At 43.4% G+C, this 72,089-nt stretch overlaps 1 long non-coding RNA gene across 1 annotated transcript; it reads right to left on the bottom strand.

Moving 5' to 3' along the window:
- Positions 1-37,821: 37,821 nt before the first annotated feature.
- LOC143963076 (uncharacterized) lies at positions 37,822-38,534 on the bottom strand. Its single transcript, XR_013270876.1, has 3 exons — positions 38,456-38,534; positions 38,065-38,140; positions 37,822-37,959 (listed from the first exon to the last, which is right to left on the bottom strand). It is a non-coding gene; the product is annotated as an uncharacterized LOC143963076 (long non-coding RNA).
- Between the last annotated feature and the right edge of the window lie 33,555 nt (positions 38,535-72,089).

Here is a 72,089-nt window from a genome sequence, read left to right as displayed (position 1 = left end):
TTTTACAATGTATTATTATTTTTGTAAAGAGAAAAAAAAACTGGAGGGTGCAAAATCTGATACAGCTCTGCAGAGATTTTTTTTTGTGAAAGCTTAATTGAACAAGCAGAAGATTTTCATGCTCCAGTTTTAGTAAATATACCCCATTGTATCTATAAAAACAATTCCTTAATATTGCCTTTGCCAATGACTCCATTCTATTTCACCAAAATGTGGAAACATTGCTCAAAAATTACTATTTTCTTCTCCTTCCCCTTCTTCCATTAACTATGTTTTTATTTTAATTTTTAATGTTTGTTTAACCACTTGCCGACCGCAGCACGACGATATACGTCGACAGAATGGCACGGGCAGGCATATGGGCGTATATATACGTCCCTGCCTTCCCGCGGGTGGGGGGCCCGATCGGGCCCCCCCCGGTGCCTGCGGCGGTCGGTATTCGTTTGGGAGCGATCCGGGATGAGGGGGCGGCCATTCATTCATGGCCACCCCCTCGCGATCGCTCCCGACGAATAGAAATGCTCCGTGACATCACTTCCTCTCCTGTAATGTAAACACAGGAGAGGAAGTGATGTAATCTCTCCTCCGTGTCGGTATTTTTCGTTCCGGCACCGAGGAGAGAGGATCGGTGAGTTGCACCAACACACTACACGTACAGTAGAACATGCCAGGCACACTCACACCCCCCCCTTCACCCCCCGATCACCCCCCCAATTACCCCTGCCCCCCCCAGTCACAGTGACACCAATTGCATTTTTTTTTTTTTTTGCATTGGTGTCATTTGTGACTGTAATAACTGTTAGGGCAGTTAGGGTTAGCCCCCTTTAGTTCTAATGTACCCCCCTAACCCCCCCAATAAAGGTTTAACCCCGTGATCACCCCCCGTCGCCACTGTCACTAAGGCTGGGTTCACATTGCAGCGGTTTATGAGAACGAATGTGATTCGCACCGCACTGCAGTGCAAATCACATCCGATCTCTGTGCGATTCGAGTTCAGCCATAAAGATAGTATGGCTGAATTCGCGCCGCACCCGCCGCACCCGCCGCAAATTCGCACGGGACCCTTTTTTTGGTCCGCAGCAGAATCGGATCGCATGGGTGTTCACACCATGCGATCCGAGTTTGCAGATCGCCCTGCGATATGCAAACTGATCTGGGGGTGTCATTAACATTTCACTGACACTCCCAGCAGTTCGCATAGGGCAGTGTGAACTGCCGCTGGGAGGCATGCGATGCGGGAACCCGCCGCGGATTCGTGGCGTTCCCGCATCGCTCCAAAGTGAACCCAGCCTAATAAGCGATCATTTTTCTGATCGCTGTATTAGTGTCACAGGTGACGCTAGTTAGGCAGGTAGGTATTTAGGTTCGCCGCAGCTTTTTATAGCGCCAGGGACCACCATATACTACCGCATAAAGCCCCCTGATTGCCCCCTAGTTAACCCTTTCACCAGTGATCACCATATAACTGTTACAGGTGACGCTGGTTGGTTAGTTATTTTTTTATAGTTTCAGGGCACCCGCCATTTATTACCTAGTCTCACTAGTGTACCCCTAAATTTAGGGGTGTCTACTTTGCAAAATGGGGTCATTTGGGGGGGGGGGGGGGTTTGTGCCATCTTGGCATTTTATGGCCTTCAAAACTGTAACGCCCTTAGAAAGCCTGAAGGCGGTGCTTGGTTTTCGGGGCCCCGTACGCGGCTAGGCTCCCAAAAAGTCCCACATATGTGGTATCCCCGTACTCAGGAGAAGCAGCAGAATTTATTTTGGGGTGTCATTTCACATATGCCCATGGCATGCGTGAGCAATATATCATTTAGTGACAACTTTGTGAAAAAAATAAATAAAAAAAAAAGTTTGTAATTTTCCCGCAACTTGTGGCAAAATATAAAATATTCCATGGACTCAACATGCCTCTCAGCAAATAGCTTGGGGTGTCTACTTTCTAAAATGGGGTCATTTGTGGGGGTTTTGTGCCATCTTGGCATTTTATGGCCTTCAAAACTGTAATAGGTAGTGAGGAGTGAAGTCAAATATTTACGCCCTTAGAAAACCTGAAGGCGGTTCTTGGCTTTCGGGGCCCCGTACGCGGCTAGGCTCCCAAAAAATCCCACACATGTGGTATCCCCATACTCAGGAGAAGCAGCAGAATTTATTTTGGGGTGTCATTTCACATATGCCCATGGCATGTGTGAGCAATATATCATTTAGTAACAACTTTGTGAGAAAAAAAATAAAAAAAAATTAAAAATTGTAATTTTACCGCAACTTGTGGCAAAATATAAAATATTCCATGGACTCAACATGCCTCTCAGCAAATAGCTTGGGGTGTCTACTTTCTAAAATGGGGTCATTTGTGGGGGTTTTGTGCCATCTTGGCATTTTATGGCCTTCAAAACTGTAATAGGTAGTGAGAAGTGAAATAAAAAATTTACGCCCTTAGAAAGCCTGAAGGCGGTGCTTGGTTTTCGGGGCCCCGTACGCGGCTAGGCTCCCAAAAAGTCCCACATATGTGGTATCCCCGTACCCAGGAGAAGTATCAGAATTTATTTTGGGGTGTCATTTCACATATGCCCATAGCATGTGTGAGCAATATATCATTTAGTGACAACTTTGTGTAAAAAAAAAAAAAAAAAAAAAATTTTTGTCATTATTCAATCGCTTGAGGCAAAAAAAAAAAATATTCAATGGGCTCAACATGCCACTTATCAATTTCCTTAGGGGGTCTACTTTCCAATTTGGGGGGGTTTTGTACTGCCCTGCCATTTTAGCACCTCAAGAAATGAGATAGGCAGTCGTAAACTAAAAGCTGCGTAAATTCCAGAAAACGTACCTTAGTTTGTAGATGTGACAACTTTTGCGCAAACCAATAAATATACAGTTATTGACTTTTTTTTTACCAAAGACATGTGGCTGAATACATTTTAGCCTAAATGTATGACTAAAATTGAGTTTATTGGATTTTTCTAATAACAAAAAGTAGAAAATATCATTTTTTTTTCAAAATTTGCGGTCTTTTTACGTTTATATCGCAAAAAATAAAAATCGCAGAGGCAATCAAATACCATCAAAAGAAAGCTCTATTTGTGGGAAGAAAAGGACGCAAATTTTGTTTGGGTACAACATTGCATGACCGCGCAATTACCAGTTAAAGTAGCGCAGTGCCAAATTGTAAAAAGACCTCTGGTCATTGACCAGCAAAATGGTCCGGTCTGAAAGTGGTTAATACCTTTTTCATCTTCTTGCTCCATTTGTAAACTTGGCTTGAAAAAAATATGTACGGCAAAAAAAAAAAAAAGTATTTACCTCTATGGAATAATGTTTCTACATCAACCCCACAATTGTTCTAATACAAGTGCATGACTATACTCATTCATTCATGGAGGCAGCAACAGACAAACAGACAAGTTATAACATTTACAACAGGTAAGTTAGAACATTAAATCATATACACAGCAGAGTTCACCTTTAGGGAGTATACAAGCTGTGTGAATCAATTTTTTTTTACTAAAGACACATTTATTACACAGAGGCGGCTCTAGGATTTGTGAGGCCTTAGGCAAAACTTACACATGAGGCCCCAATCACGTCCATAATGGGAAAAAAATTCAAGCAATAAAAATGGGTGAAAAAAGATGCACAGATCTAGCAAACAGTTCATCTGCACCACTTCCAGGGCACCCTCCTCACCCATCAGACATATGCAGCCATTAAAACATCTGGGGCCCACCAAGGTGGCAACCCCTCTAAGAATTTCCTGTGTCTTGGGAGAATGGGGAGGAGATGTCACTGAGCCATTCCATATCCGCAGAGGAAGTAGAGCGGGGGGATCCCAGCACAGTGCAGGGGGAGCAAGAGTAGGGAGACAGAGAGGAGAGGAGAGAGAGGGGAGGGGAAGAGAGAGATTGTGAGAGATAGGGGGTGGGAAAGAGAGAGAGGGGAGGGGAGCAAGACATTGTGAGTGAGAGGGGGAGAGGGGGGTGAGAGAGGGGTAGATAAAGGGTGCACAAAAGGGGGAGAGAGTGGTGGAAAGAGGAGAGGAGGGGAGGGGGAGAGAGAGGGAGGAGAGAGAGAGAGGGGGAGGAGAGAGGGTGGGCAAAAGGGGGAGAGAGGGGGAAGAGGGAAGGTAGAGAGGGAAGGGAGGAGAGAGGGAGGGAGGGAAGAGAGGAGAGAGGGAGGGAAGAGAGGAGAGAGGGAGGGAAGAGAGGAGAGAGGGAGGAAAGGGAGGAGAGAGGGAGGAAAGGGAGGAGAGAGGGAGGGAGGGAAGGGAGGAGAGAGGGAGGGATGGAAAGGGAGGGATGGGGAGAGGGAGGGATGGGGGGAGGGAGGGAAGGGAGGAGAGAGGGAGGGAGGGGAGGAGGAGGAGAGAGGGAGGGAGGGAAGGGAGGAAGGAAGGGAAGGGAGGAAGGGAGAAAAGGGAGGAAGGGAGGAAGGAAGGGAGGGAGGGAAGGAAAGGGAAGGGGAGGGAAGGAAAGGCAGGGGAAGGAAAGGAAAGGGGAGGGAAGGAAATGGAGGGAGGGGGAGAGAGGGAAGGAAGGAGAGAGGGAAGGGAGGAGAGAGAGAAGGGAGGGAGGAGAGAGGGAGGAAAGGGAGGAGGAGAGAGGGAGGAAAGGGAGGAGGAGAGAGGGAGGAAAGGGAGGGGGAAGAGAGGGAAGGAAGAGAGAGAGGGAAGGAGAGAGGGAAGGAGAGAGGGAAGGAGAGAGCGAGGGAAGGGGGAAGAGAGGGAGGGAAGGGAGGGAAGGGAGGAGAGAGGAAGGGAGGAGAAAGGAAGGGAGGGGGGAGGGAGAGAGGAAGGGAGGGGGGAGGGAGAGAGGGAAGGAAGGGAGAGAGAGAGAAGGAAGGAAGGAAGGGAAGGGAGAGAGGGACGGAAGGGAAGGGACAGAGAGAGGGACAGAGAGAGGGAAGGAAGGGAAGGGGGACAGAGAGAGGGAAGGAAGGGAGGGGAGAGGGAAGGAAGGGAGGGGAGAGAGGGAGGTAAGGAAGGGAGAGAGAGAGGGAAGGAAGGGAGAGGAGAGAGAGGGAAGGGAGGGGAGAGAGGGAGGGAAGGAAGGGAGAGAGGGAGGGAAGGTAGATAGAGAGGGAAGCAAGGGAGAAGAGAGGGAAGGGAAGGGGAGGGAGGGAGAGAGAGGAGAGAGGGAGGGAAGGAAGGGAGAGTGGGAGGGAGAGAGGGAGAGAAGGGAGGGAAGGGAAGGGGGGATAGAGGGAAGGGAGAGAAGGAGGGGAGAGAGCTAGGGAGGGGAGAGAGCGAGGGAAGGGAGAGAGGGAGGGGAGAGAGCGAGGGAGGGGAGAGAGCAAGGGAGGGGAGAGAGCGAGGGAAGGGAGAGAGCGAGGGAAGGGAGAGAGCGAGGAAAGGGAGAGAAGGAAGAGAAGGGAGGGAAGGGAGAGAAGGGAGAGAAGGGAGAGAAGGGAGGGAAGGGAGGGAAGGGAGAGAAGGGAGAGAAGGGAGGGAAGGGAGAGAAGGGAGAGAGAGAGGGGTGGGAAGGGGTAAGGGAGAGAGAGAGAGTTGTGGGAAGGGGTAAGAGAGAGGAGTGTGGTGAGAGAGGGGGAGGGAGAGGGGGGTGGGGGCAGAGAGTGCTGGGGGCCAGAGAGTGCTGGGGGGGTGGGGGCCAGAGATTGCTGGGGGGTGGGGGGCAGGGAGTGCTGGGGGGTGGGGGCGGGGAGTACTGGGGGGTGGGGGGGGCCAGAGAGTGCTGGGGGGTGGGGGCCGGAGAGTGCTGGGGGTGGAGGGTGGAGAGTGCTGGGGGTGGAAGGTGGAGAGTGCTGGGGGCAAGAGAGAGCTAGGGGGTGTGGGGTGGAGAGTGCTGGGGGCCAGAGAGAGCCGCAGGGGGTGTAGGGTGGAGAGTGCTGGGGGCCAGATAGTGCTAAGGGTGGGGGGTGAAGAGTGCTGGGGGGGAGCTTGAGAGGGGAGGCAGAAAGAATTGGAGAGCAGGGGGTGCTGGCGAAATGGGGGTGGAGCCAGGGAGGACAAGAATGGGCTGGAGAGCAGGAGGGGAGGAGCCAGGGAGCAAAGTGAGGGGCTGAAGAGCAGGAGGCGTGGAGAAAGGGAGCACAAGAAGGGGCGGAGCCAGGGAGAACAAGGAGGGGCTGGGGGGGAGCTTGAGAGGGGAGGCAGAAAGAATTGGAGAGCAGGGGGTGCTGGCGAAATGGGGGTGGAGCCAGTGAGCACAAGGAGGGGCTGGAGAGCAGGAGGGGCGGAACCAGGGAGCAAAGGGAGGGGCTGAAGAGCAGGATGCGTGGAGAAAGGGAGAGCAAGAAGGGGCGGAGCCAGGGAGAACAAGGAGGGGCTGGAGAGCAGGAGGGGTGCAGCCAGTGAGCACACGGAGGGGCTGGAGAGCAGGAGGGGCGGGGCCAGGGAGCGCACGGAGGGGCGGAGCCAGGGAGCACACAGAGGGGCGGAGCCAGGGAGTACAAGGAGGGGCCGGAGAGTACGGGGGATGCAGAAAAAGTTAGATAGGAGTGGTGGAGAGACTGCACATAGATAGTGGAATTGATTTTTTCATATTCCTCCATGCAACCGCTGAATGATCACCTCTCCTCCTCTCCTCCCTGCAGACATTCAGCGGCTGTATGGAGTAATATGGAAAAATCAATTCCACTATCTATGTGCAGTCTCCCCACCGCTCCTATTTAGGCACACAGGGAAGGCTGCACGGCATGGGCACTCCCCTTTCCTCTGGTCGGCAGCATAAGAGTTCCTCCCTCTTCACACTCATGGTGGGACTATCCAGCTGGGTGGTTTTTCAGCAACCCCCCCCACTCCAGAACCAAATAGGAGGCAGGTGCGGAGGAGAGGTCTGGTGAGCGGCACAAGAGAGAAGCTCAGGTGAGGGTCCCACATGGATATGCCGCCCTCATGCCGTCTGTCATCCAGCCACTGCGCCACCTAGAGGACTCTACTGTCCCGCTCCCCGCACTTGCTGCCACCGCATTGATCACAGGCAAATTAGTCGATTGCGAGGCCCTTGAGACTGCGGGGCCTTAGGCAATCGCCTAATTTGCCTAATTAGAGAGCCGCCTCTGTTATTACATTTATTATACTACACCCCCCCCCCCCCCCCCCCCCATGATGGCCACATCTCTCAGTTCTTTCTCTCTCTCCTTTCAATGCTTACATTTTTTTATTCTGTTGTCTCTCATTTACTTATACAATTCAAGCTAGATTTTTTAGATGCACAAACCAGCACACTTTCATATTGTTTTTAGGTAAAACGTTAATATTTTTGGGAATATGCTGAATAGAGATGGGTTGAATGACCCCCTGTTCAGTTTGCGGCAGAAGTTTCGAACATTGCAAAAGTTTGGAACCGAATAATGAACCCCATTAAAATCTATGGGACCTGAACTGGAATCAAAAGTGCCCATTTTGAAGGCTCATATGCAAGTAATTGGACATACAGTGGTTATGAGGGTCCGGATACTGCCCTGGGGGACATGTATCAATAAAAAAAAGTTTGTAAAAAACATATATTTTGTTAAATGGGCAGTGGTTTACTGATGCTTAAAGTGAAACTATCAAAATGAGAAATAATAAATTTAAAAAATATCTTTAAATATAGTGCCTGGGGGGGTCCCCTGATGCCACGTACACACGATTGGACTATCCGGTGGACCAGGGTCCGGCGGACAATTCGATCATGTGTGGGCTCCAGCTGACTTTTTCTTCCCAAAAGTTCGGCGGACTTTGAAAGAAGTCTTGACTCAAAATTGTCCGCCGGACTCGGCTTTCTAGTGGACAATCCGTTCGTCTGAGCTTCCCCTCATTTCAGATATTACCCACAGATTTACAGTGACTGCACTTCCAAGTGCACTTGCAGTGCAATTTCAATTGCACTTTGCACTTTTAGTTAGCACTTGTATTACAAAATGAATGTGCCTTTTGTAAATAACCCCCATAGTCTTTTGACATGTACTTGCCTAATCACAAACAAACTGTCGTTTTTGGAATAAAAACACATATTACATTATTTGGGGAAATTTATTATGGTTAAAACTAAATAAAGAGGAAGGCAACACTGGAGACACTTTTGGAGTTTGTGAAGCCTTTTGTCCCCCAGGGCACACATCAAGTCAGTGACCAACAAAATTGGGATCGTGCGTAGTCAATAAAATAGGGGGCACAACATGGTCCAGGAATCCCACACACCAGGAACAGCAGCAGATGACATCTATGTCCCCAGGCTGTGGTACTACAACAGCCTGAGTCTTCTGTCAGACCAGACTGAAGCCAGGCAATCACTTCTGACTCTTCCGTGCAGCCTTCCCTCCACGCTGCCCTGCAGTCTTCCATCCACGCTTCTCTGAAGCCTTCCTTGAAGTCTGTGCCTCTGGTGGTGGACTTGTGGTAGGAGGAGGAGGAGTTGGAGTAGGAGAAGGGGCTGCATCATATAGATGGGTGTTTGCTGTAAGCTCGCCCCTCAAACCCTTCTGAAGGGCCTCAAAAAAATACCCTCGCACAGTTGTCGTTGGCCCTTCTCCATCTCCAGCAACCTGCTGGCCAAGTATGTCCCATAGGCCTCTTCAGCATTGGGGGGTTGGCTCAGAAATTGACTCGCCTCACGAATTAGAGCAAGTGATTCCTCCTCAGTTTGCGTCATCCTCCTGGACCCTCTGGTGGTAATGCGGAGGGGAGGGACTTATTTTTCTGTCAGGTTCCTGCTGGGCCCAGCCACCTCCTGCCTGTGGCTGGTCCTGGCCTCCTCCTCCATACCACTGGTCCCAGCCTCCTCCTGAGTGAGCTCATCCTGTGTATAAAAAAAACGGACATAGTTTTATTTTTTGCTTCATCAATCACAGACAATTTTCCATTTCTCACTTGCAAATTGTTTTCTCCAGAAATTGAAAAGACTATCATTTTGACCCCAGCATTTTTCAAGCTGTTCACCAATATTTTATCAAAAATTTTGGCCACTACAGCATAGTGATATGTATACATAATATAATTTTGGATATGTAAGCAATTCAAAGATTTAACCTTACATCATTAATATTAGGACAATCAATATTTGCTAAAATAAAAAATACCTGGCTCCAGCTGGGCGCATCCACTTCTTTCAGGATGGAAGGGCCTGGTTCTTCCTGGGACACCTCAGCTGGGGTGAAGGGAAGGGTGGAGGGAAGGGTTGAAAGTGATTGCCTTGCTTCTGTCTGGTCATCCAGAAAACAGAGTTTGTTGTAGTACCACAGTTTGGGTACATAAATCTGATCTGCTGCATCTCCTGATGTGCGGGACTTCAGGATCTTGTTGTGCTCCCGCTTATACATATTACGCACAATCCCAATTTTACTTTCCACAAACCTAATGTCTGCCTCGGGGAGTCGAGTCTTTATATTGTGGTCCTGTAATTCTTAGCAATAACTCACATAAATCTGTCCAAACCAGAGTCTAGTAGACATCTCGGGTATGATAAAGTTTGAAACACAAAATCATAATCATAAATTATAATAAAATAAATAACTATAACTAATAACAAATAATAATAATAACACTTTTTATTCAATACATTTTAGTAAATAATATAATCAAAAACACTGACCTTTTTTTGGCCAAACAAGAGTGCAATATTAGTACAGGCATACCCAACTTTTACGTATGCAATAGGGTTTATTTACTAAAGCTGGAAAGTGCAAAATTAGGCTCACTTCTGCATCAAAACCAATTAGCTTCTAACCCCAGCTTGTTCAATTAAGCTTTGGTAATAAAACCTGGAAGCTCATTGGTTTCTATGCAGAAGTGAGCCTGATTTTGCACTTTACAGCTTTAGTAAATAAACCCCATTGTGTACTTAAAAGTGGGGTATGCCTGTAGTCCTATTGCTTCAGTAAACATCCAGGGTATGGAAATTTTTAAAACATGGTACAGCACAAAGTCCGACGTCACAGTCAGGACAGTAAAACCTGGTTTCTTTTCTGATTTTCCTTCCCGTGTAATCACACTTAGAGCAGCAAACCACACACATCCTTGTGGGTGCTGCCTGTTGGTGGAATGTGGTCCATAAAGTGATGACCAGTCAGGTGTTCCAGGTTCACAATGCCAGCAGCTCGATGTCCAGATCTATTTACAGTCATTGGTGTTTGGTGCTTGAGAAATATAAGTTCAGCAACTTTCCAAACAAAGTCCGCATGAACCATAGGCTTGTCACTCTTTTTTTTAAAAAGAATGAAAGCATTCCACAGGAACTTTTCAAGAAGATGCCTGAAGATTTTTTTTTTGTAATTTTTTTTGTTGCTTTCTCGTGGCTGGATAAAAAGTCATGGCCTGGTCTGCTCTGTCAACACCTCCCATGGTGTTGTTGTAGTCCATTACGACTTGTGGTTTCATTACGTCTTTTCCACCTTTTGTGTGTACCATGACAGTAGAGGTGTTGTGAATAGTACTCATTAGACACACATCTTTTTTTGTCACGGCACCATCTCAGTGCCATTATTTTGCCTTTCTGCCAGGCAAATATTTCTCCTGCCTTGAGCTATATATTGCCAAAGGTTGGCGGCATGTCATGCCGGTTAGCTCTAACGGTCCCATATGCATCCGTCTTCTGCTGTAGAAGGAACTCATAGAGTTCTGGAGAAGTGTAAAAATTATCTGTGGTTACACAGTAGCCCTGATTCAGCAAAGGCTCAATCAAAGTAAGAACGGAAACGGTTGCCATTCCATAATTACTGAATCTTTCATTGAATTTGGTTCCTTTCCCAGTGTAAAGGATCACATTTCATATGTAACCAGTGCTGGATTCACAGAGCATGGATGATTTTATGCCAAATCATCTTCCTTTGTAGGCCATTAGACTTTTGTTGACACTGATGTCTCTATCTGGTACATAGGTCTGCTGGAATGTTTTATGAATAATTTGATATACCTCCCAAATCTTTTTCAGTTTTGGTGCTGCATGAGAAGTCTCATCAAATTCTTCATTATTTTGAAAGTGCAAATATTTCATTATCAGAGAAACTTTGTACTCTGACATCACGGTGCCAAAAAAAGGTGTGGCTAGTAATTTGTTGGTTGTCCAATACCACTTCTGCAGGGGTTTCCCCACCACTCCCTGAAGAATTATGAGGCCCATAAACTTCCAGATGCCCTCTTTGGTCACTGGCTTCCACTTTCTCCTCCTTGCAAACCTCTGATGCATAGCAGCTTGTTGTTCCTAGTACCGATTTGTCTCCGTAACATTTTTTTCTATAACCTCATTGGTCAAAAAGAGTTGGATGTATGCCAATGGGTTGTCATCTTCCACATCCACTTTGATACCAGGTGCTCCAGTAAATGGGAATCTTGGGGGTGCTACGTGCTCCATACTGCAGTCAATCGAGCACCAAGTCCGCAAATGACTGGGCACAGTCGCAGGATCGCTTTCCGTGCCTTCCCCATGAATCGCTATCACTCAATTCTGCAAGTGACTTTTGAGGCAGAGGCACGCTTTTTTGATGCCATGGTCGCTCTGCAGTTTCCAGACAGAAAGTACAGTAAAACCGCAGGCAAGGGCACTGGATAAAGCACTGGGGGCAAACTAAGGTCAATTTTATTTTATTTAGTAATGTAATCAAATAGGATTACAATGTATCAGTGTGTTTGTGTTTTATAGTGTTTGAATACTGTTTGAATTTGCCACCGGTTCCACCTCCCTGCGTCGAGACGCTCGCAGGGAAAGGAAGCCAGGGCACACAGTGCATTGGGCGGAAGATGCGGAAGATCCGGCCGCCGTACACAGTGGGAGTACATGGTGGGATCCCAGGGACAAGGTAAGTAACCTCTTCCAGGATCCAGCAATGTGATCCCTAGTGTGGCTCGGGGTTACCGTTAATTGTACTGGAATCTTACCCCGAGGCACACTCGGGAATACCGCCAGGGGGGTTAAGGACTGAGATAGGGTGAAAGTTTTGAGGGAGAGGATGGTCTTTGAGAGGTTTGGGAATAAGGGATACGTTTGCTAGGAGCATATCTTCAGGAAATTGGCCACCCATAAGGATATGGTTAAATAGCATGGTTGGTCTGGGTACTAATACGGGTGCAATTTTTTTGTAAAAAAAAAAAAACAGAAAGAAGATCCTTGTAAAAAGAAGAGAAAATGTCTAGGACCTCTCGGGGGTGAGTAACCAGGTTACTGGTTTGGTTTCGCAGCTTATATATATGGGGGGGGTGGTTTGTGTTCTTGGTTACGTTTTTTTGCGAACATGGTAGAAGTTCAATTTCCATGTAGCAAAAATTTAGCCTTAGAAAATCTAAGGGATTTTTCAATGTCTGCAGAAAGAATCATATCTAAAGCTTGATGTTTAGATTCGATTTGTTTTGTAATTTCGGGGGAAGGTGATTGACCTAACTTGATGTATAAAAGATCCAGGTCTTTGGCGAGGCACTTCATTTCTGTGAGTTTAGCTTTATTTTTGGCTGCTGTGATGCTAATCAGGTGTCTCCTAAGGACCGTCTTATGTGCTGACCAGAGTGAAGTAGGGGAGATGTCATCAGTTGAGTTATTAATGAAGTAATCTTCAATATGAGTGTTTATGTTTTGGAATGTGGATGGATCGAATAAGAGGGAGTCATTCAGATGCCAATTGAATGGGGTAGGGGCAAAATCCTATATGAGAAGTTTCATATGCAACCATGTCATGGTCAGACCATGGACAGGGGTGGATTCGAGCTCTTGAGGAGTTTGCCAGAAGGATGGGAGTACTGAAGATATAATCAAGTCTGGCATAACAGTCATGTGGGTGGGAGTAGTGGGTATAATCTTTCATGCCAATGTTATGAGCTCTCCAAGAGTCAATTAATTGAAATTTGCTAAGTGAACAATTAATTGATTTGGAGAAGGCCTTCGAGGTGAGAGTAACTTTGCTACTGTCTAAGGAGGGATGTGCAGCTAAATTAAAGTCTCCTCCTAGTACTATATGGGGGGAGCTAAATCCGTCTAGAGTTTAAAAAAATGTATTGAAAAATGATGTTTGAGCATTTATTCATTATGCCTTTCAGTCTAATGTAACGACTATCAACATCTTTATAAATGTTTTGTATTTCAAAGATGGTAGAGTTGCGAATAAAAATTGCTATCCCCCTTGATTTATTAGAAAATGTAGTGTAGTAATGTTGCTTGTAAGTTTTATCAAAGTAGTGTGGGTGATTCTCTAAAGAGAAGTGGGTTACCTGGAGGAGAATAATGTCAGCACCCAGTCTTTTATAGTGTCTGAATGCTTTTTTGCACTTGTGTGGGGAGTTAAACCCTTGGATATTGTGTGAAAAAAATGTAAGACCCATTTTTAAAGAAAATATATGGGAAAATTATATGGATTAGGCTAAAGAAAGACCTACGTGAGGAGTGTGCTATGAATGTACATATAGTTGGATATAACAGGCTATTACCATTTTCAACACAACAAATGAGAGTAAGCAATGTGTAATATAGTTTAAGGCTATGACTTATAGCAAGAGAACATCTGTAGTACAGTAATTTGAATCTCCTCTTGAGTAAACCTGTAAAAAGATAAGGATAGCATCTTCCAGAAAACATTAACGTTAGGAACAAATGGCGTAAGGGCAAAAAAGTGTGATTTGTAATGTATCATTCAGGGGTCAGAGGACTCAATGTCGTCTGACCTTACAAATTTTAAAGGAGGACAAAAAGGTCCTAAACTCACAAACCAGGCCTGCCACAGCACCCAAACCAAAGGAGGCGCCGCACCCAGCCATGGATGAGAGTATGGGGTCAAACCAGCGGCAGCGGATGTGCCAGGTAAAATTATTTATCAAAATCAACTACTTGCATGGTTGGAAAAACAGTCCAAGCACAACCACAGAAATTACAGAAAAGTTAACGTGCAAAGTGAAAACATGTGGCTTTAAGGCTGTAATAACCTTTGAACCGATAGTATTTTCTCAAAAGGAGAGAGATTGGCAACAGAGAGCAAAAAAAAAATATATATATATATATATATATATATATATATATATATATATATATATATATATATAAAAACAATCTTCCCTCCTCCCATTTTATTTTCCCTTCTTCCTTTCCCCCTTTCCCCGGTTACATGGGTGATCTAATGCACCCTCTCTATTATAGCAGAGAGTTGAAATGCCAAAAAAGTCAAGCTCTGCATGGTGTTTTGGAGGAGGAGTGGTGGAGCCTTCTATATTGTGGACTGGATCCGTAGCTTTTGTGTGTTGAGATCTAGTGACTCCGAATTCTTGTGCTGCAGAAAGGAAATTAAAGCAAGTATATGAAAAGTCCATAAGACTATGGTGCCCATTTCCTTACCCTTTACTGCTTTCCTCTTTAAAAAAAAAAAAAAAAGGTATAAAATATAGAAAATGCAATATTTAGGCAGAATACAAACAAAACAGCAGCATCAGATGAACGGACTCCACGTTCGTACTCCGGACGTCACTTCCGGTATCCTCCTAATCCAATCCTATGCGTATCGTCACTTGGACATGTGACTTCATCAGGGAATCTGATCCCTTCATTCCCTGATAGTGACGATACGCGTAGAATTGGACTAGGAGGATACCGGAAGTGACGTCCGGAGTACGAACGTGGAGTCCGTTCGTCTGATGCTGCTGTTTTGTTTGTATTCTGCCTAAATATTGCATTTTAAATGTGAGTACCCAGGACTATGTCCTTTTTAGAATAAAGTTTGATTTTATTACATACTTCACTATTGGAGCTCCTTCTTTTTTCCTATTGATATGAGTAATGGTTTGTGGCTGAGGACCTAGAGGGGACCACCTTTATTTCCTATACCATCTGATTGTTGAAAGAAATATCTGCTGTTTACCCTACAGCAGTGAGGTAAGGTAGCCATTGCACCCAGTGTGTGGACACTGATTCACGAGATCACCGGTGGAATTGCTTTCTGCTCACGGAGTCATTATATGTTTATGACACAGAATGGACTCACATAGTGCATGTCTCAATACGGACTGATATATTTCTTGTTATAGAAATAGACACTATCACTACTATTGGATACTAATTACTCTGTTGCACTCCATTGGATAAATAATTATTCATTGTTTGGTTAATATTTGTTAATATACAATTTTTTATTTTTATATTTTATTACAGTTTGTGTTTCACATTATATGCACTACCTGGATTGAATTATATTTTTGAATTTATTATATACATTGTAGCTTGGCTTTATATATTTTTTGGCACTGGATGCACTTTACTGTTTACTGTCACTGGATGCACTTTAGTGTAAGAGGGACCAACTGCTAGATTGCATGCGATTGGATATTATTGAGTTGGCACCCACCCACTATCTGAAAGGGATAGCAGTTATTGTATAATTATCTGCGTATCGTATATTGACATATACATTTATATCTATTAATTTATCTATTTGTATTAATTGTGGAGCGCAACACCATTCAACATATACACAGCATATTTATCTAGAGGAGGGTTTGAGCCCCTGTCGGTGTTTTGCTGCAACCACATTTTTTCCTTTTTCTCTTTATTGGGTGAAACATTGTGGCGCGAGGATAATTTATAATTACTAATATTGCAGCCAATTGCCCAGTTGTTGATGAACCTATGCAATGTGACTTTATAAGGGACAGACGTCAGTCACTGTTTGCGACAGTTGCATTCACTGCCATTTGGGGACCTGAGAAACATTTATGTAAAATGTATATTAATGGTAGAAATGGGGTTGTGTTGCTGGATTCAGGTAGCCTGGTGACATTGATAAAAGCTGAAATAGTTACTACAGAGGTCTCTGGGAATAACAAGGTGGCTGTTATTTGTGTGCATGGGGACACTCAAGAGCATCCTGTGACTACAGTGGTTTTTGAGACCCCCAAAGGTAACCTCTCTCGTCAGGTGGGGTTAGTGTCTCACCACATGATGCCATTGTGGGAAGGGATTTTCCAAAGTTCTGGGAACTGTTGGATTGTCCTGAGCCCACCACTGGTGCCCCTATAGACCAGGAAGGTGATGACCAGAATTCCTCTGAGAGTGGTGAGGACTCTCCAGAATTTCCCTTGTCGTTATTGGCGGGAGAAACTCGAGAAACTGGGACGGAGCCAACATCCTCAGATGAAAACATACCATATGTGGGGTTTTTGGATCTCAAGGTTCACAGGGAAAATGTTGCCACAAAACAGTTAAAAGACCCCACCCTAATAAAGGCACGGGAAAATGTGGTGAAAATAGATGGCGAGTTAGTGAACCCAGATAAGGTTTGTACTTACCCGTACTTCACTGTGGAAAGGGATCTGCTGTATCGAGAGGCTCAAAGGGCAGAAGAAACCATTGAGCAACTTGTGGTGCCCAAACCTTACAGGAAGTTGGTGTTAGAATTGGCCCATGGGCACATTCTTGGAGGTCATCTGAGGTCAGAGAAAGCCAGAGAGAGAGTATTGCAGAGATTCTATTGGCCTGGGGTCATGAAAGAAACAGAAAATTATTGTTCCTCCTGCCCTGTGTGTCAGAAGTCGGCACCTATGCCACATTTCCGTAACCCGCTGGTACCTCTTCCTATCATGGAGGTCCCCTTTGAGAGGATCGCAATTAATTTGTAGGCCCGATAATGAAGTCCGCTAGGGGGCACCAGTACATTTTGGCTATATTGGACTATGCCACCCATTATCCGGAAGCGATTCCTCTTCGAAAATACCCCAGCCAAAACCATAGCCAAGAGCTATCTCTTGTTTTTAGCCGCATGGGTATTTGTAAGGATCTGCTTACGGACCAAGGTTCACCCTTTATGTTCCGGGTTATGAAAGAACTATGCGAGTTGTTCAAAGTGACCTAATTGCATACATCTGTGTATCACCCCCAAACAAATGGGTTGGTTAAAATAGTCAACAAAACCATAAAACAAATGTTAAAGAAGGTGGTGGATAGAGATGGAAAGAATTGGGACTGTCAAATACCCTATTTGATGTTTGCCATTAGGGAGGTACCCCAATCCTCTACGGGTTTCTCACCCTATGAGTTACTCTATAGGAGACACCCAAGAGGGCTGCTGAATATCACCAAGGAAACTTGGGAAAATGAGAGTTCTCCCCACAGGAGTGTGATTGAGCATGTTGCCCTGATGCAAGATAGAATTTCACAGGTAATGCCAATCGTAAAGGAACATTTGGCTCAAGCACAGTTAGCACAGCAGAGAGTGTACAACCGTGGGGCCAAGACCATACTTTTTCCCGGGGGATAAGGTATTGGTGCTAGTCCCCACGGTTGAAAGCAAATTCCTGGCCAAATGGCAAGGTCCATATGAAATAATTGAAAAAGTGAGTGAAGTGAACTACGGGGTCAGACAGCCAGGAAGGCGAAAGCCAGAACAGGTATATCATGTCAATCTGCTGAAAGCCTGGAGGGATCCCTAGTAGCAGAGACTTTGTCACCGGCCCCATCTGATTGCTTAGTTCCTGAGGTTGGAATCGTAGTCACTTTATCGAAACCCCAAAAGCAGGAGGTTAAAGAGTTTGTAGTTTGCAACAAAGAGATTATTTCTGAACTGCCGGGACAAACATCTGGTGTAGAGCATGACATTATCCCTCTGCCAAGAGAAAGGGTAAAACTAAAACCTTATAGAATACCAGAGGCCCAATGGGAGGCAATACATGGGGAGGTTCAAAAGATGCTGGAATTGGGTGTGATAGAGGAGTCCCAGAGTGACTGGTCCAGTCCTATCGTACTAGTGGCCAAACCTGATGGGAGCTGTGGTTTTGTAACGATTTTCGACAATTTGACACCTAACCCATGCCACGTATAGATGAGTTGATCGACCGCCTGGGAACAGCCCGATACATGACAACTCACCAAAGGGTATTGGCAAATTCCCCTGATTGAGTCGGCCAAGGAGAAATCTACGTTTGTAACCCCAGATGGGGTGTTCCAATATAAGGGAATGCTGTTTGGGTTACAGAATGCACCAGCAACATTCCGGTGGAAAATGGAAAAGATTCTGAGGCCCCACCAAAAGTATGCTGCAGCTTACCTGGATGATGTAATTATCCATAGCACAGACTGGGTCTCACATTTGGCAAAAGTGCAAGCGGTCTAAGGCCGCGTACACACGGGCGGACTGTTCGCCCAACTTTGTCCGCTGAACAGTGTTTCAGCGGACAGTCCGCTCGTGTGTGGGCTTCAGCGGACAGTTTCAGCGGACAGTCTGACGAACAAAGTTTTTCGGAATTCCCGTAAGACAGTCCGCTGAAACTTGGTTTCAGCGGACAGTCCGCTCGTGTGTAGGCTCGTTCGACAGACTAAGTTTCGCGCATGCCCAGAAAGGATTTACAGGGCGGACAGGGCGGAAGCGCTCGGTCTTGTAAAACTAGTGTTCGTATTGAAGCTAGCATATTCGTCATGCTGCTAATTTTGTGTTTTTTTAATATAGCCCCTTCTTTTCTTCTTCGTAATGCAAGAAAAGTGAAGTAGCTTTGCTGCTTATATTCACACAGAGTTATACCACATGTTTTTATTCATCCTCATCCTATGATTAATCTTCCAATTATAGAAAAAATATATTCTAAATTTTTTTCAAAAACCCCCCCCCAAAAAAAAAAAAATTAAAAAAATTATATATATATCTTAAAAAAAAATAAAAAAAAATAATTGATATATATTTTTTATTTATTTATTTATTTATTAAAAAAAATATATAGAATTTATCTATTACTATATATTTTTGGAACTACTATTGTCATTTTTTTTTTTTTTTTGAAACAAGATGGACTTGCATTTTTTTTGGCCAAGCAGGACTATGCAAGTAGAGATAGATAGATAGATAGATAGATAGATAGATAGATAGATACCCAAACCAGCATTTTAGCTTACACATGATTGCAGGTTCAAAATCAGCAGAGCTTCCCCTCATTTCAAATGTTAAGCCTCAAATTTACAGCGACTGCACTTCCAAGTGCACTTGCAGTGCTTTAAAAATTGCACTTGAAGTTAGCATATTTACATGAACGTGTGTTTTGTAAATAACACCCAGAGTCTTTTGACATGTATCTGCCTACTCACAAATAAACTTTATTTTTTAAGCCAAAATAAAAAAAAAAAAAAAAACATACAATATTTTTTTGAAATAGTAAAGTTTTATTTTTCCTCAGAACAAAAGTAAATCAAGAGGGAGGCAACACTGGAGACAATTTTGACGTTTGTGAAGCCTTTTGTCCCCCAGGCACACATCAAGTGAGTGGCCACCAAAATTCCGAACCTGTGTAGCATGTAAATAGGGAGCACAACCAGGTCCTAGAATCCCAAAGACCAGGAACAGCAGCAGATGAGATCTATGTCCCCAGACTGTGGTACTACAACAGCCTGCGTCTTCTTTCAGAGCAGACTGAAGCCAGGCAGTCACTTGCGACTCTTCCGTCTAGCCTTCCCTCCACGCGTCGCTGGAGGCTGTGCCTCTGGTGGTGGACTTGTGGTAGGAGGAGGAGGAGGAGGAGGAGGAGGAGCAGTAGGGTCTGCGTTATAAAGCTTGGTGGTGGGTGTGAGCTCACCCTTCAGACCCCGTTGGATGGCATCAAAAAATATTGCTTCACACAAGTTGCGCTGTGGTTTGTCCATTTCAAGTAGCTTACTAGCCAGATAAGTGCCATAGGCCTCCTCCGGATTGGGGGGTTTGGACAGAACTTGTGTGGCTTGGCGTATAAGCGCCAAGGACTCCTCCTCTGTACGGGTCATCCTCCTGGGCCTTTTGCTTGCTAGGCGGAGGGGAGGGACCTGGCTTTCAGTCCGACTCCTGCTGGGCCCAGCTAGCTCCTGTGTGTGGCTGGTCCCGGCCTCCTCCTCCATACCACTGGTCCCGGCCTCCTCCTGGGTGAGCTCATCCTGTGTAAAAAACAAAGAAATCAATAAATAAAATATGCCTATATTTTGAAATCATCAATCACTAACAATTTTACAGTTCTCACTTGCAAATACATTTGTCTTGAAATACAAAAGGCTATCATTTTGACACCATCATTTTTCCATCAGTTCACCAAGATTTGAGCCACATTTGTGTAAACTACTGTATCCTTCTATCTAATTTAATTTGTGATGAAATCCTAGATTTGGAAGCAATTCAAACATTGAACTTTACATCATTAATATTTGAGCAATCCAAACTTTAGAAACTAAAATATACCTGGCTCCAGCTGGGCGCATCAACTTCGTCCAGCAAGGAAGGGTCTGGATCTTCCAGGGATGGCTCACCTGAGGCGGAGGGAAGGGTGGAGGGACGGGCAGACGGAAGAGTCGAAAGTGACTGCCTGGCTTCTGACGTGTCATCCAGAAAACGCAGCCTGTCATAATACCACAGCTTAGGTACATAGACCTGACCTGCTGCTGATCCTGATGTTTGGGACTCTAGGATCTTTCTGCGCTCCCGCCTATACACGCTACGCAGGTTCTTAATTTTGGCGTTCACAAAGTCAGTGTCTGCCTGGGGGAGTCGGGTTTTCACAAACGTCAAAACTGTCTCCAGTGTCTTCTTCCGGGCAGCACGGCTTGAATATTGGGGTTGTTTTGAATCCCAAAGACTACTGTGCGACTCAATTAAATCCAGAAATGTTGAGAGGAAGGCCTCCTCCTTAAAGGGGTCTGGGGTATACCTTTGCATTTTCTGAAAAAAAAAAAAAAAAAAAAAAGTCAGACCAAATGCACACTATATTGTGACAATGTAGGCGAGACACACACTACCACACACGCTACCCCCCCACACACACACTACCCCACACACACACACACTACCCCTCCCACACACACACACAAACACTAGCCCCGCCCTCCACACACACACACACACACACACACACACACACACACACACACACTACCCCCCCCCCCCCACACACACACACACACACACTACACACACTACTGCCCCCCCCCACACACACACACACACTACCCCTCCCACACACACAAACACTACCCCCCCACACACACACACACACACTACCCCCCCCCCCCTATACACCCACCTCCACCCCCACTACCACACAAAACACCAACCCCACTCAACCACCAACCCACATAAAAATCAATTAAACATCAATAAGATTAAATTTCAATATACACATTCCTAACGCAGGCTTTAAATTAAACGAAAATAAAACGATAACTATCTTACCGTTGCGTGTAGCACTCGCTGCTTCCGTTCGGACAAGCGTACGGCCTCGCGGTAACGCTTTATATACAGCGCATGCGTTCAGGCTCCGCCTGCGTCGCCTGCCCCTGACGTTCCTTGTGACCGTATTTCCCCACCCCTTTTACCCTCGTTCCGCTGTGGGTGAATGATAGGAGAAAATGGCGGACGCAAATTCAATTAGCAGCATGAGCAGCGCGGAGGAAAGCCATGGACCCCATGCTTCCGGAGCAAGGAGGAGATATAAGGCCACCAATATGGCCTTTGAAGAGATGGTGGAGATGGTGGCTATATTAAGAAGGGAGGACTATGATGGGGAACATGGCCCGTACCCCAAACCTAACGTCCGGAAAAGCGCCATCTTGGATAAGGTCGTGACATCGTTGCAGAACAAATTTGGGGTACAAAGAGGCAAGGACCAGCTCCGGAAACGATGGTCCGACATCAAGTCCAGGGAGCCGGACCAATATCACCACATCAAAAAGGCCCTGAAAAAAAGTGAGTAAACTCCGCGTTTCTCGTGACTGTCGGACATAATCGTTCGTGTAGGTATTATATGTAAATCTGGCGGATTTGTTCGTAATCGTTCGTGTAGGTATTGTATGTAAATCTGGCGGATTTGATCGTAATCGTTCGTGTAGGTATTGTATGTAAATCTGGCGGATTTGTTCGTAATCGTTCGTGTAGGTATTGTATGTAAATCTGGCGGATTTGTTCGTAATCGTTCGTGTAGGTATTGAATGTAAATCTGGCGGATTTGATCGTTCGTGTAGTTAATAGTTCATGTAATGAGCGCATATGGTTGTTCATATATGTGGGCGTAAATAGCATGAATTTGTATATGGTGTAAATTTATCTGGTGTCGGATTAGATTTTAATTAGTTATTAATTTTTTTGTATTGTTCATGATAAACTGAATTGTCACGCTCAGTTTATAGGATATACGTTTTTAATAAAGTTTCATAAATTTATTCAGTGCAATGTAGACTCAATCAAAAAAATGAGATAGATAGATAGATAAAATGCTGGTTCAACATCTGGACTGGGAAACATTTAAGTGTAGTTTGGGACATCATAGAAAATTTTTTGACATAATCACACACAGGTACTCCAGGGGATGATTCGAGTGTGTCCGTCTGTGAAACTTGGACAAAAGATATAAAGTATCACAGTTTGGTTAAAGGCTAGGTTCACATTGCTGCAATGTACGAGATCAAATGTGATTTGCACCGCACTGCAGTGCAAATCACATGTGATCTCTGTGTGATGTGATTTCAGCCATACATATAGTATGGCTGAATTCGCATCGCATCCGGCCCAAACTTGTACATGGCCCTTTTTTTAGTCCACAGCCGAATCGGATCACATGGGTGTTCACACCATGTGGTCCGATTCCTGTCCGAGTTTAAAGATTGCACTGTGAAATGAGAACTAATTTGGAGGTGTCAATAAAACTTTACACTGATACTCCCAGCAGGTCACATAGGGCAGTGCGAACTGCACATGCGATGCGTGAAACCACAGTAGATTTGCAGCGTTCACACATCGCAGCAGTCTGAACACAGCCTAACTAAAAAAAAGTCATTTTAAGGATGTATTAAACTAGGAGTTTGTAATAACCAGCTAATAATTGTACACCACTTCAAACCAATGTTTCATATTCAAATTTCTGTACTCAAATATCACTATGCTTAAAAGTATCCTTTTTTTTTTTTCATTCTCATAGGGGAACAAAGACTCAGACAAGACTCGGAGCAGCCCAGGACCCCCAGACCTCGCCAGCCTGATTGGGCACTTAGCCCCAGCCCCGCGTCGGTATTGGAGCTGCCCAGCCCTGTGTCCGAGAGGGAGCAGCCAAGCTCCGTATCCTCCGCTGGACCAAGCTCCGTAGCTCCTCTGGATCAGCCGAGCCCAGGGCTAGATGTGGAGGAGGAAGAGGTGGTGGAGATACACACCCCACAAAGTGAGTGTCTGACAACCCAGCTTAAGGTAAACAATTAATGGCTGTATATCTTAACCAATTTTTTATCTACACATGTTTTTAGGTGATGATCTGGTTGTGGAAGGACAACAAGCTGCAGAGCCATTTACCTCTGACAGTGCCCAGAGGCTGATTGGGCAGATCATGGCCTGGAATGGCAGGATTGATTTCATGGAGAACAACATCCAGGCCATGCAACACCAAATCCATGCCATACAACAGCAACTGGTCACTATGAGGCAGGAAATGAAGAACATGATCGATGTTTTAGGGAGAATCTAAGCCCCTTTTCCCTAAAACACAATCCATCATGTTCTTCATTTCCTTGCCAAAAAGTTTTTAATGTTTTTAGAACATAGTTTTTAGAGGCCAAATTTTGAAGATGCACACGGTGTGTCAACATGTGCTATGTGCCATCAGAGGATCGCAATGGACGCATTTGGTGTTTGCAAACCCTTCCTCATTCTAGTATGTGAGAGGAAGGGATTGCACACACCAAACACGTCCATTGATCACTCATGATGGTACATAGCACATGTTGACATTACCAATTTTTGGTGTGCATCTTCAAAATTTGGCTTTACCCCTTGTTTTATGTAAATAGTTAAAAAGATGCTTTTATTTTTTTATTTTTGTGATAATTGTATTTTAGATATATCTATATATTTCTATGTTTACAAAAAAATAAAAAAAAAATAAAAATTAACAATTCCAAAAAAAAAAAACACAAAAAGAAAAATATCTAAAAAAGAGGCACTGGTTGGAATGTGCACTATTAAAAAATCAAAAAAAAGATGTGTGTGTGTGTGTGTGTCTACTTCTTTCAATACTCAATACCAGTTTGGGAAGTCATTTTGTGTTTTCTGTCACAAAGGGCCTTATTTCCTATTGTCAAAAACCACTTTGCTATACAAATGCACTAGGACAGGAATATGCAATTAGTGGAAATCCAGCTGTTGCAGAACTACAAGTCCCATGAAGCATAGCAAGACTGACAGCCACAAGCATGAGACCCAGAGGCATGATAGACTTGCAGTTTTGCATCAGCTGGAGGTTGGCCAATTGCATATCCCTGAATTAGGACAATATGTAGGAGACAAGCAACGTGAAAAGCAAACAAGAACCAAACTTAAAAATTTGAACAGACAATGCATATTTCAAGAAAAATACATTTTTATTGCTCAGCTGGCATTGGAATAGCCCCCCTACAATTAAAATAGCTGACATAGCGGTCACGCACCTCACGTGCTGTTTGGGGGGCTAAGCCAGGAAGGGCATGATCCAGCCCTGTCAGTTCTGGAAATATTTGTCCGGCCTCAGGCCCAATAGGCTGCAGGTACTGGTTACCTGAAAATTTCCGTAGAAAATTGTGCAGAATGCAGCAGCACAGAATCAGATAGTTCAGTTTATATTCTGCAAGGTTGATGGCTGTCAGTAACAGACGGAACCGGCTGGCCATAATGCCAAAGGCACTCTCCACAACCCTTCTTGCTCTGGCCAGCCGGTAATTAAAAACCCTCCTCTCCGGGGTGAGGGTCCTTTGGGGGAAGGGTCTCATAAGATGTTCACTCAGACCGAACGCTTCATCAGCCAGAAAAACAAACGGTAGCCCCTCCACATTCTCGGCATCTGGTGGCAAGTCCAGGCCACCAGTGATAAGACGGTGGCAGAACTCGGTCTGCCTAAAGACTCCTCCGTCAGACATCCGGCCGTTCTTCCCCACATCCACATAAAGAAAGTCACATTGTGCCGACACCACCGCCATTAGCACCACACTATGGAACCCCTTATAATTCCAATAGTAGGACCCCGAATGGGGTGGGGGCACAATCCTCACATGTTTCCCGTCGATCGCCCCTCCGCAGTTGGGGAAGTCCCAACGGGCAGCGAACTGGGAAGCCACAGTCTGCCATTCCTGTGGCGTGGAAGGACACTGGGGAGTCAAACACAGGAAAAAAAAAATTAGTCATTAAATAAAAACAATTCATAACAAATAAAACTCAAAAACATTTTGGAACAACAGTTAAACAGAAATATTGCAAATTTGTTTTCTGCCAAAAAAAAAAGTAGGCGGACCAATTCACAGATTAATCAGCCCTCTGATGGACCAGGGGACATAAATTAGGTGGGTAAGTGGGGTGGGGGGACTAATTAATGAGTATCCAACACCTGCAAGCAATTTGAGTGGGGGGACTAATTAATGAGTTGACAATCCATATATATTTATCTATATCTATATCTATATCTATATATCTATTTATATCTATATCTATATATCTATCTATATCTATATCTATATATCTATCTATATCTATATCTATATATCTATCTATATCTATATCTATATCTATATATCTATCTATATCTATATCTATATATCTATATCTATATCTATATATCTCTATCTATATCTATCTCTATATATCTATCTCTATATATCTATCTCTATATATCTATCTATCTATCTATATATCTATCTATCTATCTACACACACACACAGGGTGTATACAAAGAGTATACAAAGGGTGGGGGGGGGGCAAGTAAAATAGTACAATGGAGCTGACAATATGAATTATAGAGAAAAACAGTCTCGGCTGTGGGTGTATATGGGGCCCAGGATTGAATGGTGAGGACGTTAATGAAAGCAAATATGCACGTGGGACACAAAAAGGTAAAAAGCTCAAAAAAAATGACACAAAAAAAAAATAAAAAAAAAATAATTTAAACAAAAAAAAAAAAATGGGTGGACCAATTCACAGATTAATCAGCCCTCTGATGGACCAGGGGACATAAATTAGGTGGGTAAGTGGGGTGGGGGGACTAATTAATGAGTATCCAACACCTGCAAGCAATTTGAGTGGGGTGGGGGGACTAATTAATAAGTATCCAACACCTGCAAGCAATTTGAGTGGGGTGGGGGGACTAATTAATAAGTATCCAGCACCTGCAAGCAATTTGAGTGGGGTGGGGGGACTAATTAATAAGTATCCAACACCTGCAAGCAATTTGAGTGGGGTGGGGGGACTAATTAATAAGTATCCAACACCTGCAAGCAATTTGAGTGGGGTGGGGGGACTAATTAATGAGTATCCAACACCTGCAAACAATTTGAGTGGGGGGAATAATTAATGAGTTGACAATCCATATCTATATCTATATCTATATCTATATCTATCTATCTATCTATCTATCTACACACACAGGGTGTATACAAAGAGTATACAAAGGGTGGGGGGCGGGGGCAAGTAAAATAGTACAATGGAGCTGACAATATGAATTATAGAGAAAAACAGTCTCGGCTGTGGGTGTATATGGGGTCCAGGATTGAATGCTGAGGATGTTAATGAAAGCAAATATGCACGTGGGACACAAAAAGGTAAAAAGCTCAAAAAAATGACACAAAAAAAAACATAAAAAAAAAAAAAAAATGCATGCATTTATATAAAGGGGACATTCACATCATATTCCTGTCATGGATATTAAAAGTCATGATGAAATTAATACAAACATACAATGCATATAATGCATATAATGCAATATTAAAAGAACAAACTTACCTTCATATATTCCTTCTGCAGGACCCGAATAATGGCAGAACAGGTCTCTGGAATAATGATCCCCAGAGCCTGGGGGGAGATGCCTGTCGAGAACTTGAGGTCCTGAAGGCTTCTCCCTGTCGCCAAGTAGCGCAACGTGGCGACGAGCCTCTGCTCCGGAGTGATGGCTTGCCGCATGCAGGTATCCTGCCTGCTGATATAAGGGGTCAGCAAAGCCAGCAGACGGTGAAAAACGGGGTCCGTCATCCTGAGATAATTCCTGAAATCATCAGGATTATTCTCACGGATCTCACGGAGTAAAGGCATATGCGAGAATTGGTCACGCTGGCGCAACCAATTCTTTGTCCATGAACTCCTCCTCACCCTGTTCATAGACTGTGCTCGGGTCAAAGTATTAACCCCAACACCAAGCCCCAATATAGCACGAACTCGTTCCCGAGTACGTCCACTCTCCATGGCTTTGAAACGGTCGGCTGGACAGACAAGCTCAACTGAACGCACTGAAGAACAGCCAGACCTATGAAGAACGACCTGAAACCCAGAAACGAGCGGACCAGAAGCGCCTAATAACAGGTACAACTGATCCACGCGTACCGAAAGACAGATACAAACCTCACAGGTAGACTGCGCCGCAGTGAACGGACAAATTAAGCTGAAGTCTGAAAAGCGCGAATCGTCTCTAACCAAACTTCTACTAACGCAAAGTCAGCAGAAGGAGCCCAAAGGGTGCTTTGCTGTGTCTTGGACTTCCTATTTCTAGTCCCGTCGTACGTGACGTACGTCATCGCGCACGCTTTCAGCGGACTGTTCGTTCATCGTGTGTGGTCAAGTCCGTTCATGCTAATTTTGAGTGGACTGTTTGTCGGATTGTTTGACGAACAAGGTTGGGCGAACAATCCGCCCGTGTGTACGCGGCCTTAGACTCTATCTGGGAAGCTGGGTTTACAGCCAATCCAAAGAAGTGTACCATTGAACAGGAGAGGCCAAATAACTGGGGACACTATTGGGAGGGGAGTGATAAAACCCCAAGTCAATAAAGTCAAGGCCGTACAGATTTGGCCATGTCCCAACAGCAAGAAGCAGGTATGAGCCTTTCTGGGAATTGCTGGCTATTATCAGCGATTCATTCCCCATTTTGCTTCCCAGGCTGTGGCACCTAACCAACCTGACAAAAGGAAAAGAGTCTATCATGGTTAAATGGTCCCCAGAGGCTGAAGCAGCATTCCAGTCCTTAAAAGCAGCCTTATGTAGCCAGCCAGTGTTGTACTCACCAGACTTCTCTAAGGATGTTGTTGTACAAACTGATGCATCAGATGTTGTCCCAGGTCTGGAACGATCTGGGAAAAGCATCAAAGTCATTTACCTCAGTAGGAAGTTGAAGTCCCATGAGGTAAATTACGCCACTATTGAGAAGGAATGATTAGCAGTGAAGTGGGCTCTAGATTCCCTTTGGTACTATCTGCTAGGTAGGCACTTTGACCTGGTGACTGATCACGCTCCTTTAAAGTGGATGGCTCAAAACAAGGAGACCAATAGAAGGGTAAATAGGTGGTTTCTGGCCCTACAGGAATTCAACTTTGCATCACCCTGGCGTTAAAATGGAGAATGTGGATGCTTTGTCTGAGATACATGCGTGCCTGACTGCTTGTGTTACAACCCCAAGGTTGAAACAAGAGTGGGGGCTATGTGACAGCAGGCAGGTAAAATCACCTGGTTGCATCCAGGATGGAAAATATGTATGCACTAGATTCAGGCTTTATGCTGACTTATACCACTAGAGGGAGTGCTGGAAGTCCTACAGTGAAAGAGTTAATGAGCCCAGCTGAAGTAAGTGGGCTCATTAAGACCTCTACAAAAAAACCCAGCATGCTTAGGGAGCTGCTCCATCCTGGAACCAGTTCTGTGTTTGTGTAAACTGGAGAGTGCGGTATCTGCCCTGTGTGGTGAGTCAATGCATGTGTGGCAAACTTCTAAAACAGGGAGATAGGGACTGGGGCAGCATCGGGCTGTAGCTAGTTGTTAGATAGGGAATCTACGTGTGTAGTAAGTGGTCAAGCTGACCAGAATTTCTTTTCACGTTTCTTTTGTTTTGCTGTGATATTTTTCACTGCATCTAGTGTAAATAAACCGCACCTTTGTTTTTGTTTTTTTCACCTACAAATGCTGGCTGCTGTGCCTGATTTTTTGTGTGGTGAACCCATCCAAAAGGTGAGAACAAGGGGAAATAGGAGAATGTAGAGCAGGGATATACAATTCATGGACCTCCAGCTGTTGCAGAACTACAATTCCCATGAGGCATAGCAAGACTCTTGACAGCCACAAGCATGACACTCAGAGGCAGAGGCATGATGGAACTTGTAGTTTTACAACAGCTGAAGGTCCACTAATTGCATATCCCTGATGCCGGAGGATGCTGGGACTGTGACATCATAAGGGGGTGGGGTGTCATGGTCTGGAGTCAGGCTCAGAGGCCAGTAGCTATAGCAGCAGAGCAGGTATTCACACAGGTCACACTGGCTGATGACACGGGTTCACCTGAGGTGCGGGGTCTAAGCACTAACCGGTATTCACCAGAGCTCCTGAAGGTGGAGATGGGCTTTGCTGCGTGTTAGTGCCAGGTCGCGGTCCTCAGGATAGCCCCACCAGGAGGTGAGCAAGCCGGGGTCTGGTAGTGGATATAGCAGGTAGGGATCAAGCAGAAGCGTAGTAGAGAAACAAGCCAAAAATCGGTAACAAATAGTTGCAGGTTGGGATTCAGCAGAAGCGTAGTCCAGGAACAAGCCAAATATCGGTAACGAATGATAGCAAGGATACGGTCGGCAGCAGGAGAGAGGACAGGAGCAAGATATTGGCTGGTGAAGGCACAATATTCTGGCAACCAGGAAGGGCAGAGACATGGCTTAAATCAGGAAGTTCATGGGAGGAGCAAAGGGTTCAAGGTTCAAGGCAAACAAAATTCAAGACAAGATCATTCAGGAATTGTCCAAGGAGCTGTCCAGCATTCCAGGTGGCTCAGCAAGCAGAGTCATTGCCAGACACACCAGAGGTCCCAGGTTCAAGCCCAGGTCCTAACGTGGGGTCACCATGTGACATCAACTGGTGACCCGCCCCTTGTCCCTATATAAGTCGCCGCACACCGCGTCCCTGGCATTGCGGCCAGAGAGAGCGCCGAGTCAACATCTCAAGAAGGAAGAAGAAGAACAACAGAAGGCGACAGCAGCGACAGCAGAAGACCAGGCCACCGCTAGTAAAAGAGCTGGAAGAAGAATCAGTGGCCCGGCAAGAAGAACCGAAGAGGGGGACAAGACCCCCAAAGTCGGAAGAAGGGGCAGCGGCAACGGAAGACCAGGCCTCCACTAGTAAAAGAGCTAAAGGAAGAAAGCAGATGCCTGGCAAGAAGAACCAAACAGGGGGACAAGACCCCCAAAGTCAGAAGAAGACCCCTGGACGGCAGCAAGAAGACCCCCAAGAAAGAAGACCACCGGAGCTGTGCAATAAACTATTTTTAACCCTTGTGTATTGTGTTTTATTTACTTTTTTTTTCACCAGGTGATTGGGTAGGGGTACATGGTACCCCAATACTCATTCACATAGGGTGGGGGGCTGGCATCTGGGGGCCCCCTTCTTAAAGGGGGCTCCCAGATTCCGATAAGCCCCCCGCCCGCAGACCCCAACAACCAACGGCCAGGGTTGTCGGGAAGAGGCCCTTGTCCTCATCAACATGGAGACAAAGTGCTTTGGGGTGGGGGGGCCACAGGGCGCCCCCTTCCCCCAAAGCACCCACCCCCCCATGTTTAGGGTACGCGGCCTGGTATGGCTCAGGAGGGGGGGGGCGCTCGCTCGTCCCCATCCCCTTTCCTGACCAGCCGGGCTACGTGCTCGGATAGGGGTCTGATATGGATTTTTGGTGTAGGGGATTCCCCTTAAAATCCCTACCGGACCTAAGGGCCTGGTATGCCCCCGAAGGCATTCAGGTTTCATTAGTGAGGCGACATTATCACCGCTCTCTCGCTCGCTACTATAGGAAAATTACATTTTCCTATTGCAGCCAGTGTGAGAACCAGCACGACGGGATCGCGCTGGTTAGAGAAGCCTGTCACCGGGAACCAGCACTACAGGATCGCGCTGGAAACACAATATCGGCGGCACCTACTGAAGAGGGTCAAGTGAGGCAAAGGATAGGTTGTACTAGGTGTGATTGGATTTTACTATGGGAGAGACCCACAGTGTGAGGGGTGGGGTGAAGATAGGTTTTCCAGAAAAGAGTTTTAAAGAATATGTAAACCCAACATTTCATATTCCTGATATGCACCTGCTGGGTCATGTAGTTGTATGAAAAATGATCCTGCTCTTTTTGTATTGTTGCTTGAAATACCTTTCTGCCAGTCCCTCTGCTTTCCTATAAAAAAAACTGACCACACTAGGCAGGAAAACAAAGTGTGGCCAGTTCACTAGTTGTTCTGGGAACTGAGCCTGTTTTCCTTTCAATGATTAGACTTGTCACCCCCCCCCCCCCGCACTCACAGCCAATCACTGGGAAGGTCAGTGTGATGCTGGCTGCCCCCCCCCCCCAGCTCTTATGCAGATGAGAACAGAGGGTATGTGATCACTTAAAAAAGGGGGGAAACATGTGTTTAGAATTTTTTCACAAATGTTTTGCCTTTAATTTCTACTTTAAACTTGTTGTTTACATGGTCAGGGTTTACATACACTTTAAGCTGTCTAGCCATCAATAGGGCACACCAGAATTATTATTTGATTGGCTAGAAATAGATTCAGGAAAGAAAGATAAGAAAATTTCTGAATGTCATAAAGGCTCTGTATTCTACCACAATGGCTCGGATACGGTTGCAAGGATATTACTCCGAACCCTTCCCAATTTTTAACTGAATGAGGCAGGGTTGCCCCCTAACCCCTAAGTTTTGCAATAGCTATCCAAATTGTGGAAATAGCCATTAGAAACCACCCAGATATACATGGAGTCCCCTGTGGACTGCAAATCCATAAATGTGCTCTTATTGCAGTTGACCTCATATTTGTCACCTCTCCATTAACCTCCCTCCCTCTGTAGTTTATGAACTACCCACCCAAATTACCTGGGCTAGACCCAAATGGCCCTCAATTGAGGCTTCTAACTCTCAAGATTTTCATAACCATTAGTTATATATATAAAAAAAAAAACCTCTGAACATAACTCAGAAACTAGAATTCTTGTCTTTGTCTTCCCCTATTGTAGAAACATCCACATGAAAATGTCAATATACTGCTCATATTCAGGTATAATCTTGCTGTTCATTAGATTCTATAACAAGGAAATAATCCTGCTTTATACTAACCTTTAACTTACGTAAATTAAATTACTTTCACATGGTGTAAATCCTCCACCTCCACAGTACCTTCCCAGTATTCACACAAAACTTTCTTCCCCCTACCACACACATTGCAGACTGTGTTGTGACACTCCTATCTCTAATTGTATCCACCATGGGTAACATTAGTACTAAATGGTCAAGAACACCAAAAGTATGTCTTGCTTACATTATTGCCACCATCTCTTTATCTACTCAACTGTATCTATCAGATCCTCTTGTTTACTCCCTGTCTATCCTCATCCCTCCTGCCCTTAGAGGGGAATGGGTTGTCTCCCACCCAAGATATTTTTGTACCATGTAACCTACTGTGCCCAACCCCCTGCTTGTACTTATTTTACACAAATAATTCTATATTTGGCAAAGTATGGGCCACATTAATCTTACATAACGTAAAAGGATTAAATATCCTCAAGAAAACGAACTAAGCTAAATGTTGTCTTCCAGACATCTGATTGTGGCAGAGACAATCCAATTCCTTTGGTGGAGGTCATAAAAAAAGAGAATTCACACATGTGACAAAGTATGTTTCATATACTTCCCATGCTAAGACCTTTGTGTCTGTAGACAAGAGAAGGCCTTTGACATTCCATGAAACTGATTTGCTTTATTTATTATCTCTGGTCTCTCTTCTTGTCAAAAAGCTGTCTTTATATAAGCTGACAATTTTAACTATTAGTGGTAGAATGTGGTTTGCCAATATTTTAGCTAGAAGTTTAAAATCAACATTTAGTAGTGAGATCGGCTCATATTTGTTAAAAAAAATTACTGATTGGATCCCCATAGCTGCATTTTTTAACTTGTATAGGCAACAATGGGTAATATAACATTAGCTCATGGGAGCAAGTAGTAGGAGTAATGTTTCCCACCCAAATATAGTGTCCACAAGGTGTCTACCAAATGGAGTGACTGCAAAAATGTTTTAATTCATTTAAGGGTTGGGGGGGAGATTAAAGTGGTATTAAACCAAAAAACAAATATTTATTATATTGTAACTTACCATTTCTTGGATGTGATAGGTGCATTTGTTTTCTTTTTTAGGCTTTCTTTCTTGTATTTTCATTTGGCGATTCATCCAGCAAGTCTGTTTCTTTGCAAATGAACAAGCTCTCCAGAAGTTTGTATCAGTTACAGAGATGAGATAAATCATTTAACACTGATAGGGGTGCTTAAAATGATCATCTTTTATTTATTTTTTATTTGTAAAACCTCTAATTCAGAATAAAGAAAACGTACCACTTTGCCACTTTGAAATCACATCCCAAAATGAGCAATCCCAAAGTAAACCCTTATAGTTCCCCAACCACCTTCTGTTTAAGTTAAATCTGATTGGCGTTGCCATGTTTCTCGTTGTCATAAGTATGTCATCAACCTTTCTGAAAATGAAACGACTATCTAGGTTACAGGTCTACATTCATTTAATGTTCAGGTATGAATCTTGCATTTTTTGCTAAGCATAATCTATACTCCTTATATTTTAGCTTGCATGATATCATTGTGGGAAATGTTTTACTTGGTTGGTTTATGACCCTCTTTGGAGTGGGTTTCTTGTAAGAATACAAAAAAAAGGAAGATCTTTTTTCGAGGATATTCAATCCTTTTACGTTATGTAAGATTAGTGTGGCCCATATTTTGCCCAATATTTGTTTAATTTGTTTAATTATTTGTGTAAAATATGTTTTCTTTCAAACTTATTTTACTTTTCAGCTTGCGTTCAATCCTGAACCCCCTTCCATGTGGTCATATCTACAACTGAAACGCTATATCTTTAATCATAAAAAAGACATAGCATACCATATACCACCATTTGGAGTGTCGTCCTATTTCTTACACACCCAACCAGACAATTCCGATTTCAGACATAAAATGCAGAGAAAGAGCCTGTATCTTTGCACATACTAGCTCAGTCAGTACACAAACACAGGAAACATCCTATAAACTACCCACACAATGATATGGCATCCCAAAAAAGATACATTCTTGGTACCCAAACACCTCTGACAGATTTTGATGATGCAACATAAGAAATACTGTATAACAATGCACAGGGACTGAACAGATCCTGTTCCCGACTCTCTTCCTACTCAGTATCTTCCTCAACCTCATACTTTATAAACACAGTCAAAGCATATATCATCACTGGAAATCCTCTGAACTCCCATAGGAATAGTGACCAATAGGAGACTGGCTGTTAAAAGTAAACCCTGTTTTTACAGGCTATGGCAATAATGCAGTTATATCCTTGCAGACTTCGAAACCATGGACAACAAAGGCAATATTTAAGAGTTCTCCAGCATACAACTTGTTGTACTAACTGCAATCATCTACTGTATTTCTACATTTATGAAAGATCCTAGCCACTGGGTATCTGAACTGACAGGTCAACTTACCATAGTCCTCCACTTTTTCTCTTATCCCATTAACCCTGGGGTTAGTGTCCCCCATCTCCCTGTCCGCCCCCTATTCCTTGTCTTTTCATCTATTCTGTCTATTCATTTTGGCTTTTCTGTTTTACCCTGTCATATGTACTTTACCCCTTTTTGATTTCTTTTCCTGAGCCCTATTCTTTTCCTCTCTTAGTCTGCCCTACCTTTATCCTTTATGCTATTAGTCTTTTTTTTTTTTTTCTTTTTTTTTTCTTTAGCAACCCTATACAACCTTACGCATTCTCCTTTTTCCATACCTTTGGTTGGGCTTTTATGTAGGTCATAGGACGACAGTTCTTTTTCTATACAAAATAATACATAATACACAATTATCCTCAAAATGGAGGCCTATTAAAATAAATAAACCTTTGTTAGCAGCATTATGTATCTGCCTTTGCATAATGAGAAATTGTATTTTATATCAGTTGGTTCATAGGGTATATGATTCAGAAGCAATGTGTTAGCAGACGTTACACCTCCTATTTAGGAATATGTCTAACTGTAAATCTATAGAAAGAAAATCAAAGGTCTGCAGTCACCAGTGATGCACCTCCATCCCTCTATACTTATACAAAAAAAGGAGAGCCATCCTGGGACTTTAAATGAGGTGGCCACAGTTAGCCACTGAGTAACAACAGTAATAGTAGTATAAATGTTTATTAACCGGTTCCCGACCGGCGCACGCCGATGTACGTTGGCAGAATGGCACAGGCAGGCATATTGGCGTACAGGTACGTCCAATCTTCAATGCCACCCTGCCATCACGAGCACGCCGGTCGGGACCCCTGTGAGTCCGGTCGCGGGTCCCGCGGACTCGAACGCTGTGGGCATACCCGCGATCGTCTCACGGGGTGGCTTAATGGAGGAAATGCTGTGTAAACAGCATTTCCCCATTCTGCCTAGCAACTAGTGACGCTGATCTCTGTTCCATGTGATTGGAGCAGAGATCAGTGTTCACTAAATGAAGCCCAGCCCCCCCACAGTTAGTAACACACCCCTAGGAACACTTAACTCCTACACTGCCACCCACTGGTTAACCCCTTCACTGCCAGTGTAATTTACACAGGAATCACTGCATTTATATAGCAGTGATTACTGTATAAATGACAATGGTCCCAAAAATGTGTCAAAAATGTCCGATGTGTCCGCCGCAATGTCGCAGTCACAATAAAAATCGCTGATCGCCGCCATTACTAGTAAAAAAATAATAATAAAAAATTATTAATAAAAATGCCATAAAACTATCCCTATTTTGTAAACGCTATAACTTTTGCGCAAACCAATCAATAATCGCTTATTGCGTTTTTTTTTTACCAAAAATATGTAGAAGAATACGTATCGACCTAAACTGAGGGAAAATTATTTTTTTAAATATTTTTGGGGGATATTTATTATAACAAAAAGTGATGGGTTTTTTACAAAATTGTCGCTCTATTTTTGTTTATAGCACAAAAAATAAAAACCGCAGGGGTGATCAAATACCACCAAAAGAAAGCTCTAATTGTGGTAAAAAAAAGGACGGCAATTTTGTTTGGGAGCCATGTCGCACGACCGCGCAAATTGTCAGTTAAAGCGAAGCAGTGCCGAATCGCAAAAAAGTGGTCTGGTCTTTGACCAGCAAAATGGTCCGATCTGTAAGTGGTTAAAATTAAACTACATACATGGATAATATAGCACATTAGCTCAGCCAATGGATTTGCACATAATAAAGAGAATAAATAAAGTTGATACAAACATTATACAATGCAGTATATACAAATGCACGCAGCAGATGCGCATTTCACAAGATCATTGCTCGCTCATCAGAGGTGGATGTGGATGAGATGTATCTAAATAGACAAAAAGATGTGTCACAGTGGTAAATGTAAGAACAATGGCAGAATGGGCAAGAGCAAAATGGCCCAATACTTACCAATGAACAAAACCTACCAATGAGTTTCCATCGCTGAATCCCCAAATGGATGGAGGCAGCCCTTAGTATGGCACGGGAGCTGAGGGGGAGAAGACCAACATGGGCACCCCCAAGCGGGATGCCAGGCGACACATATGGCATAGATGAAGGTGAATGGTCCTAATTTTCTCAGTATGTAACTTGATAGATATCAGCTGTAAACATAGATGTATATGTCTCAATGATTTGCCAAATTTAGTAAGATGAACAATAAGTTATATAATGTAGTAATATTTCGTACGAGGGCATGTATACTCTAGTATAAGTATGTATGTCAAGCTTTTCTAAATAAGCAGAGTAGACAAAAGTTGTACAATTATTTGTATGGAAACATGTGTGAACTAACCTGATCCAATAATGGAGCAGACATAAAGACCATGAGTAAAGAAGAGAATCCTGAAAAAATGTGTTTGTCTGGGAAATCACGCCCTATAGTAAGAAAAGAAGAAAAAGGTTGTGTGTAAAGCAGTGTTTTAAATGAAACAAAAAGTGCAGGGAATGCATATGAAGCACCAGGTGAGTGCTAGGGTGGGGAGAGTGTATTTACCTTCATATACAAATATCTGAACACCAATTGAAATTTCTGTGATGTGCATAGTAGCATAGTAGCCTCCACCCCTGATGAGTGAGCAATGATCTTGCGAAATGCGCGTCAGGTTTTCTGATGCATGCATTTGTATATACTGCATTGTATAATGTTTTATATATTTTATATCAACTTTATTTATTCTCTTATGTGCAAATGTGCTGAGCTAATATGTTATATTATCAATTTTAATAAACATTTATACTACTATTACTCTTGTTACTCAGTGGCTAACTGTGACCACCTCATTTAAAGTCCCAGGGCGACTCTTCTTTTTTTGTAACTGTAAATCTATGTAATTCTCTTCATATATCTGATGCCTTTATACTTCTATATGTTCATGTGAAACCTAAAAAATATTGGAATAAAAATAGAGATACATTTTTCACCCAATAGCAACAGTTTCTAACTGTTCCTCTTAAAAGTCTCAGATCTTTCTCTAATCTGCTAGACAACTACACAGCACGCAGTTTGTGTGTCTATGACTGCATGTAAAAATATGCAGTAGAGAGATTCTTTTTTCAGCAATGGACATTGAATACAAACATGATCACTTTTCTTGCTTCTGTGAGCTTTCTCAAACGACTCTATATCAGTTGCAACACATAGAGGGTCTTTGGAACATATGCTTTTATAGGGAGGGTGCTGGCACATTGGAAAACCCCATCATTGGCCCTTACTAATTGTCAAGAATTGGGAATTCTAAGGATATTGGGGCAGTTGCTGAGGCTGCTCCCTTGATATCCACACCCAAAAATGTTTGTTGAGGGGACTATTGCGGTACTAAATAAATCATAAAAGACTTTGTTATAAAAAAAATTACAAGTAATTTAATAAGGACAAGAAAATGAAATCCATCAAAACTTTCATATTGCTAAAATCATATACACCACAATTTAATAAACTACCGACGGGTAAGCCCGTAAGGTTTCTATTGAAGAGGGGTACAGAAACATTTCCTCTACCGGTTTCGCGGCGAACCGCTTCTTCAGGAGGATAGTCTACAGAGTAAATAAAAATATTTGCAAATAATCAAATAGCAGCGAATCATATAATGACATAACAGAAGAGTTACAGTAATTTAAATAGCGAGGGGATCAGCTCACCCATAAAGGAGGAAGCAGTAGATCACAGGACCCATCGGTTTCCTCCCACGGCAGATGCGGGGGGTTGTAAAGGACTCTTCAAATTTAAACAGATATATATGATATGAGAGTTAAAGTGAGATGAGACATTAACCTATACACACCTAAAGAGCGATATATAGGTGAAAAGGGATGGAAAATAGACTGTGTATAGGGGCTGTAAAAAGAGCCTATAAAAAGGAAGTGTTTAATTGTGCATCCTAAGGTGTCCTACGCAAGAAAAAATTACCAAAGAAATGTGACCAAATTGGGAAGAAAAGGAAAAAGAAATGTGGAAAAGGGCAAACCACCACAAAAAATAAGGTAAAAAGGATATAAGTGAAACAAGTGTGAAAGTAAAAGCCAAACATACCGTTTGTGCTATATTATCCAGTGCACACCACCCATGTTCATAGAGAGAGATCGAACAGGGCAACACCATAGTAGCCAAGGAATACAAATGTATAGTTTGCAGGGCAGGTATCACCTACTATATATATAATACACTCCCCAAAGGGAGGAACTGGTAAGCATGTATGCACAGGTTGCTGTTGTAGATGGACACCACAGGTGTATTGCAGGTTAGCACACCAGGTAATCATGATAATTAATATGGTAATTCATTAGCCAGGAAACAAACATGAACCTGGGTATTGATCGCCATCTGTGGGGGTACACACAGAGCAATCACTTTAAGCACATATGAAAAAAGGCATAAAGTAAGATAAGACCAGGAGACCTAGGGTACTAGAGGTCCTAGTCATTGGGTACAAAAACAGCAATACTCTAACCTGTATAAACATGTCCAACAGCGCAACCCGGCATGTGGAGTCCTGAAAACTGCTCAACAGTGGTCTAACACAGACCACTATTTAAGCCCCCAACCCTTCCGGCATCAGCGTACGCCGCTAAACGGCGGCGTCTGATGTCACGGGGGTCCGCCCACCCACACCGCGCACTCGCACGGCCATCCAACCATCGCGCACGCTGATGCGGACGCACTGTGCATGGATGTGCCCTTACTAGCCATATGAACTTAGAGGTCAGAAAGTGCATGATTGGTAATGGTTGCTATTGCAAACAACCACATTATTAAGCTATTTTGTGAACAGCTTGGATTTAGTGCAAGCTCATGGTCAACCTGAACCAAAAAACACCCCTACTGTTAGGCAATGATTCACAGAATGTTGCTATTATACCAACTTACCCATTTTAGGAGAAGTTTAACTAACAAATTTTATAAAGTCTGATCAACTCTTATTCTTTAAATGAGGGTAAAATAATTGTATTGCACTAATACTCCTCCCCCTGCAATCACTACTACCCTCCCACGTTCCCTGGTGCAGTCTGCAGTACAAAATGACTAAGGCCGCGTACACACGGGCGGATTGTCTGTCCAACTTAGTCCGCTGAAACGTGTTTCAGCGGACAATCCGCTCGTGTGTGGGCTTCAGCGGACTTTTTCAGCGGACTGTCTGACGAACAAAGTCTTACGGAATTTCCGTAATTTTGTCCGTTCAAACTTGGTTTTGTCCGTCCAAACTTGGTTTCAGCGGACAGTCCGCTCGTGTGTAGGCAAGTTGGATGGACTAAGTATGGCGCATGCTCAGAAAGGATTTACACGGCCGAAGGTTGCATTGCAGTGTATAGGACGTCGTTTTTCTAGTCCCGTCGTACGTGCTGTACACGTCATCACGCACGCTTTCAGCGGACTGTCTGCTCATCGTGTGTGGTCAAGTCCGTTCATGCAAATTTTGAACGGACTGTCTGTCGGATTGTCTGACGAACTTAGTTGGACAGACAATCCGCCCGTGTGTACGCGGCCTAACACAAAAGGTTTTTGAATTATATTCATTTATTTCTTTATATACACTATTAAAGAGAAGAGAAACAGAAATAGAAATAGAGCCCTAATTTCTCAAAAACAAGGTGGATTTTGTAGGCATAACATGAGGCAATTTGTATTTAAAAGTTAATAACAATCTTTATTTGACAAATATTAGGAAACAACTGTATAAAATCATGGTTGCAAATCCCAAGTATGGAGATACAAATCCAGTCAGGCAATGTTATATGGTGTAGAGAAAGTGCATCAATGGAAGTATAGTTAGGATATCAGCATGGATATCAGAGGCCAAGTCCACAGTTTGCATCCCAGTGTGCACCAATCACACAAAAGTCTAAAAACAAAATATCAACATAATGTGTCCTAGCACCAAAGTGCCAAAATATCATATATGGCGACAATATCGTTGTTCCCTGAAACAAATTCTCACTACTTAGTGGAATAAACTGTCATAGTATTGGTCGGTCCGCGTCAGTAGCCCCAACTTCTCCACCTGATATACCCCCATGCGCCACATACGTGTCATTGCTGCGCATGCGCAGCGATTCACCAGGTCCCATACATGTGCAGAATTTGTGCAGTGGTTCTGACAAGGGGATTGTTAATGCTTTCATTGAGGCGATTGGCCCCACCTAGTCAGATGGGGTCCAGGTGAATCAGTACAGCACGTTCCACAGTAATACTCCATATTCCCATTGCACATTATCCTGGATAAGCTCCAAAAGATTTGGGTGCTGCAGCAACAACCAACTGGGAACTGGATTGGAAAGTCATAATGGAGGTATTTGCCAGCACACCATGGATCGACAAGGTAGCATCCAAATGGATTTTATTGCATGATCACAACTGTTGCACTGCTTTGTGTTGTGATCACGGATGAGCTCAGGCGTGTTCGCAAACGTGTGCAGAGCCCACCAGAAAATCAGTACTGCACAGCGCTAATCACAGGCAGTGAGACATTTCCCGATCTCTGCAGCAACGCATCGGGAAAATGTCTCACTGCTTGTGATTAGGGCTCCGCAGAGCCAACTTCTTGGCGGGCTCTGCACGTGCGGTTTGAAAACACGCCTGAGCTCATCCTTAGTTGTGATCGTGCAATAAAATATCTTTGGACACTACCTTGTCGATCCATGGTGTGCTGGAAAATATTTCCATTGGGTGTTGTACAACATGCATGTGTCCACCTACCAGGTAAACACAACACGCCCACTCCAACAGACAAAACCGACCACAAAAACCTTAACACATTCTTGGGTTGTCAAAAGTTGATTAAGAAGATACAGCTATCAGTCAAAAAAAGAATAAGATATAATATCTTTCATTTACTCCGTCATTTGTCTATGTTAGTATAATAGGGATCTACTCTAATATATTCAACTTTATTTACTTTATATTAATTCATTTGGATGCAGGTGCTAACTGCCTGCAGATTCGTTCTTGTGGGTCGAAATGTAGCACTAACTTGATATGAACACATCTTAGCATGTGTTTCCAACATAGGCTATGGAATTGTATCTTGCGCTGTCACTTTCTTCAGTACATCTTTATCATGTATAGGCTACATATCCATTTAGATTCAGCTTCATTATGCTAATAGTCCCTATTTTTTAATTCTTCTGTGCCCCATATGTATATGATTATTATCTTCATTCTTTTATTGACTGATGTCCATATCTCCTTACCAACTTCTGACAACACAATAATGGGTTAAGATTGTTGTGGTCAGTTTTGTCTGTTAAAGTGGGCGTATTGTGCTGGTCTGGTGTATGGAAACATACGTGTTGTACAACACCCACTCCCACCTAGTGGGGTTGAGATCTCCATGCAGGCTTTTCTTCCCCTCAGCTGGGGGGGTCTTCCGGCTTGTGGAATGTGCTGCATGTATTGGCCTGGGCCTTGTCTGGCTAGGCAGGGCCAGGCATCTTGATAGGGGCCTTAATGTTCCCCTTCTCAGAAGCATCGCACAATTCTGAGCATGTGCAGGACCCGGTGGACTGTTGCATATGCACGACAACGGCATGCGCGTCGTTGTTGCGGATGCTACCACATGATGTCGTCGGATCGGCGATCCCCACTTGCTGGTGCCCCAACTGGCACAGTGAAGGTATAACAGGTGGAGGAGTTGGGGCTTCTGACGTGGGCTGACCAATACTATCACAGTCTATTCAACTAAGAGGTGAGAATTTATTTAAGGGAAAAATGATATTGGTGCCCTATATTATTTTTTGCCACTTTGACGCTAGGACGCATTATATGTTGTTATCTTGTTTTTAGACCTTTGTGTGAGTAGTGCACACTGGGATACTGTCTGGCAGTATATGCAGGGTGTGACCTCTGTGGATTCCATTGCCAAGGTAGGCTTTTTGATCCATGGGCTTGGTAGAAGTGTAGATATGTTTAAAATATGATATTAGTAATGACATGCTGTACATACAGTATCTTACAAAAGTGAATACACCCATCCCATTTTTGTAAATTTTTTATTATATGTTTTCCTGGGACAACACTTAAGAACACTTTGCTACAATGTAAATGTTATACAAGCTGTACAGGTGTACAGCTTGGATAACAGTGTAAATTTTCTGTCCCCTCAAAATAACTCAACACACAGCCTCTAATGTCTAAACCGCTTGCAAAAAAGTGAGTACACCCCTAAGTGAAAATGTCCAAAATGGGCCCAAAGTGTCAATATTTTGTGTGGTCACCATTATTTTCCAGCACTGCCTTAACTCTCTTGGGCATGGAGTTCACCAGAGATTCACAGGTTGCCACTGGAGCTCTGTTCTACTCCTCCATGAAGACATCACGGAGCAGGTGAATGTTAGAGACATTGTGCTCCTCCACCTTCCATTTAAGGATGCCCCACAGATGCTTCATAGGGTTTAGGTGTGGAGATATGTTTGGCCACTCCATCACCTTTACCCTTAGCTTCTTTAGCTAAGGAAGTGTTCCGTTTGGAGGAGTGCTTGGGGTCATTATCATGTTGGAATACTGTCCTGCGGCCCAGTTTCTGAAGGGAGGGGATCATGCTCATGCTCGTTGGCATTCATGGTTTCCTCAATGAACTGTAGCTCCCCAGTGACGGTAGTACTCACGCAGCCCCAGGCCATGACTCTCCCACGACCATGCTTGTAGGCAAGACACACTTGTCTTTATACTCCTTACCTGGTTGCAGCCACACACACTTGACACCATCTGAGCCAAATAAATGTATCTTGGTCTCATCAGACCACAGGACATGGTTCCAGTAATCCACGTCCTTAGTCTGCTTGTCTTCAGCAAACTGTTTGCGGGCTTTCTTGTGCATCATCTTTAGAAGAGGCTTCCTTCTGGGACGACAACCATGCAGACCAATTTGATGCCGTGTGAGGCGTATGGTCTGAGCGCTGACAGGCTGACCCTTTCACCCTCTGCAGCAATGCTGGCAGCACTCATATGTCTATTTCCCATAGACAACCTCTGGATATGACGCTGATCATGTGCACTCAACTTCTTTAGTTGAGCAGGGTGAGGCCTGTTCTGTAGGTCTTGTTAAACTGCTGTATGGTCTTGGCCACCATGCTGCAACACAGTTTCAGGGCCTTGGCAATCTTCTTATAGCCTAGGCCTTTATGTAGAGAAACAATTGTTTGTTCTTTGCCATGAGGTGCCATGTTGAACAACCAGTGACCAGTATTAGAGAGTGAGAGCGATAACACCAAATCTAACACACCTGCTCCCCCTTCACACCTGAGACCTTGTAACACTAACGAGTCAAAAGACACCGTGGAGGGAAAATGGCTAATTGGGCTAAATTTGGACATTTTCACTTAGGGGTGTACTCACATTTGTTGTCAGTGGTTTAGACATTAATGGCTGCATGTTAAGTTATTTTGACGGGACAGCAAATTTACACTGTTATGTAAGCTGTACACTCACTACTTTACATTGTAGGAAAGTGTCATTTCTTCAGTGTTGTCACATGAATTGCATGTTACAAAAATGTGAGGGAACTACTAACTTTTGTGAGATACTGTATATATGCATATTCTGTTCTCTTCTATGTGATACTTCAAATATAGATCCATTTTGGGGTGCACAGTAAATTGGAGACCCTGGTTTTGAGATTATCCTCCCTCCATGGGTCCTTACCTTTCCTTTCGGGTGTCTACCCCTCCCCCGCCCTTGTGCTCCTTCTATTGATGGTAAGGTCCCTTTTACATTATTCTCTATGCACCCTTATTAAATTTGTGAGGAGACTGAATTTTACGCTGCTACAAAGCTTCCCTATTCTTCTCCAACTTTCACCCAATTGGGTGAGACATGCAAACTTATTACCAATAAGTAGACCCCTGTTCGGTTTGCAGCAGAACTTCCAAACACGTGAAAGTTCGGACCCGAATAACGAAACCCATTAAAGTCAATGGGACCCGAACATCAAAAAGTGCCCATATTGAAGGTTTATATGCAAGTAATTGGGCATGCAGTGGTTATAGGGGTCCTGGTTTTGCCCTGGGGGCCATCCATATCAATAAAAAAAAGTTTGTAAAAAATGTAATTTTTAAATGAGCAGTGATTTTTAAAGCGAACGCATAAAAAATAAAAAAATCCTTCCAATATAGTGCCTGGGGGATCCCCTTAGTCTACCTGTAAAGTGGCAGATCTGCACCATGTCTAGAATCTGCTGCAGAAATAATTGCATTTATAAAGCCCAACAAAAATTACATTTTCCCTGCAAGCAGCTGCCTTTATTTTGCTCAGTAACAGCTGAGGAGCCGGTGTGAATGATGAGGCCACAATTTAGTGCACTGGAAACAAGATTAGAGATTTTTTGGATACATTCTGATGTCACTTTGACTTTGGATAGAAGTAACGGGTGCATAAAAATTGGTCTTTGGGTGTCGGTAGCATCTTCCCACCATAAACCTATAGAGCAGTGGTCATCAACCCTGTCCTCAGGGCCCACTAACAGGCCAGGTTTTATGTTTTGCCTTGGGGAGATGCAGATTAGTATACTGCAATCATTGAGCAGCAAATTATATCACCTGTGATGTATTTCAGTTATCTTGCAAATTTGGCTTGTTAGTGGGCCCTGAGGACAGGGTTGATGACCACTGTTATAGAGGTACTCTTGAAGAAAGCAAGAATTGGTCTTGCTGTAAAAAAATGCAATGATATGCACCTGTCAGACAGGTGCAGAAAAATTGGTGTTTGGTTGTTAATTGTGTCCATGAAACCTATACCAAAAACATTCTTCCAGATGAAATTATTGAACATCCTCAAAGCTAGGCAGCCTCGAAGTCTTACAGAGATTCAACATCCCAAAAAGACTTAATCAGTGACATCGGCATCAGGGGCTTCATAGATGGTAATCCAGGACTGATTAATTTTTATAAAAATCAAATGGTCTACGGAGTCTGTGGACAGACGCATTCTATGATCAGTAATGAAACCTCCTGAAGCACTGAATGTCCGTTCTGAAAGCACACTGGATGCAGGGCAGCCCAACAACTCAATAGCATACTGAGCAAGTTCTGCCCAGTGGTCTATTCTTATGACACAGTAAGTCAGCGGATTGTCAGCTGGAAAGTTCACCATCTCTGTTTTGGCCCCGAGGTAATCGTCCACCATGTGATGCAGATGCTGCGGATGGGATGTGGAAGCTGACAGCCCTGGGCCGTGAGGACTAAAAAAAATCTGAAATGCCTCACTTAGGTGGACGCCTTCTCCAACGCTACTCTCTTGATCAACAGACGTCTAAAAACGATGTTTTCCTCCCAAAGGTTCTGGGGTTGGAAAGCCATCACTTATAGATTGTCGTATGTCTTTCACTTCTTCGAAGCTTATAAATGTGTCGGAATCCTCCTCCTCATCCTCCTCCCTTCTCTCCTCCTGTGTATTCTGTGACATAGGAATGCTGGTGTCTGGATAATGTGGGCCTCGAGAGGAAAGGAATTCCTCCTCCTCCTGCTGCTGCTCTGCCTCCAGTGCCCTGTCCATAATGCCACGGAGAGTCTGCTCCAGCAGGAACACAACAGGGATTGTGTCACTGATGCATGTACTGTCACTGCTCACCATCCTTGTGGCCTCCTCAAATGGTGACAATACAGTGCATGCATCCTTAATGATCAGCCATTGACGTGGGAAAAAAATACGGGACAGCCTGAGCCTGTCGTTATGCCATACTGGCACAGGTACTCATTGACGGCCCTCTGCTGCATGTATAGTCGCTGCAGCATTACAGTGGAGTCGAGTTCCACCTGGTGGGCATGTCGAAAATCAGGTGGTTTACAGGCAGGAGGAATTCCCGCTGAATTTCAACCAAGCGATTACTGGCTGTGTATGACCGCCTGAAATGGCTGCAGAATCTTCTGGCCTGTTTTAGTACATCTTGCAACCCTGGGTATGTACTTAAGAAACGCTGTACCACCAAATTAAGGACATGTGCCAGGCATGGCACATGTGTCAACTTTCCCTGTATAAGGGCTGACATGAGGTTTGAGCCATTATCGGACACCATCATTCCTGGCTCCAGCTGGCATGGTGTGAACCACCTCTGGGCCTGTCCCTGCAGAGCTTCAAGAATCTCTGCTCCGGTGTGTTTCCTGTCCCCTAAACACACCAGCTGAAGCACTGCATGGCACCTTTTAGCCTGACTCATGGAATAGCCCTTTGAACACTTAGGGGGTACCTTATGTTCAAATGACAATTCTGCAGAGGAGGGCATGGAGGTGGTGGAGGAGGGGGTAGAGCTCATGGGTCTGGCATCAACACCACCAGTTGTATGGTTGACATGGGGTCACAGCAAGCTGCAGGGCCGAGCCTTGTCCTGTATCCTTTCGAGTTACATGTCTTTCGCTTCTTCGAAGCTTATAAATGTGTCAGAATCCTCCTCCTCATCCTCCTCCCTTCTCTCCTCCTGTGTATTCTGTGACATAGGAATGATGTGCCTGGATAATGTGTGCCTTGAGAGGAAAGGAATTCCTCCTCCTCTTGCTGTTCTGCTTCCAGTGCCCTGTGCATAATGCCACACAGAGTCTGCTCCAGCAGGAACACAACAGGGATGCATGTACTGTCACTGCTCACCATCCTTGTGGCCTCCTCAAATGGTGACAATACAGTGCATGCATCCTTAATGATCAGCTTAATAGAGCTCACGGGTCTGGCATCATCACCACCAGCTGTATGGAGACATGGGGACACAGATAGCTGCAGTGCCGAGTCTTGTCCTGCATCCTTTTGAGTTACAATCAGCATTGCCCAGTGTGCTGTGAATGAAATATATTGTCCCTGCCCATGCTTTGACCACGTGTCAGCAGTAAAGTGGATTTTACGGCTGACTGTCTTGCCCATTGATACCAGAAGATTCCCTTCCATGTGATGGTCAGGAGATGGATTGGCCTTACGTGAATAGTAGTAGCGACTAGGAACCTGCCATTGTGGTAAAGCACATTGTGCAAATTCACAGAAGGGTGCAGAATCCATCAGGCTGAAAGGCAGAAGTTAGAGAGCCAACAGCGTTGACAAGCTTGCATTTAGATGCTGGGCATGTGAGTGTCAGGGACTGTTTCTTTTCTCCGCTGCAGCAGATGAGGCAGAAAAATTTGCCAGTTACAGTCTACAGCTGTGGTGTGCTGCTGGCAGATGTGCTGCTAGGACCTGGGACACCCTGTGCTATACCATCATCCCTCCCTGTCAGTGGAGACTGCTCAGAGGTTATGACTCGGTATAGCAGGGGCAGACTGAAGTGGGTAAAGAGGAGTGTGGCTTTTAGGCGCTCTTGACGGAGTGATCACTTGGTAAACGGCAGCTTCTTTGTGCCCTGATAGGCTGAAGCTTTTTACTGCTTCAGCCAATTGGGGCTTGCAATGCACTGTTCAGCACCGCAATGCATTGTGGTCAGTTCGGCCAACAAAATGGTCGAACTACTCATTTTTTAGCTAAAGGTTGGCCCGAACTTATGCTCGGGCCAAACTGTTCGCCCATCCCTACCAATAAGGTCCACCCTATAGATGTTCAGCACCCACAAAATGTTCTAATAATTTATATATTTTTTTCTTTCTAGAGCATTGTGGCTCTTGTTTTTCATCTTGCTCCTCTGTATTTGATCGGCCCTGGAGTGGGGGTTTGGGTGTCACGTTTCTGTGTCCCCCCCTCCCTATTTCCCTTGGTCCTTCCTTGGTGGGGCACCTGTGTGTGCCTCCATGATTTGTTGCCTCCCATCTTCCTACATTCAAAGTTGATCAGGCAAGCATAAGCAATTTACAATATTTAAATGGCATTTCTAAATGTAATGTATAGACACATCCATATTAATATATACATATGTCAAATGTAACGTTTTCTCTTAAAAATATACGATACTTACACAATATTTGTACATTTTCAATTTTACAACAACACTTATCCACCCAATCAGTCCTGAAGAAGCGAGTCAATCTCAAAGAAACACATTGACACGCAAGTATGGAGAAATTGTGAACTTGATCCCTGATATCCACGCTGATATCCTAAACTATTCTTCCATTGATGGACTTTCTCTACACCATATAACATTGCCTGGCTGGATTTGTATCTCCATACTTGGGATTGGGTATTTTCTGATATATTGAATAATAGAGGGTGCAACCATGGTTTTATACAATTGTTTCTTAATATGTGTAATATAAAAATTGTTAATAATGTTTAAATACAAATTGCCTCATATTATGTCTACAAAGTCCACCTTGTTTTTAAGAAATTAGGGCTCTATTTCTGTAATACTGGAAGAAATTGATATTAATGCAGATGGACCATGAGAACAACATGTCTTGTACAAATGTTTTGTACAACAAAGCTTTGAAAGGACTTTGATTTGAAGCAAATTACAGTGTTTACAGACAGCCTGCACTAAACATGACTAGAACAAGGCACAAGGTCATTGTTATCTAACCATCAGCACTCCTGAGGATATTCAACTGCCCCCTCACACCTGGCCAGCGTGGTGCCTGAAGAGTGATGAATTGGATGGACATCCTGTGTGATATTTGCTCAAAGGAACTGAAAGTTGAGCCTGGGAGAGGAAAAAACTTTATATGACATTTGGTTCAACTGTCTTCAATGGCTGTGATGATCAACAAACCACCCCCCCCCCCCCAGGTGGGGTGTGGGTCTCGGGTCTGGATAAAAAGGACCCTGGCCTGAGAGATTCTGAGAGAATAAATGTGTGTGTGAGTGTTAGACCTGTGGAAGTCAGATACCCCAAACAGAGCAAATTTTACAATTTCTCTTTCTTTTTTCTGTGATATTGTGACCGTGGATAGGTGGGGGTCATTACTAAGTATTTTTTTTATTCAAGGTACTGTTAACTTTAATCCTCAAGCCTATATCTGCTATATAGAACATTGAGAGCTTTAAATTTTAACCCATGATTTTAAAATTCTATATATATAAAATGTGGTGTACAATTTTCTTTGTTATTGTGTTTGTTCTCTTTTCATCTTCCCTGCACAATGTATTTACTTTTTTGAGATTCCTGATTAGTTAAATAAAACACAACTCTCCATGTTATTGGTTCTACACATTTAAATAGAAAATTAGCCAGCAAATTACTTAAATAAGAATTTTAATATTTGTTTATTTCCAACCTTACTGGAAAAAGTTACGATATCATTTTGTTTCAAAATAAAAAGATAGCTTTTTTTAATTTTCTGTTTACTTTTCAAAAACTTATGTGGAATCTGAAGGTATTTGTTAACTGTTTACATAATTTTGTCTCCTAATTACTTTTTTCATTTAGCAGACTTTATAATTACATGGCAGCTTTCCATGTAGGCATCACTGAGCAAATGGCAGTGAGAATCACAGATGCAGTGATTAGTATAAGAGAGGGACACAGAAGCAGCAGTTGTAATTATTTTCACATGTTTGGAAATGCACTTTCACCTAGATAATATGTTCTATAACAGATTTTGGCAATGCATTTTGCCCAAGTGAACTATAAAGATCTGGCTTTACTTGTTTTTAGTGATTATTTGATTGTTTTTTACTACTCCAAAACTATTGTACAAGTTATACATTCAGATTTCCATATCTTATCCCTAATGTGTACATTGACTGCTACTATTATCAGTAAAATCTGCCATTTCTTGATAAGCCATTCATTTGCTAGCAAGAAAATGCAAGAATATTATTCCATTTCAATAACATTCTGCCAGATAACAATATCAAACAAGACAAAATGCCATATTAAAAAAAGGCTTAGAAGTAAAGGCCAATTCCTTCCCTAAAGGATAGAATTCACAATGGCACCATATTAAAATTACAAAAATTAAAGCCAAATTCCATTTTATTTTTCAAAAAACTCCCCACCCCAACCTTCCTATCAGTTCACTAACTTCAAAGTATCTCCCCCTGGTCAAGCACAGAGCCTTCTATGTTGTTGTTCTATGTTGCACTTCCAGTGCACTTGTAGTGCAATGTGGATTTGCCTTTAGTAAGTAACCCCCACTGTGCTGTAAAATGTACCCAAATCAGGCCATTTTAGGGACTCCAAGCAATTAATTCATGGAGTTGAAAAGGATCAATAATGCATTATGTACATTAACAACAATAACATGGCATGTGTGTAGCAGACCCACAGCACAACATAATAGTTAGCTGAAGAAGTCATTAGGAGAAAGATAAGAAACACAAACAGTAATTCAAATGAAATATGAGTTCAGTTTTTCCCCAAAAAATTATAAGACAGCTTCAGGATTTGCTTGTAAATCAATTGCCCCCCTACCACCCACAAAGTAATCAACATAGTTTTGCCAGACTTTGCGGGTGTTTTGGGGGGGCAAGCCTGGACGTGCACTTTCGGGCACTGTCAGTGAAGTTTGTTCAGTTGAAAAGTTGGCCTCAGTCGCAACTGAGGCCAGATAGTTGACTGCATTCTTCTGAAGGTAATTGTGCAGAATCCAGCAGCTCAACACAATGTGATTCAGTTTGTATTAGTCCATGTTGATGGCTGTAAGCAAAAGCCTGAATGGGCTGGCAATTGTGCCAAATACATTCTCAACAACTCTTCTGGCTTGGGCCAGCTGGTAATTAAAAACCCTCTGCTCTGGGATCAGGGTCCTCATGGGGAACGGCCTCCTCAGATATTCCACCAGAGCAAAGGCTTCATCCACCACAAACACAAACTTGAGGCCCACAACATTATCCTCTGGAGGTGGCAACCCCAAGGCGCCATTTTGGAGATGCTGGTAAAACGATTACTCCTCCGTCAGACATATGGCTGTTCTTCCCTACGTCCAGGTGTAGGAATTTATAATTGGTCTTCACCACCATCAACATCATGATCACACTACCACAATTGGGAAAGTCTCACTGGCAGTGAAATTGGGAAGCCACAGTCTGCCATTCCTGTGGGTTGGAAGGAAACTGTGAAGTCAAACAAGAAAAAAAAATGTAATTTTGCACATACCATTGCAAGCAGATTAGACACAATTATTCTTGGCCAACAGGAATGCTTAAATAATGTGTGTTACTTTGTCCAGCCCTTCCTATTGTCAGCCCACTGGACAGGTAAGAAGTGTCCTGATCCAAAAATATCAATACACACTGTCCAAATTGAAGCACATTTTTACATTCTGCAACTGTCAAGATAATAGAACAAAACTTTAAACAGTACCATTTGCAAGTATTCAGGCAGGCACTTGCACTACATGCTTTGGTGAATTCATCCATAAATATGACCACAAAAGAGGTAGGTATAGTGTGTATAGGTTTGGCAAAGCCAGCAGATAGAGTATTGGTATTGGTTGACTTAGTGGTTGGGGGAGAGGGAGGGTTAAAAATGAGTTTGGGTCCCAAAAAAAAGCCTTTTGCACTCTGCCTGAATTTAAGGACAACAATAACATTTGGACACATTTTCGGGGGTGTTTAGGGTAAGCACTATAATGGAGCTGACAAAATACATTGTTAAGTGACTAGGCTAGGTGTTTATGGGCCCAAGATAGCATGCTGGGGAGGTTAGTGAAGGCAAATATGCATGAAGGACAAAAAGGAGCAGTAAAAGCTTACAGCATGCATGAGGACAAAGAGGACATTCACATCATATTCTATTCACAGTAAATATGGAATGATGAAATGAATACAATACATTAGCAAACATTAAATACATAGAATGTAATGCTAAAGGATAAAAATTACCCTAGTATAGTCCTTCTGCAGGGCTTGAATTATGGCAGAACAGGTCTCTGGAATAATGATTCCCAGAGCCTGGGGGGAGATCCCAGTTGTGAACGTGATGTTCTGGAGACTTTTCCCCATCGCCAAGTACCGCAAGGTGGCGACGAGCTTTTGCTCGGGAGAGATGGCTTTCCGCATGCAGGTGTCCTGTTTCATAATACAAGGGGACAGCAAAGCCAATAGACGGTGAAAGACGGGGTCCGTCATCCGGAGATAATTCCTGAAATCATCAGAATTATTCTCCTGAATCTCCCGAAACAAAGTCATATGACAGAATTAAACAGCTAAGATTAAACAGCCAATTCTTGGTCCAAGAACTCCTCCTCCCCCTGTTCATGGACTGGACTTGGGTCAAGCAATAACTCCAACACCAAGCCCAACAACAGCCTGATCTCTCCGATGAGTACGTAACCACAACAAGGCTAATAAACAAACTCAGAACGAACTGACAGAACGTGCTGGAAATCAGAAAAGACCTGACAAGAACGAGTTGAAAATCAGAAACGACCGGACAAGCATGCACTAAAGATCTGAGGCAAACTATAAATAGAACTCACTGAAAGACAGAAATGACCTGACAAGTACGCACTGAAGCACAGATATGAACTAACAAGCACAACCTGAAAAGCAGAAACAAACTGAAAAGCACAAGGCTGAAAAGCGCGAATCATTACTCACCAAACTTCTACTAACGTAACAGATAAACACAAGTTTAGCAGAAGGAGCCCAAAGGGTTGAGCACTGGCTATTGAACTTCCTTTTTATTGGCAGTCATACGTCTTGTATGTCACTACGTTTGTAATTGTTGGTCAACATTTGTGTGACCATGTGTATGCAAGACAAGTTGGAGCCAACACCCTTCAAACAAAAATCCATGGTTTTGTTGTCAGAAAGTCCGATCGTGTGCATGGGGCATAATTGTTACCAAAAAAACTGAATATTCCTTACAGAACTGCACAGACAGAAATCCCAAATATGTTCATCAAATGTGCAACACTAAAAAATTATTAACTCACCAATATCATTAAATAGTTAAAGAAGATTATGAAAAGATAAATAATCCTAGTGCATGTTAGAAATCATCTGCTTTTTCAAACCATTACAAGTTAAATAAAATATCAAATGTCCATTGATTCCATGGTGATATGACTTGATCTGCTGTACCCTTCATGATAATTTATATTTTTCATGGGCAGCAGTTCAGGAGGTTTGAATAGTGTCAGTATCAATATACCAGATGGCACAGCAGTGAGTTGAGTCATTTCATCTACAGCAAGCCTAATTGAATCTGTGGGCAAGCAGCCAGTAATCAGCATGGTGGCAGCACTCTCAGACTGGTATATATAGAGGCAATGCGTGGTGATCTCCCAAAACCCATCCCCCTGCTATTGTCATCTGATACGAAACACATAGGGTGGGGCTTGCGGAAGTGACATCACCACGCACGCTGAATTGATTGATGACTGAGACCAGTACTGTTATCCCCTAGAAACACTGCATTACGATCTGTGTTCTGATGCCTGTTGGATCTCTCATCCTGTAAATGTGCACTTTACATTTACAAATAAAGCAATCCATGCCGTGTCACACTCTGGGATCAATTTCTATTCTGTGTCTTTGAGTGATGCTGTGGTTGCCTGTGCTATTTTGAATTTGTGGAGGGGATCTTTATACCAGTGGGAGGCTTAACCCCTCAAGTGCTGTATTGCCATTGTAATTGTCGTTGGGATCTGGCAAGCAGCAGCTGTGTGTCATCTTTGGTCACAGGTGCAGGGATCCATTTTAAACACTTGAGTGTTCTTGGGAGTTATCAGAAGAAATTGTGTATACTATTATTCACTGCACATGGACTATTTTGAGATTTTCTTATCAGAATCAGTGGACATTTGGTGTTTTATTTTTATTTTTATGGTTTCAAAACGATTTGTAATCTGTGTTAGGATTATTTTTCTTTTCAGTGTTCTTTAACAATTAATAATATAGGTGAATTAATAATTTTTTAGCACTGCACTTTTGATACACATATGTTATGGGTTTTGTATCATAAGGCTTTAGTGCTTTCTGCTTATATGTAATATCTACCTGAGCGCAGAGATTTTCCTATTTTCTATTTTTTTGGAATCCCAAATAGCCTTGCTTCAAGAGACTCATTTCCCAACAGGAAAGATACCTGATATCCGTGATCTGGCTTACTGACCTCTATTGTAGCTCCCCAAATAAAAAGCCAAGAGGAACCAGTGTACTTATTGCTCACTCTATCCCTTGGTGCCTACAAGACAGTGTTTTGGATGAAGAGGGATAGTACATATTCTTTTAGGGAACCATAGGCTCCCAGAAGGTTACCCTGGCCAATGTGTATTGTCCCAACAGAGGCCAAGCTTCTTTCCTAAATCATATCCTCATTTCCCTGGCTGACTTTAAGGAAGGTCTGCTAGGTATGGGGGGACTTCAATTTGATCCTAGATCCTATGTTGGATTCCTTGAAACCCTGAAATAATCCCTCCTATGCCACTCAACATAAGTTTTATTAATAAACAATCCAACATATACGGACAACATTGAGATGGTTACAAATTGTAATGGACAGACATAAGGTCAGAAAGCAAAACAAAAGAAAAACAAAACATTACAGGAAGGAGCATAGACAATGACCTTATTCAGGTCACAATCGTAATGACATAATGACCCCGGTCAAAAAAGATATGAAGGGTAGTCCAAAAGCTCCTTTTCAGGGTATAATGAATGACCAATCATGCTGACAGACCCTAAGGCTACTTAAAGTGCAACATTTATCAAAGTAACCACCCAAACTCGGGTACTCTTTGTCGGTCTGAAGTCTACATCAGCTAAGTGCGTAAAGCATAATGAACGAAGTAGATGAGAAGGTAGAAGTTAGAAGTTAGGAGAAGAAGAGAAACTGAAGGAAGAGAAGAAAGAGAAGGGAAGAGGGAGGAGGGAAGAAAAAGAAGGGAGTCCACGGGGGATGCGCCAGAGGAGTGCTAGATGGAGAGAAGCATACTGTCAAAACGAACTGGGTAAAAATAGGTAATCCATGGCTGCCAGACCCTGGGAAACTTATCATGCTTATCCAAGAGAATGGCTGTTAACTTCTCATTCACCATGATGTCATTCATGCGATTTTTAACAGCCTCAAAGCCAAGCACAGGGGTTTTCCATGCCCTGGTGATTGTTAATTTAGTCGAAGCAAACAGATGCTGGGCTAGCTGCCTTTCTAGGCGAAGCAATTCAACAATTGGCTTGCCCAGTAGGGCTTCATAGGGATCTCTTTTGAGGTCAGCATGAAATAAATTGTGCAGAAGAGCATAGGTTCTGACCCACAGCCTGCATGCCCTTGGGCAAGACCACCAAATATGTGCCATTGTCCCTTCTTGTGAACACCCCCGAAAGCATAAAGGAGAGTAGGATGGGATAAAACGGGCCAACCTGGCTGGCATATAATACCACCTATACAGTATTTTATAAGCATTCTCTAAAATAAGGATGTTATGAGAACATCTGGATAGGGTTAAAGTCATTATTTGCCAGTCTTCTGGGTCTAACTGTCTCCCCAGTTCCCTCTCCCATTGGATTTGGTCCGGTCTCAGTGGGGGTTTTCTAGCTGAAATTATAGAGGAGTATACCAAAGATATAATGCCCAAGGAGTGGGGTCTAGTTCTACAGATTCTCTTAAAGGAGGTCAGAATATATGGAGTAGGGTGAGGTTTAAGCAGCTGCTAAAGGAAATGCCTAAGTTGAAGATAACTGTAGTGCTCTCACAAAGGGATGTTGTGGGAGGAACGTAGGGTATCAAAAGCTAAGATCCTATTGGGAGTAAGCCACTCTCAAGATTTCAAACAAAACATAACCCTAAACCAATTGTTGAATGTGTGGCATATTCAACACCCTACCATGAGAGATTACTCCTTCTATTTCCCAGTCCACACCACCTATACCCAAATAGACATTTTCTTTATGCACTACAGTCTACTTCCACAGGTGATTAATTATTTTATTGGTAACATTATGGGTGCACCCCCCCAACACCCCCCATTCATGCTCTCGGGCCCTTTCAGAACACTGGGGGCATAAATTATTATGGCCGGGATAGGGAGGGGTTTTGTATTTTGAAGCAACTGACTAGAGCCAGAGGCTCTAATAGGCTTCAAAATAGGGTGGGCTAGGGCTGCAGAGCACTGCATCATGATCCCACCCTGTTGTGTGACGATAGCAAATTCATTTTCACTATAGTCACACTACAGTTCCTCCCCGCCAATCAGAAGGCAGGTTATGAGACGTGTTTCCCGATTGGCCAATCCTAATGGAGGCTTAGCACTTTGGAAGGGGAGACACGCGGGGGCCGGAGCCCCCGCTGAACACCACACCACAGCTGCCTGCACTTAACCAGTAAGTGTCGAACCTCTCCGGGAGGCATGCTAGCAGCTGTCAGTGCTGCGAGCCCTGGGTCTGATGCGGGGGGATGCATCAGTGCTAAGCTATGCAGAGGGGGGTGTGGTAGTGCTGGTTGTTTGCTGCCCCCCAAGAGAAAAGCCCACAAGCAGCCACTGCTTTTTTCCATTCCCCAGCTGGCAGCTAAACTTTCTATAATTTTCTGTATCTAATATATATATTGTCAGGGGGTTAGTTCAAGGGGATCAACTTCCCTTGGAAAAGGGTAGTCCAAACAGCATGTTTTCTTTTAAACGGCTGCATGAAAATTAAACAAACAAAACAGAAAATAAATCTTTGCCATCCAGGTACTAATTAAACATTGCAAGTTCCTAACTCAGAGGTGAAGGGCTTCTGCTAGTCACCCACAAACCAAAAATAATGCTAATGTTTTCAAATCTCACAATGCAAACTTCATATAAGCAGTTCTTCCAGGTTTTAGTCCCAGGCCAAGAGCAATCCTTTGCTCTAGTCCTGCTTAATTTATACCACCTATTGGTGGACACAAGTGAATTGCAAAATCTGGTCTGGAACCAACCCTGCCAAGGTGGCTGGTAAAACAGGACTGGATTCCACCTTTGTTTTTTGCAAATGAACGCATGCAAGGTGAAACATAACGTCCATCAATCACCTCGCCTTTCATAAGTCACATATCCCCCCTCTGGTCAAGCCCCTGCAGCTGACCATCTGTCCCAACCAGACAAAGAATATGGGAAAGGTCATATGCATTGTTCTGAAGTTTCCCAGCTCTATGCTCCACTGTAAATTTAAATGCTTGAAGAGCGAGGAACCTACTTTTCACATGACTGTTTTTCTCATTGTTATCACACATTCATTTGAGAGGGGCATAATCAGTGACTAGTTTGAATGGTCTCCCCAACAGGTAATACTTCAGGGCATATAAGGCCCATTTGATAGCTAAACATTCCTTTTTAACAATGGCATAGTTTTTCTCATGTCTATTCAGCTTTCTACTCAGGTAGACCACTGGGTGCTCCTTACCATCTCTGATTTGGGACAGTACTGCACCCAGTCCCACATCAGAGGCATCTGTCTGTACCATGAACTCCTTTGTGAACTCTAGGGTCAGAGCACAGGTTGTACACAAATAGCTTGCTTCAACATATGAAATGCCTTCTCTGCCTCAGGATTTCACTTAACCATGGCTGACTCTTTACCCTTCATCATATATGTCAGTGGGGCTGCAATGGTGGCAAAATTGGGTATAAAATGCCTGTAAAATTCTGTGATTCCAGATTGGTACCACTTTTGAACTACTGTACCTCATTTGTACTGATCTGAGGCTTAAACAGCCCTTGACCAATAACGTGGGTATTTGGCCTCCTCCAAGCCTATGGCACACTTTTTGTGGTTGGCAGTCCTGCCTTCCTAAGGGAATCTACTACTGCTTGCACCTGGGGCCAATGAGATTCCCAATCTGGGCTGTGAATGACTACACTGTCCAAATAGGTGGCTGTGTATTGGCCATGGGGTCTTAATGTGTTATCCATCATTCTCTGGAATGTGGCAGGAATACCATGCAAACCAAAAGGCATAAACTTATACTGGAAAGATCCCTTGGGGGTAGAAAACACTGTTCTCTCTTTTGCAGATTATGTTGGTAGCTATGTACCGGGCACTTCCCAAAGTCAAACATTGCAGAAGGTCAGAGCAGGCAGCAAAGGATCAGAGTCAATAAACATAGCAAAGGTTTAGATAGCAACATAACACAGCAAGGAACTGAGCATTCTCTGTCTCTGGAACCTCTCAGCTTTATAGTGATTAAACAGGAAGTGACCTCCGGAGGGTGTGGTGGAAGTGATGCAATTGCTGTCTATAACATGAAAGACTTCCCCACAGACCACCAACAAGAGTACCAAGGACTGACATACTGTGAGTGCAAGGACCCATGAGGTTGGTACAAGTAGGTTGTGGGTTGTGACAGTGCCCCCCCCCCCCCACAAGGCGTGACCTCTGGGAATGCAAAAAGACAGGACGGCCAGGATGATGTCTATGAAAGAGCAGGAGCATGCACATCAGAAGCAGGAATCAAGGAACGATCTTCAACACTGTAGCCTTTCCAGTGAATCAAGCATTTAAGATGACCATTGCATAATCTAGTATCTAAGAAGTCCACCATCTCATATTCTTCCTCTCCATTTACAATAATAAGATCAGCAGTAGATAGGGAGTGAGAGGGACAATGATCTGGGACAGAAGGTTTTAACAGAGAAGTATGAATGACAGGATGAACCTTATAGGAATCAGGTAGACTCAATTTCATTGCAGCGAGGGAAATGACACATTCAATATGAAAGGGTCCCACATATCTCAGTCCTAATTTCAGGGTAGGATATTTCAGTTTTAGGAACAAGGTGGATAACCTGTCAGAAACCATGAACCAGACCAAGACAGAAGTACAATTAAATCACACTTTTTTATTAATAAAAAATAAAAAGGTAAATAGAGTAAGCGTAGTCAAAGCATAGCCAGAGTCCAGTAACCGGATCGAGTAGTCAGCCAGTCCAAAGTTCAATAACCAGGTCGGGTAATCAGCCAGGCCAGGACTCAGGGATCCAAGTGGAGCAACAGTAAGCAGGGTAAGGAGCCAGAAGGGATGTCAGCAAGCCAGTCTTTAAACAGAACTGCAGGAGATGGTTTCCTGTTATGTGACCAAGGCGAAGGCAGAGATGAAGTGAGCTGGACAGCTTTAAGTAGGCAGGTCAGACGAGTAGGATCAGGAACAGCTGGGTGACTGCAGAGAGAGATGAGAGCTGGCAATTAGCCGACAGCTGAGCAGTCAGCCCAGAGAAGGAAGGGCTAAGCCAACCCTGACCCAATCATACTCAATCACCTGGTTGGTACTGAGGGGCAGGAACATAGTGTCTGTCCATATAGGCCTTATACCTAATTTGGGCACAAGTTATGGTCTTCTTTAGTACTAAAAAGCGCTTCACAATTTCAACCAAACAATTATTAGCAGCAGGTACAGTATAAGCAACTGGGGATCTAGGAAACATAGTGGTATGGTAGCTATGATTAGCATAGAATGGAGAGGAGTTAATAGAACTGTTATATGCAAATTCAGCTAAAGATTGATATAAATCCCAATCATCGTGAAGATAGGTTGCATAACATTGCAGCTATTGTTCTGAGGTTTGGTTGGTACGTTCTGTTTGGCCATTTGATTGAGGAAGAAAAGCGGTTGACAATGAGCGTTGGATATGAAGACCCCTACAGAAGGCAGCCCAGAATTTTGATGTAAATTGAGATCCTCTGTCACAATGGATTCTGGTAAACCATGAAGACAAAACACTTATATGAATAAGGTGGCTGTCTGACTGGCAGTAGATTCTTAGTGGCTATGAAATGAGACATTTTACTAAAACGATCCACTATTACCACCAGTGGCGGCCCGTACATAGGGAGTGCACGGGTGGTGCCCCCCTTCACACACACACACACACACCCAGCAGTCAGAAAACAAAAATGTAAAAAGGTCCCTTTAAAAAAGAAAATATAGAAAATAAAATATTCTTTAAGTGCACTGTGTTCGGGCGCCAGACACAGTGCACTATGGGAAGCACCGTGTCAATGCAACCACGAGATTGCAGACAAGGTGCTTCATTTCCAGGCCTTTAACCTGCTTTGAGGCTGCATATGATGGGCACAGTGGCTGCATTTGATGGGGCACAGTGGCTGCATAAGATGGGCACAATAGCTGTACTTAATGGGGCACAGTGGCAGCACTTGATGGCACAGTGGCTGCATTTGATATTGCACAGTGGCCACGTTTGATGGGCACAATGGCTGCATTTTATGGGCACAGTGTCCACATTTGATGGCACAGTGGCAGCAATTGATGGGCACAGTGGCTACATTTGATGGCACAGTGGCTGTGTTTGATGGCACAGTGGCTGTGTTTGATAGGCACAGTGGGAGCATTTGATATGGCACAGTGGCTACATTTGATGGGCACAGTGGCTGCATTTGATGGGCACAGTGGTGGCAATTGATGGGCACAGTGGCTGTGTTTGATGGCACAGTGACTGCGTTTGATGGTACAGTGAGGCTGCAATTGATGGAGTTTTTTTTCAGAATTTTTCAGTTTGTTTGCCCCCCCAAAAAATTTTGAGCACCAGCCGCCACTGATTACCAGTATTGTGTTGTAACCGTGTGCCAGGGGTAATTCAACAATAAAAATCCATTGAAATGTCAGTCCAGGGCCTGGAAGGAACAGGCAAAGGTAAAAGAAGACCTTGAGGGCGATTGTGGCTGTCTTTAACACGGATACAAACAGAACAGGTAGAAACGTAAGATGTCATATATTTTAATAAGGAAGGCCACCAGAAGGTTCTCCAAATTAGTTAATGTGTTTTATGTAGCCATCCATGATCCCCTATGTGTATTTAATGACAATATTGTAGTACTTCAGTGACTGCAGCAGGAGGGACATAAACTCTTCCTTTGTACAATAAAAGTCAATTTTGATAGTTCATTGGGGGGTTTGTGGAAGGTTTATCATTCACATTAGTATGAGATCTGACAGTATCTCATAGCGATGGCATAGTAGCCAAAAAACAGTCTTTATTTAATATGGTAGAAGGTTAAGGACCTGGAGAAAATGTGTCAGTTTCCATATGAGAAAGGGCATCAGCCTTACCATTTTGAGAACCAGGAGGGTAAGTTATCAGCAGGGGGAACTGGCTGAAGAAAAGAGCCCATTGGATTTTAATCTTTTAGCTGTCTGTAAGTATTCAAGATTGCGATGGTCTGCATAAACCGTGATGGGTGTGCTAGTGCCCTCTAGAAAATGTTTCCATTCTTCCAATGCAAGTTTCATTGCTAATAATTCTCTATCCCCACATCATAAGTTCTCTCAGTGGGTGTAAAAGAGCATGAAAAAAAAGGCCACTGGATATAGGAGTTCTTTTTCACTGGATGTGATAGTTACATAGACTAGTTACATAGTTACTAAGGTTGAATAAAGACACCAGTCCATCCAGTTCAACCTGAGTGAGTGTCTACAATTGTCCCTATCCCTGCACATTGCACACTCACATTGGTCCCTATCCTCAAGGAGCCCACAATCCAACGTCCCCATTCATATACCAGGGCCAATATTGGACAGAAGCCATTTAACCTACCTGCTTGTCCTTGGAGCGTGGGAGGAAACCGGAGTACACGGAGGAAACCCACACAGGCACAGGGAGAACATGTAGGTAGTGTCGTGGTTTGGATTTGAACCAGCTGTGCCGCCATAGTACAGCACCTGCAGCTGTATCTGAAGAATCGACTTCAACATAGTATGGTTTGTTGGGTGCAGGTAAAATTTGAATAGGTGCAGACGTAAATAGGTCTCTTAACTCATCAAAAGCTTGTTGGACTTGTCCAGTCCATTGCAATTTCACCTTTTTCTAGTTTTGCATACAATCGATAAATTTTTAGTAGGAACAACACTGTCTTAACATGTTAAATATGTTCTTTCTCTGTAGAGTATATCAATATATCATCCAAATATACTACTACATAGGTGTCTAGAAAATCCTGCAGAACATCATTGACAAACCACTGGAATGTTGCAGGAGCATTGCATAATCCAAATGGCATTACCAAATATTCATAATGTCCATAACGAGAACGGAAGGCAGTTTTCCATTCATCTCCAGTTCTAATCCTTACTAAGTTATAAAGCGCCTCATAGATGAATCATGCTGTAAATGGTAGCAGAAAGCAATCTTTCCATTAATTCAGGAATTAAAGGCAGTGGATATTTATTTTTAATGGTAATAGCATTCAGTGCTCCATAATCCACACATGGACGGAGGCTTCCATCTTTTTACCCTACAGAAAAAATACCAGTGCCAGCAGGGGAGGTAGATGGCCTTATGAAACCCTTCCTTAAAATGTCATCAATGTATTCTTTTAAAACTTGTTATTCAGGCTCTGCAAGAGGATATGTTCTGTCATAGGGTATTGGAGCCCCTGGTAACAATTTGATAGCACAATCATACTCTCAGTGAGGAGGGAGAGTACCTACCTCTTTTTTCTCAAAAAAATCAACAAAGACAAAATAGTGTACAGGAATCTTTGACATATTGTTGTCAGTAGTAGGCTCCAAAATCAGATTAATGGCTTGAGGTATTAGACAACTAGATAGACAGTGTGTAGAAGAAAACTTTAATACACCAGTTTGCCAGTCTACTGCAGGGTTGTGTCTTTGTAACAAATTTATTCCTAATACCAGTGGAAAAATGGCAGAATAGACACAGTTAAAAGAGAGTGTCTCTCCATGGAATGATCCCACGGTAATTTCTAGAGGAAGGATTTCTGTGGTAATAGGACCAGATTTTATAGGAGCTCCATCTATTAGCTGTATTTGTGTAGGTACTTCATTATTGGTAGTAGGTACTGACAAAGCGTTAGCTAATGTAATGTCCATAAAGCAGCCACTAGCTCTGGAATCAAGCATTGCATTAAGGTTCACAGGCGCTTTATTCCACTGTAAAGGAAGGGAGATAATCAAATGAGAGGACATGGTATTAGATTGCTTACCTCCCCTAGAACTTGGTTTAGCTTTACATTCCTTAACGTGATGTCCAGGCTTTCCACAATATAAGCATAGTCCTTCAGATCTACGATGAGATCTATGTCAGAGAGAGGTCCTCGGGCTATTCCAATCTGTATTGATTCATCTGTGGGAGCGTCAAAGGATATGTCAGGATTGCAAGGGGCAGAGAAGAAATTGTGCCTCTGAGCAATAGTGTAAGTATTGGCCCGTTCTTGTCTTCTCTTCAATAATCTGTAATCGATCTGTTTACACAAGGAGATAGTGCTTGCAAGTGTGTATGGAACGCCGAAACTGATCTAGTAGAAAGGGTTTATTCTAGTTAGATGCTACTGCCAGATGATGAAATTCAGCAATATAGTCCTCAACATTTCTTCTTCCTTGATTGAGAGCTAGGAGTAAAGCTGTGGCAGAGGCTACTTTATGTGGATCTTCATACAGTACTCTCATAGCTTTTATGAAGGAACCCCAAGAATTCAATATAGGGCTATGTATGTGTAACAAATGATATGCCCAGATCTGAGGTTCACCAGTCAATAAAGAGATCACGGTCCATATCCTGACAAAATCTGTTGCATAGGTACAGGATTGTAGAGAAAAGAGAATCTGGCATGAGGTAATAAATGTTCGCTAAGATGAGCGATCTCCATTGAATTTATCAGGTATTGCGACTTTGGGTTCAGGAGCAGCAGCTCCTCTTTCTGGATATGTCACAGGTGCTTCAGGCACAGGAGCAGGTGCTGGTGTATTAAACAGTTGGTCCAATCTTGATTGATTGGCTTGTAAGTTGGTTTGATTCATTTATAGGTCTTGCACAGACACTGCCAGCATGCTTATCTGTTGAGTCAATGTCACTAATGCTTCAGCCAACCCTGCAAACTCCATACTGGCTAAGTTGTTTTGTCAGTGTTTGGGTACGGGGAGCCCAATAGCAGGGGTACACACCTTGGATAAGGATACTCAGGAGGTGAATCTAGCACAGTTTCCAAAAATGTGGTACAAAAGTCAAACAAAGCAGAAGGTCAGGGCAGGCAGCAAAGAATCAGAGTCAATAGACATAGCAAAAGTCAGGTAGCAATATCATGTGGAAAGGAACAGGTACACTCTGTGGGTATCTCTAAAACCACTGAGCACTCACTCTCTTGAACCTCTCAGCATTATAGTAATTAAACAGGAAGTGACCTCCAGAGAGTGTGGTGGAAGTGATGCAATTTCTGTCTATAACAGGAAGCACTTTGGTGCTGCCATCTTGATATGAGACTGTCTTCAGAAATATGCTAGAGGCCTCACTATACTCACACGGGGGTGCCACAGGACACATGCCACCAACAAGAGTGCCACGGACTTACATGCTGCGAGTGTGAGGACCCCTGCAGTTGGTGCAGGTAGGTTGCAGGCTGTGAAAAGTTCTATCTGGTTCTGTCTGGTTTTGGAACCAAAACTATGGGACTTGACCAGTCACTGTGGGACTCCTCTATCACATCCAACTCTAACATGTTCTTTATTCCATTTACAACTGATTCTAGCCTAGCTTCAGGTATTCTATAGGGCTGTGCATTTACATGGACACCTGTTTCCGTAATTATGTCATGCTGTATAACTGTGGTCACTCCGGGCAGGTGAGAGAAAAAGTCTCTAATTTTACTCACAAACTCTTTAACATTCTTCTGTTGGGCCACTGACATGGTTTCAGCTATTGGTACCCCAAATGTCTTAGGGGACATGTCATTTTGTTGTGTTGGGACTACCAGTAAAGTCTCTCTGTCATTTCACATTTTCAAGAGATTATCGTGTTATATTTGCTCTGATTTCCTTTTTCCTGGCTGGTAACCTTTTTAGTTTACTTCCCCCACGCTTTTCCATAATTTCAAAGGGGACTTTGCCACTTTGCTGGGAATTTACTCTCAACCGTGGGGACTAGTAAACACAGCCGGTTTACTACTGCGCATGCGAGAGCTGCACTGTGCCTTACGAATTGTCTTATGGAACCTGTGAAGTGTCCTAAAAGACTGCAGTGGAAGGAGGGGGGCTGAACTTCCAGCTCAGATCACCGCAGCCTGACCATTGCATCTAAGGTCCTCAATGTTGCCCCCTGAATGGTTTGCTAAATGCTGAGAACTATAGACAGATTTTTATCATGCTATACCATCAGGGAGGTGTGGGATTTGCCCCAAATATATTCTGCAGCAGAACAATGACCCCAAACATAGAGCCAATGTCATTAAGAACTATCTTCACCGTAAAAGTAGAACAACAAATACTGGAAATGGTGGTTTGACCCCCCCCCCAGAGCCCTGATCTCAACATCATTGAGTCTTTATGGAATTACAAGAAGAGACAGAAGGATTTGAGGCAGCCTACATCCACAAATGATCTGTGGTGAGTGTTCTGCTGAGTTATTTCAAAAACTGTGTACAAGCACTGTGTGTACCTAGAAGAACTGGTGCTGATTTAAAGCCGAAAGACACACCAAATATTGATTTGATTTGGATTTCTCTTCTATTTCTGAATGCATTCTGTATTTAGATAAGTAGATATATAGATAGACAGACAGACAGACAGATAGACAGACAGACAGACAGACAGACAGACAGACAGACAGACAGACAGACAGACAGACAGATAGATAGATAGATAGATAGATAGATAGATAGATAGATAGATAGATAGATACTATATATATATATATATATATATATATATATATTTGTATTCATTATTTGCTTTATATATGAAAAAAAAAATTTCTAGCACAAACATAAGAATGTGTGTGGGGATAACATTATACTCATAATAGGAACTTTGTTGACAGCGAATAGGTTAATGGGAGTCAAGATTTCTTCAGAAGCTGGGAAAGAGGCCAGAAAAAATAATGATAAAGATGTGGAGTCAGCAGTTAGTGAAGCTTTGTTCAGTGTAAACATAGTGGCCAAGACTGTATAATATTGCACTAAAAACATTTACAGTTTCAAAGCTATCAGGATTTTGTGACAAAAGTAATAAATGGCCAACTTAACGATAAACAAACTGAAGAGTTTTAGAATGGCTAAGAGGTTGATAAATGCATAATGCATTGGCTAGGGCAATGAAGGCACAGTATTGTAAATTAGCTGGGCAAGATTATTTGATTTTTATATCTTTCTATTCACAAAAACATTATTTAAATGTTTGTATACGGGATAATGTAAATTTACTAAAAGCTCAACACTGTTTTGAAGATAAACAAATCCCTGAAGCAGAGTTAAACTCCAAAAGGGTTCAATAAGGTGATGAATTATTAAGTAAAGCAGATGATGAATACATGATGCAAAATTAAAGACTGGTATTACGCTTCTGGCAACACATTATGTTTAGGATTAATGGTGCCCAAGCTAATACATATAAACCAGAAACACTTTGAAACATTGTGATGTAAAAATACTTACGTATATAGGTAAGTACTGCTATGTCACTGAGCATCACCCTCCATGGAATGCAGTGCTAAAGAGTCCTTCATTTATATAATATAAATGTTTTCAGTTTTCTGAGTTGCCTAGTTTATCCCTAGAATTAAAATATAGCATTTAAACTTTCCCATGTATTTTTGCTTATTATAGTTAATCTAAAACTAAACACTTGCTTTTCATGTTGATCAGTTTTAATCTTTGTTTTTTCTTTTTCTGCTAGAATCACCTTAACCACTTAAGGACCAGCCACCAGAGTTGTACAGCGGCAGGTTGGCTCCCCTGTGTGAATCGCCATACCTGTATGGTGGCTCGCGTAGGCGTAGTTGCAGGCGGACACGCGTGCCACCGGCAGCATGCCCTGGCACTCGCTGCACGTTGCAGGAGCGTGCCCACTGGTCGGGCAGACTCGATGTCCGCCGGCTACCCGTGATTGTCTAGTACAGAGGCAGAACGGAGATCTGCCGGTGTAAACAAAGCGGATCCCCATTCTGATAGATGATAATGACAGAGATCGACTGTTCCCAGTCATTGGGAACAGTGATCTCTGTCTTGTCCCAGGCAGCCCATCCATCCTACAGTTAGAACACACCTAGGGAACACAGTTAAGCCCTTGATGGCCCCCTAGTGTTAACCCCTTACTTGCCTGTGTCATTTGTAGATTGATCAGTGCATTTTTATAGCACTGATAAATGTAATAATGTCACTGGTCCCCAAAAAGTGTAATTTGGGGTCTGATTTGTCTACCACAATGGTGCAGTCCCTCTAAAAATCCCAGATCACCGCCATTGCCAGTAAAAACAATAAAAAAAAATAAAAAGTCCCCGTATTTATCCCATAGTTTGTAGACACGATAACTTTAGCACAAACCAATCAATATACCCCTTTTGTATTTTTTTTTACCAAAAATATGTAGAAAAGAAAATATATCGGCCTAAACAGATGAATATGTTTTTTTATATATATTTTTTTGTGATCTGTATTATAGCAAAAAGTAAAAAAAAAAACTTTTTTTTTTTCAAAATTGTCACTCTTTGTTTGTTCATAGCACAAAAAATAAACTGCAGAGGTGATCAAATATCGCCAAAAGAAAGCTCTATTTGTACACACGTAGCAGACTATCCGGCGGACTTAGTCTGGCGGACTTTCCGCCGCACTGTCCGCCAGACTTTCCAAACGAGCTACCTGCCCACACACAGCACTTTTGCGCGGACTAATACGGCGTACTAAGTCCGCCAGACTATCCGCCGTACTTTTGAAATGTACGGACTCGCTCACACACGCGGAGGAAAGTCCGCTTATTTTTAGCACGTCTCCAGGTAGCCGGGGCCAGCGAAGGAGGCGTCGCTGGTCCCGTCACCTGGTATGGAGTTAAAGGGGAATCCCTACGCTGAAAAATAGGTCCATATCAGACCCTTACCAGAGCATGCTACCCGGCCGGCCAGGAAAGGGGGTGGGGACGAGTGAGCGCCCCCCCCCCTCCTGAGCTGTACCAGGCCGCGTGCCCTCAACATGGGGGGTGCCTTGGGGAAGGGGGGACCGCGTGGCCCCCCGACCCCAAAGCACCTTGTCCCCATGTTGATGAGGACAAGGGCCTCTTCCCAACAACCCTGGCCATTGGTTGTCGGGGTCTGCGGGTGGGGGGCTTATCGGAATCCGGAAGCCCCCTTTAATAAGGGGGCCCCCAGATCCCGGCCCCCCACCCTATGTGAATGAGTATGGGGTACAATGTACCCCTACCCATTCACCTGTAAAAAAAGTAAAAAAAAACACAACACACAAGGGTTAAAATAGTTTATTGCACAGCTCCGGGGGTCTTCTTCCATCTTCGGGGGTCTTCTCCCCGGACTCCTCCACTATCTTCTGCTAGCTCTTTTACTAGCGGAGGAGCCCGGCTTTCTTCTTCACCGCCGCCCTCTTCTTCCGACTTCGGGGGGCTTGTCCCCCTCTTCGGGGGTCTTGTCCCCCTCTTCCATTCTTCTTGCCGGGCCACCGCGCTTTCTTCTAGCTCTTTTACAGGCGGTGGCCCAGTCTGCTGTCGCCGCTGTCACCGTCTTCTGTTCTCTTCTTCTCTTCAGGAGCTGTCGCTGTCTGTGCTCACAATGACAGGGACGTGGCGTGCGGCGACTTATATAGGGACATCACCGGATGATGTCCCCGTCCATTATGATGTCACAGTCCCGGCATCCTCTGATAAGGGTCTGATATGGACCTGGGGGGACCCCACGCCAATTTTTCAGTGTAGGGATTCCCCTTTAACTCCATACCAGGTGACGGGGCCAGCGACGCCTCCTTTGCTGGCCCAGGCTACCTGGAGACACCCTCAAAATGAGCGGACTTTTCTCTGGGCGGACTGGCACACACACGGCTGGATTCTCCACCGAAATGCGAGTCCGGCGGACAGATTGGAGTGCAAAAATACTTTCTTAGTCCGCCGGACTTTTGGGTAAAAAAAGTCCTCTGGAGCCCACACACGGGGGGATTTTCCACCGTATTGTTTGATCGTGTGCACGAGGCATAAGTACAATAGTCCTGGACTAATAGAGTTAAGGTTAGGCACATTCAACCACAGGTTCGATAGACACAGATTTTTATTGTCAACGTCATGTCGAATCTCCTATCTATATCGAACAGTTGTCACAACGAAAACGGAAATAAAGCATTTTTTTATGTCGGATCTTTTGTTTTTCGGATTATACACTTTCGTTATCGTTTGTTAAAATGATATGAAAATACCTGAAATTCGGACGAAAATGCATTCGGACGAAAACGAATGCACATGTCTACTAACTACTGGTATATATACTTCTTTGTCTAAATAACCTGGTAAACGTACTTTAGGATCTAGTTTTATCTGGGTTAGATATGCATGGTTAATGGTTTCCACCACATTTTGCCAATACCTACACTTTGGGGCATTTCCAAAGCATATGCAATAAGTCTGCAGGTTTAAGCACTAACAGGTATTCACTGGAGTTCCTGAAGGTGGAGATGGGTTTTGATGCAAATTAGTACCAGGCCATGGTCCTCAGGATCGCCCCACCTGCAGGTGAGCAAACCAGGGGCCAATAGCAGATTTAGCAGGTAGGGCTCAAGCAGAAGCGTAGTCAGAAAAGAGGCCAAAGATCGGTAACAAGTGTTTGCAGATTGGGATCAAGAGGAAAGCATTGTCAAGGAACAAGTCAAAGGTCTATAACAAATTGTAATCAAGACAAAGACAGGTTTGGGTACACAAACCAACATCTGGTAAACAGGTAGTGCAGAGACATGACTTGAATCTGGAAGTTCATGGGAGGAGCAAAGAGCTCAAGTTTCACCAGAAACAAGAAACAAGGCAAGAAAGTCCAAAGGATCAGACAGGGAGCTGTCCAGCATCACAGGTGGCTCAGCAGGAATATCCACTGCCAGACACAACAGAGGTTATGGGTACAGATCCCAATCCTGACAGTAACAGTTGAATACATAGCAGAGTCTCTATAAGACTCTATAGCAGGGATATGCAATTAGCGGAACTCCAGCTGTTGCAGAACTACAAGTCCCATGAGACATAGCAAGACTCTGACAGCCACAAGCATGACACCCAGAGGAAGAGGCATGATAGGACTTGTAGTTTTGCAACAGCTGGAGGTCCGCTAATTGCATATCCCTGCTCTATAGCAACAGATAATCTGTCAGAGAATCAATACTTCAGTTCTGAACACAAATAGTTACCCTCATAAATAGCATCAATCTAAGGGAAGTCCAGGGTAATACAAGAAAACAGCTAAAGAGTAGCTGGATCTTCTGGAAGGTGCGTTGGCCTGGCTGCATGTGTGCCTGTTCTGACATTGGCAGGCCTCCCACCTGGCTGTACACCACTTGCCCAACTACCTCTGACTCATCAGGTGTGGCCTTTCTGATCTGCTGAGATAGGGGAGCACAGAAACATATCTTGCCTGGATTGTCCAGTAACCTGGAGAGTTCTGGGAAATTGAGTTAAAAGGACTTGCCCCTGCATCTCAGTGTGTGTGTAAATGGGAACTACACTAAAGTGATATCACCAAATCAGCTAAGACTATTGTCCAGAGGCAGCAGTGCTTTAAACTTTCACAATGCAGATTTACAGTTCTAAGACTGAAGGCATAGAAGTGTCAAGAAGCAGGAAGTGCACTGCTATTTTCTGGAGCAATTCAAGATAAAAAGGTAAAATTTTCAGGGTGCTGCTTAGGTACAATTTCAAACCTCTCAACTTTTTGAGATAGGAATGAGGGATACCTATCAGCAAAACTATGCAAGCATAGGACACACCCCTTTAAAGGAGAATTGTACAAAGAAACAAGATTGGTTAAACCCACAAGTGCTTTTTTTTACCACTACTATTTCTTTATATTGGCTTTTGGAATTTTACAGATGCAGCAATTTAGAAACCAGATGAAAGGTTTAGCACTGGGAAACACGTTTTGATAGATAAAAAGTGCATTTTATATACAGCTATATAGATCAGACCAAAATGAGGGATAAATGAGGAGGAAAGAGGGGCAGAGTGACATTGATCCAAATCAGGGACAGTCCCTTGAAATCAGGGACAGTTGGGAGGTATGCAATTTATATTTATACGTGTTGCCTATAAAAGAAAATCTTCACTTTTTGAGTTAAGGTTTGCTTTAAGAAAATCTGTGGTGTATTTTTGTATGTATGTTCTTGGTCCAGTGAATATGTGAAGCCCAAGGCTCCATTTCACAATTTCATGAGGATAAACCTAAACTGCTTTTTTGGAAAAAAACCTTTGTTACCTGCGAAAATGATTAGCCAAGGCTGAAATTACACACAAAGCTGAATGAGTCAAAGATAGAAAAACCTCCTCCCTCCATGCTCTATTTATTTCGCACCAAATGTAACTTTGTTAGGAGATGGGGCTGGAGATTTACTAAAACTGGAGAGTGCAAAATCTAGTGAAGCTCTGCATAGAAACTAATGAGCTTCCAGGTTTTATTATTAAAGCTTAATTGAACAAGCTGAAGATAGAAGCTGATTGGCTATCATGCACAGCTGTAGCAGATTTTGCACTCTCCAGTTTTAGTAAATTAACCCCTTACCTCTAACACTCTAGATTGCAGTATGGAGTATGCTCTGAATATAACAGTATAGAGCACACCATGGAGAGGACAATACTATTGTCACATCTTATGTAGCATGGTCACCATTCGGGAACAGGATGTGCCCACATATTTTACTTTCAATCTTTTTTATTGTAAAGTTAAAAAAAAAAGGTATTAAAGCATGAACCCTGGCTTCAGTGCCAGAACAAAAGCATAATATAAAAATTGAGTCACTTCTAGTTCTGGAGCCATATGTAGCGGGTGCGAGTGACAGCGGCTCCGGCAGGGTCAACATAAAATTGGCACCAAAGCCACCGGGTTTGTCACCCAATCACCCTACAGCTCCCTGCCCAGCCCTGGAACATCACCCGATGGAGAGGTACCTTATATCGGGCGGCCCCACTCCCACACAAGTCACGGAGACTGATCCT

Source organism: Lithobates pipiens, unplaced genomic scaffold, assembly GCF_037356315.1.
Source record: "Lithobates pipiens isolate NorthernLeopardFrog02 unplaced genomic scaffold, aLitPip1_a1.2 Scaffold_8, whole genome shotgun sequence".
Classification (NCBI taxonomy): Eukaryota; Metazoa; Chordata; class Amphibia; order Anura; family Ranidae; genus Lithobates; species Lithobates pipiens.
Note: the sequence above shows the minus strand (reverse complement) of the source record. Positions and strands in the feature narration are given on the sequence as shown.